We start from the raw sequence: 72,089 nt of genomic DNA on the forward strand, positions 1-72,089 counted from the left end.
TCTCAATTTTCATCTTCTTTTATTTTGCCTTCCCTTCCCCATGTTCATCTGTTTTGTTTCTTAAATTCCACATATGAGTGAAATCATATGGTATTTGTCTTTCTTGGACTGACTTAGAACATTCTTAAATGACAAAATTATACAGATGAAGAACAGTGGTTGCCAGGGGGTAGGGCTGAAGGGAGGGGTAGGGCTTAAGGGACTGTGAAGGGGTAACACGTGATCTACACATGAGATAAAATCACATGGAACTACACACACACACATACACACACACACGCGTGCACACACACACACGCACAGGAGGACATGCAAAACTAGTGAAATCTGAATAAGATCAGTAGATTGTAGCAACTGTGTTGACTTCCTGGCTTTGATGCTGTGCTGTGGTAACCTAAGATATTACCACGGGGGTAAACAGGGACTTCTCTGTACTATTTTTGTAACTTCCTGTGAATCTATAATTATTTAAACATAAATTTTAAAAAACTTCCTGGAACATTGTGAATGTTCAAGAAATGTTATTTAGCATTATTATTTTTGTCAGAACAGTTTTTCAAGTTTTTGTGCATTTAACATACATTAATTTTGAAATAAAATAATGTTATTTTTAACATAAAGATTTGCAAGTTACAAATGTTAAATATATAGGAACTTGGAGTCCCTTGTGAGCTGTTAGGTAGGCTGGAGTTTGTGATAACTAGTGTTTCATCCTAAGCACCTTCTGAACTGTGAAAACGTTGGGAGGCATGTTGGAAGCCCCAGATCCTGGGTCTGTGAATGTTGATCCAGTGGATGCAGAAAACACTGGAAACAACAGATGAGAAAAGGTGGTCCTCCAGCAATTATTTCCTTCTGCGGTCTCCATGAGTGATTTCTATTCTCAGGACACCCCTAGCAAGAGCAATCACTGTCTCCCAGTTACTTAGGCTGGAAAAGTCAGGGTCATGGTTTCTAGAAGGGGCCTTAGAGATTCACCTGTGCAGTCTTCTCATGTATAGTCAGAAACTGAGGACCCAGGGGAAGCAGCTTTCTGACCAAGCCAAGTGACCTTCAATCAAGGTCAGAGCCGCTGGCCCCGGCCAGCAGGGCTTGGATGATGTCCCTCCCTGTCATGTACTCAGGGTTACCGAATATGATCGAGAGAGGAAAGCTCAAGGGGCAACCCCGGGTCCTCAGCATGGAAGGGGAGGAGCAATATGCTCGGGGTGCAGCGAGTCCACACCTGGTACCAGGCATCCAGAGCTCAGGGCGACACTGTGATGCAGAGGCAGAGCTGCGTGACATGCCCTGGGGGCTTCCTCTCTAACATTCAGAGTTTGGGATTTTGACCCAGAGAGAATTCTAGCTCTGAAATTCTTTTTTTTTTTTTAGATTGTTATTTATTTATTTGAGAGAGCGAGTGTCTTCAAACTAGTGGGGGAGGAGCAGAGGGAGAGGGAGCATGGAGCTGGACGTGAGGCTCCATCTCAAGACCTCCAGATCATGACCGCAGCTGATGGCAGACGTTTAACTGAGTCACCCAGGTGCCCTTCCAGTTCTGAAATTCTAAACTCTCTCCTTAAACTGTGCCATGTAGTTGGAAAAGCCATGCACTGAGCTGCATGAAGAAAGGGGCCCCTTTTTGTGAATTCAACAGCCGGCACACAGAGGTAGCCCCTGTGCTAGCTGAGGTCCTCTCAGCAAGTCGAAAGGTAAGAGCTGCATCCCCAACTTTGTCACGTACTAACCTGCCGTGTGTTCTTAGGTTGTCTGCTCTGAATCTTTTCTTCCTTCACGGTCAAGGTTGTGGTGAGGATTAGGAGAGCTCTTGGCAATGACTGCCCCTGGAGATTCCGAACGTTCAGTTCTATTTATTGCTACTGTCATCTCATAAGCCCCTTCTCCCTCCAGCGTTCTATTAGGGATCACTTGCTTTTGCCTGAGAATGGAGACCCGAACTCTTTTTTACCCCAGGACAGCTGCAAACCTGAAACAAAGCGATGACTTTCAGAGTGGAAATTCACACACCCAAGTAGATCTCTGAAGGAGAGATTTGGGGGGCCACAGGACCTCAAATCACATCTTAGAGGCCACCAGCCGATCCCATGGGATGGTTTCGCTGAGCTGAAGAAGGGACTTATAGGAAGGAAGCAGGCACAAAGGCCCAGGAAGGCAACTAGAAGACAAGCACTAACACCATAGACACCTTCCCGCTTCCCTGGAACCAGTAAGCAGGGCATGAGCCTTCGAGTGCGGTATACCCTGCCACCTTGTGGCTATTTGCTAGACTGCCTCAAATGTGTAGGTCCCGGAAAAGCAATCAGACCAACTGGAACCCTAATCACCCCTCACTCTCTAGCTCCATCCTTCAACAGACCTGTACCGATGCCCATGATGGTTCCGGCTGAGGAAATTCCTGGATGGTTGGTCCTGAAGGAGTTCCTGGGGTGGAGTGCTGAGGGAGAGTAGGAGAAAAAGGACATGCTAAATAGAGGACATGGTGTATACACAGACTGCAGCCTGGATTGTCGGGGAGGTGATGCATTTCTCCACTCCCCTGGAAGACAGGGGACCCAGGTAGAAGTAGTGAGAGGTGAGACACAGTTGTACTATCAGAAAATGATGTGTGTGAAACCCCAAGTCAGGGTGGGCTGGGAAGAAGATGGACAGAAGCCACCCCTGGAATGCAGCTCAGTTCAGGGATACAGGAACTGTCCGGCTCTATACAAAATGGCCCCAGACTTGTGTGGCCATGCCCTTCTTTCTTGAGGGTCATAGCAGACCCCTCCTCCTGACATCTTCCCATGATCCAAATGAGTTTCTAAATGTGATGGGACCTCAGAACATCTCGAGCTTGAAAGGGGACCTTAGGGTCACTTAGCCCAACCCTTTCCCCACATCATCACTGTCAACTGGTTCTGTATCTTCTGGGAACTCACCTCAGCAGTGAGCTCAGGAGCCCACTCAAAGCCCCTTCCACTCTTACACATCCGTTCAGAAATCCTTTCTTTCACCCAATGGAGTTCTGCAATTTTATAATTCCCAGCTATGGGTCCAAGTTGTGTTCCTCTAGGGTCATACCAAGGAAGTGATTAGAAATATGAAGCTATTTGAGGAAGGCAATCATTTAGGCGCTGCTCTAAGGTTTCTGGTAATAGAAAATCATGGCAGCATAAGGCTGGGGTTTTAGTGGAAAGAACACTGGCTTGGGTATTTGGGGAGCTGGGTCCTCCCCCTCATAGAATGTCTTTGCTAAATGTCGCTTGGCTTTCTTTTATGCATCATGAAAGAACTGGATTAGATTAGAGATTCCCAACCCTGGCTGTACATGAGTGTAACCGGGGGAGCAGTCAGAAGAACACTTAAATGCTCCTATGGCGAGAGCTGCTGGATTAGACTCTTGGTCTCCAGTTCTTGTTAAGGGGCTTTTATCAAACCTGTAATAGTCTGGGATATGCATTCTTAGCAATTCCTATTCCATAAGGACCTATGTGAATCCAGATTTTTCTCCCTTATGCTTAACCGAAGTGTGGTTACTGAGCACAGTTACTGTGTCCTCTAATGTTTTTCTGATGTGAGACCCACCAATGATATGAGAAGCACGGTTGGGTGGAGGAGAAGTGGAGAAGCATTGCCTGACCTCAGCCAAGTGACCTGGTCTCTTTGCATCTCATCCTCCTCACCTATAAGAGGTCACCCGAGCCCCACTCCATGGGCTGTGGTAAAGGTAACTGAAACCATGGGGACAAAGCCCAGTGTCTGGCCTTGAGAACATCCTCAAAATCTTGGTTCCCTTTGCCTTTGGCAGCAGGGAGAAAGTAAAAAGGGAAGATGAGGATGGTGTCACTTCTGAGAGCATCTCACTATCTATCCCCTCTCCTACCAACAATCCCCATCATGGGTTGAATTGTGTCCCCTCAAAATTCATATGTTGAAATTCTAACCCCAGGAACCTCAGAATGTGACCCGATCTGGAAATAGGGTGGTTGTTGATGTAATTAGTTAAGATGAGGTTCTTAGAGTGGGCTCTACATCAGTTTGATCGATGTCCGCATAAAAATGGGAAGATGAGACACAGGGACATACATGCAGGGAGCATGTGAGGGTGAAAGCAGAGACCAAGGTGATGCTTCTACCAGCAAAGGAGTGCCAAGGATTGCCAGTAAACTTCTGGGAGCTGGGGAAAAGACTGGAATAAGCTCTCAGAAGAAACCAATCCTGACAACACCTTGATCTGAAACTTCCATCCTCCAGATCTGTGAAACAATTCCATTCTGTTGTCTGGGCCACACAGTTTATGTGACAGCAACTGTAAGAAACTGAGCCAACTCCAGAGGTGGCTCCTATGGGTGGCATCAAGGAGGACAGCTCTTTCTAGACAGAAGGAGGCACTGCAGTCCCACAGGAAGGAGGAGGATGTGTGAAAGCCCTGAGAATGTTCCTGCTGGATTCCAGCTCAGCAAGCTGTCTGCCTCGTTCAAGGAACAACTTGACATTCTGAACCTCACCCTGCTCAGGACTGTCACTCATTAGCCATAATGTTGTATCCCTGTGTTTCTTTGTGATGTTACCTCCACATTTCTCCATGTTTTGTTTTCCCAATTTGACCACACACTCCTTGAATGCTGGGATGATGCTATAAAGAAAAGTGAGAGTCAGGGGCCCTCACTGATAAAAATTCTTGGTGTGGGGCACCTGCATGGCTCAATCAGTTAAGTGTCTACCTTCAGCTTAGGTCATGGTCCTGGGGTCCTGGGATTGAGCCCAGAGTGTGGAGCCTGCTTCTCCCTCTCCCTCTGCTACTCCCCCTGCTTGTGTTCCTACTTTCTAATAAAATCTTTAAAAAAAATTCTTGGTGTGACCTTAGGGACATCCCTTCTCCCTTCTGTACCTAGTGTCTTCATCCGAGAGATAGGTGCATAATCTTTAAGGCCCCATCAAGTCACCGTATTCTGTGATTCTGACTTTTAGCATCCTTGTTATTTAACCAACCTGCTTGCTTGGGATGCAAAAGGAAGGGAGACTCAGGAAACGCATCTTGAGATGTGCTGACAAGCCAGCCTTTTGGGGTTAAATGTGTCAGACTCATTTAATGAGAGGGCTGGACCCCAAGGGCTCAGGGGTTAGTATGTACTGCAGTGGCTCCCAGCCCCACTGGGTCCCCTTCCTAGGCTCTAGGGCTTCCCACTTCAACACCCACCTGTCTATAAATCCTCTCCCTTAGTGATTGCCGATGCTTCATCCTTATACTGCACGTGCCTGACCTCATGCCCATGGCGGGACTGAGCTCCAGAATGCCTGTTAGAAGCTGCCTGTGGCTGCTTCGGGGGCTTGGAAGAACAATGTTACCTTCCCGTGGGGCTATAGTATTTTGAGTAGCTCATTTGTCTTACCTCTGAGGGATCACAGCATGTCTCAGCCTCCACTAAGAAGAAGCCTGGACCTGATATAAGAGTCTTTAAGGATCTTCCTAATGGCAGATAGTCCAGAGGCTGGAGCAGCTGGGTAAATCATGCTCTTCTGGTTCCAGGAAACAGGGACTCACACAGACCAGTTCAAGTAATGGTGGGTGGTATAGCAGTGAAGGCAGGGACCCGATTGAAAAGTGCTTATAAGAGGGTTGGAATCTTTTAGAAATTGAAGACTGGACACTCAATGACGAGCTTCATAGAACCAGGTACTAGAAGGTCATTCTACTTCTAAGCTTCCTCTGGGGACCTCACTCCAGTGCTCTGCGGCTAATGTGACCCCACTGCTCTCCAGGGATTCACTTCTGTCGGCATCTCTCTGCTTCTCTTCCCCATTAGTGTTCTCCGAGGCATGCTTCTGGTAGAACACGAGGCAGCAAAAGTGAAGACGCGTGAGTGAATGTTTTTATTGTGAAAGCACTTAGTACTTCGTTTTTTTTTACATTTATATTCCCCAAATTTATATTTGGGGAAAATGCACACCTAAGAAGTATATCAATTTAAAATCAGTACATAAATAGTCAGGGTGGGATGCTATAGCAAAATCATGAAGGTGGGTCACACATGACCAAAGTCTGAGAAACCCTGGAGTGGCTGTCCTCGGATCCAGTGTCTACCCTCAGACAAATCAGCGTTCAGGGAAGTAGGGTTGCCTGATGTCGGATACGGCTGCCCAAGTTCTGGCTCTTCTCCAGAGGCTGAGGACAGAGCAGTATCTTCAGGAAAATTCTGTGGGCGGGGGCAGCTTGAGGTGTTACTATGGACCTCTAGGTTGAGTTGTAGTTCTGGGGGCCACTGTCCGGGAGTGTCTGACGTGGGCGTGTGGTTTCCAGCCTTCTGTGACCTTACTCTGAGTGGAGGTTGTGAGAATTGAATGTGATCATTGATACAAAGGTGCTTTGAAAATCAAAGTAAGGAGTCAGTAGGCAACCTCCCTCTGCTCTCCCGCCTCAGTCTCTTCATGGGGCGATGACAGATTGAGCTGACAGAGGGAGCTTCCAGCTTCTTCGTAGTTCTGCTTGGTTATAAGTGCCCTGCCTCTTCCAGTTTAGCCCCCAACCACCAACCTGGTGTCCAGAAACTTTTCCTCTAAAATGCCAACAATATAGAGAAGAAGATCACGAGCCCCCTATTCTCTAAGTTACGTATTTGTAAAATGTGGCATTCGTGCCCTGCTTTTTTAATAAAAATTCCATATTCCCTTGGCCTAGCTTATCTCTTTAGAGATGTTTGCTTTTTACTTAGATTGTCAATTGGCTCCAGTTTCTCTTTGATCTTCCATTTTGTTTGAACTCGAACGCCCTGGGCCCACCGTCTTTCTATTAAACAGTAATGACACATACACGAATTCATTTGGAGGCCCTCTGGGAGCGAAGGGGCCCTGGGGCAGCCTCCCTCAGGCCTGTGAATTGTCATTTCTGAAGGCTTCTGTTTTGTAAGTTCTTTTGCCAAGTTTCTATGGGAGCGAGGAGATCATCTTCTCCCTTTTCAAAGAGCAGGGTGAGCTAAGGCCTCAAGCTGGCAAGTCCTCTAAAGTCATTTTTCAAAGGAAACCTGAACCCAAAGGCCATGTGGCTGGCAAAGGGTGGTGTGACTTTGTGAAGCTCTCTCTGGGGCTTTGGGTGCTCAGCCCCCACAGACCTCTCAGCACGTGCCCGGAGCCTGTTGCAAAGGCTCTGCCAGGGGCCACCTCTGTCCAACCACTGGCCAGAGGGCCCAGGGAGGCTGCTCCACAGCCCCACCCCATGGCCACCCAGCAACCAGGAGAGGGCGAGTGCGGACTTTCTCCTCTGGGCCGGGGGCCAGGACCATGCTTGTCCTCACTGCTCTTAGGTCTCATCAATCAAACTTGCTCCTTGGGGCTTTTTGAGGTGAAACAAAGCTGGATGCCAAAGCAAGCTGGGGTGAACTAATGTCTGAATCATGGACTCATAAATTATCTAGTTAATCTAATCCTCTCATGCACAGGTTGGGAAAGGGACACAAAGGGGAAATGGTTGTCCCAAGTCACAGAGGAGGAAAGGGCTGCTTTCCCCCAGAGTTCTCTGGACCAAGAGCACTTCTCCAGGGATGGAGGTTTGCTTGGCTGGATGCGAGTCTATACGTACCTGTCAGTCATCAATCACACAGCAGGTACCGGAGATGCTCCAAAGGCACCAAGGATGAGAAATGTATGACAGGGCCAGACCTGTTCATATTGTCCCCTGAACCCTAGCAGAGAGAAATTGTTTATGAAGCCGGGAGGCAAGAGGCACTTTCACAGAACGGGCAAATTCTCCAAGACACAGAGAAGGAAAGGAGGCCTATACCTTTCATGTCAGAAGAGCTAAAAGGGAAGTCACAAAAGTTTAGCCTAGAGCTTTGAGCGAAAGACAGAAGCAAGAACCAGCCAGAAAGAGAGGTGAGAGATGGTCCATCCCATATCCCCCGCCGGAGCTCCTCCTGACCAGAGTCTGGAGCCTGCAGCCTGTCCTGGTCTGGGAGCCAACAGTGGGTCCCTGCCCAGCTTCCAGGAGCCAGCCCCAGTCTCAGCCTGCCCGAGACCCCAGCAGCCAGCAGCCACTGCTCTCCACGAGCCGGTCCCGCTAGGTTCAGAGCAGAGGAAACCAGACCCATTCAAGTCCTGATCCCCACACAAGGAAAGACCTCTGGAACGAGCCCACTTGACTTTTCAACATTTTATTCTTGTATTTGTACAGCTATATTTTACAACGCGGTAATGCAGTTTAGACACAGCCAAACCCTGTCTCCGGAGTAGTTCTAACACAAGCATGACGCAGAATGTGATGAGACAAACATTCCCAAGGAGAGCTTAGTGAGCGACAATTTCAAGTCCCTGTGTCTGCCTACACTTCAGAAGGGATGGCGCGCTCGTCCATCGCTGAAAACTTCCATGAAAAAAGGCACCGTAGGACACGTTGTACAGGTATATACAAACCGAAAACTAGAACAAAACTACACATTTTTCCTTCGGCAGCTTTTTTTTTTTTTTGTTCTTTTTGTGTTTTTTTTTAATACACACTTTGTAAATTGTAAACCTTCACTTGCAAAAAAATACAAATACACTGAGGCATTTTAGACAAAATATTTTCTTACTTATACAGATGCAATACTTAAAATATTCTCTTAAGTGCTCTTTCTCAATAAAGATTCTCAGATCCGTGTCTGCCTGCAGATACAAAATCGAGCCTTTAACGCAGTTTTATATTTTTAATATATCTTTTTTAGGTTTATATATATTTATTTTATATATATATATATTTATATATTTACAGCTCTGCCATATATTCCTTCACCTTTGGTTAAAAAAATTAAAGCCCTCTCTTTGATAACATACCGAAGTCTCTTCTTTTAAAAGAATGCACATTTACATACAAAAGAAACATCTGTCCCCGCAAAACATATACATTCCTCATTTTGCAGACCAAGTCAAGTCAAAACTTTTGCCTACTCCCCCACTTTGATATATAAAATGGTTTTGCTTTTTGCTGACATGGTTTGCCTTACACATAGGAGAAGAAGCAATATTATTTTCTTAATGTTTTATGGCAGTAGGGGAAGGGAAGCTGCCTTGGCCCCCCAACCCCACGCCCCTCCCCCCACCCCCACCCCAGCTATGATTTGCACTAGTGGATGAAAGAGGCACTACGTCATGGGATGAAAGTCGTAAAGTGTTACAGTATCCTTTGGGTAGATTCTGAGAAGGGACTCTAATGGAAAGCATCAACACTCCATGCTTCAGCAGGCTTTGGGGAGCTCCGGGGGCAGGTCGGTGGCAGACACGCGGTACTGCACCTTGGTGTTGGTGATGGCGCCGTGCTTTTGGCGCAAGTGAAGACGCAGCTGGCTTTTGTGACGGAAATGCAGGTTGCACTTCTCACACTAAAGGAAAACCAGAGGCAAACCGTTAGCTGTCACCAACCCCAGGGATGTGTCATTGCCTGAAGACCCAGAGAAGGAGATTCTTCCTCAGAGAGATCTGGGCAGCTCATCCCTCTGGGAGGCCAGGTTGAGAATTCTGGCTCCAGCTAAGTGATAAGGAAGTGTTGTGCAAATGCCCCTTCCCTCTTTTCTAAAGCGGGGAACTGTTGCTCCTGCTTTTCCCTAGCCAAGTGCCCCATTTTGCTCCATGGGTTCTGGCTTCCCCTTCAGTAAAGGACTAAGTTGACACGCTCTGAAGGTCACTCTTTACTGGACAGTGGTGCATCTAAAGTTCCAGCAAATATTCATTGTAGTCTTACTGTGTGCCAGGACTATCCTGACACTTGAGTGAATTTTTTATCTGAACACATCAACTCCACGGAGAAGGTACTATTATCAGGCTCATTTATAGCTGAGGAAATAATGATATCACGAAAATTTTTTTAAAATTTAAAAAGTTAAAAATCAAAAAAATTTAAAAAAGAGAGAGATTTAATTTGCCCAAGAACAAAAGGCAAGAGAGAAAACATTCACTCAGGGACTGTTAAATAAGTGGATAAAAATACCTCCATTTGCAGGTTCCCATCTGTGACACAGGTTAACCATTCATTCATTCATTCTTGTGTCCATCACTACCTACAGTGAGGCCACACACCCACCCAAGTCAATATCATCGATCATAGTGGTTTCCATGCTTATAAACCACAGGACTCTCTTTTCAAGTTCAACAGAAACTCAAAAGGTAAAAGAGGCGGTGGGGTTGACTGAAAAAGCACAGTCTGAACACTGTTCATTCATCTAAGGCATCCTCATCCTTTTATAAAGAAAACTGCGGTCCCCTGAGAGAGGGTCACAGCTTGCCTATGGCCCTAAAAAGGTCCTTGTCGGAGTCAGAATAAGAAGCAGATATCCCAGCTGCCCACCAGTATCTCTCCCCTCTGTAGCAGAGGTCGGCAAACTATTTTAACTGGGAAAGAGCCGGACAGTGAATATATCACAATGACCACTCTGCCCTTGTGGTAGGAAAGTCCCCAGGGATAATATGTAAGCAAATGAGCATGGCTGTGTCCCAATAAAACCTTGCTTATGGACACTGAAAATTAAATTTTATGTAATTTGCACATGTCACAAAATGTTATTTCTCCATCTTATAGCCACTTAAAAATATTAAAACCATTCTTAGCTTATGAAATGTTCAAAAATTAGCCTGCAAGCCACATCTGGCTGAAACCCTCCTCCTGAACACTAGGATTCCAATGGCCCACTCATGGTACCCTGTCACGTAGCTGGTCACCTGCTCCTTCTTATAATGGTCTTTTCCCTGTCTTTTTTTTTTTTTTTTTTTTGTTATATCACCACACTTTTCTGAGTCTCCTCCCACTCTCATGGCTGCCCCTTCCCAAACACCTTAGGTCCTCTTAAGGAGACATCTCACCCAGCACAGCAGCATACTGTAAGAAGCCACTTAGTGTGGAATGAATGGATGACTCCAGAATCGATGTATCTATAGTCCAGACCTCTTTCCTAGGGCCCAGATCACCTGGCCCAATACCCCTATTTTACAGATGAGCAAACTGAGACACAGCCAATGTCCAGCAGCGTGTCTGACAACCAGTCCTCAACCAGGTCTTTTGACCATTAGTTCAGGGGTCATCCCCCACTGTGTGCTTGAGATTGGAGCAAACAGTTCTGCTGCCCGCCTCTCCCCCATCACCCCACCCCGTCCAGGCCAGCTGACAGCCACAAGAGGCTCACATACATGGTAAGGTTTCTCTCCTGTATGGATTCGCAGGTGGCTCTTCAGAGTCTGAAGGTGCCGGAAACGGGTGCCACAGATTTCACAGGGATAGGGCTTCTCTCCAGTGTGGATGAGCACGTGGGCACGGAGGTGGGCCACCTGAATGGAAAAGCGAAGCATGAGAGGTTCTGTTGGGGTGGGCTGTGGGCCCCCTTCCCCCACCGCCCCCTGGAGTCCCTCATCAGCACACGGAGGCCGAGGTGTCTCTTCCCCGTGGCCCTGCTCACTTGTACAAATCTGGCTCCACATGTTTCGCATTTGTAGGGCTTCTCTCCAGAGTGAATTCGAGTATGGGTTTTCAGGTTGGCTGGCCGGTTGAACTGGGCTCCACAAATGTTACAACGATAGGGTTTCTCACCTATTCCCAAAAGAAAGGGAACAAAGAAAGCCATATTTGTTGGAGGTCTCCACAGTCCCGGGTCCCTGGATCTCAAAGCCACCTGCCCTTCCTGGGCCATGTCAGCTTTCTTTCCTTCGGAAGATGTCTGATAGAGGATGCAGGGGCCTGCCAGTTCCCTGCCCTCACCAAACACACACATACCACCACAGGCTGCAGGCTGGGGCAGAGGGGACACAACACTGGGGGTGGGACAGGGAAGCAGGGAGGGAGGTTCCAGGAGGCCTTTGAAATAGCTATGTCATTAGGATGATCTAACTGCAGACTTGGATAAGTCACTCTCCTCTGGACCTCAGTTTCCTTTTTGGAATTTGAGGGGTGAATTTAGATGACATAGTAAGGCTCTTCTAGCTCTTCCCTTGGATTAGACTGATTCAGTAATCAAGCCATTCACCAGGAAGATACAATCAGGATGCTCTAGTTTCTCTTTTAGAAAAACACATGCTTTTCCACTTTGTGGCAACAACAGCTGGATTTCATTTGCAAGAAGGTTGGGCCTGAGTCAGAGTAGATGCTCAGGCTGGGGAAGCCAACAGAAGGCCTGAGCCTGCCTTCGTGGAAAGTTTCTGGGATAATGGACACATTTAAAATACCAAGAGAGAGTCAACTTTGGCCAAAAATTGGGTCATTAGAAGCTACCTGGTAAAGGAACGTGAGTTGATAAGGAGCGAGCCCTGAGAGGAAATCAAGAGGCTTTTAATTTTTTTCTGGGGTTACAAAAACCCAATCTGCTTCACCCTCCTGGTCTTTGCTGTTTCACATGTGTGCTGGGATTAACACTTCTGCCCCAGCAATGGCAGAGAAGCAGGAAAGAGCGTCTCCGAGAAAAGACAAAGAGTAGAGGGAGTGGTTGGGTTGCCAAGCTAAACACAACAGGGTTAGGCCCACATCCGGATCCGAGCAGGGCCTGCTCCCTGCCTCAGCCCACCGGGGATCAAGGCTCCACGCTGATTTCTCTAGGGTCCTCCCCCATCCCACCCGCAGGAACCCTGGCCAGCTGTGGTGGGGCGCGGTAGGGCCATACCCGTATGGACGGTCTTGTGGCTGGCGAGGTTGCCCTTGTAGCGGAAGGAGGCCTGGCAGCGGTCACACTTGTAGGGTTTGTCACTGTGGGTCTGCAGTGTGTGTCTCTTGAGTGAGGCCTCCTCAGAGAAGCGGCAGTCACACTCATTGCAAAAGAAGGCCCCGTTCTCTGTTGGAGGTGGGGGGGATGCCACCGTTAGAATGTGGAAGGGAGGTAGGGCTCCAAGGCCACTCCCCTCTGCAGCTGCCTTCAGCACCACATGGAACCCCCAAGCTCCACCCACCTGACATTCGGGGTCCGTAGGCATTTTATCTTTCTGAGCATTTAGAGTCTCCATCATGGAGGAGAAAGGAGACAGAGTTGAATACTGAGGTGCAGAGGGGAAACTCAGACCAACAGCTACCCATACGGCCTTCAGGGAAGCTCAGCAGGGCTCCTTCGTCTAGAGAGAGCCCTGAGAATGGACTTTTCTTCTTGGTTCACTGTTTTATTTACATCCATACACAGGAGCCCTCAAGCAAGATCCTGAGCCTCGATAAGCCTATCTCCAACTCTGTCTTCAAGTCAGGACAGTCAACCCTGGTTTGCACACCCAGAGGAGCATATTGTAGGACACAAAGCGTTCTAGGAATGTGAGGCAGAAAATCCTACAGTACGTGGAGGCCATTAAAGGAGGAAGTGAACAGGGTCACCCTGTGCCTCTCTGCATTCCACGTCCCCCAAACACTTCTATGAGACTGGGAGAGCCAACAAGAACGGAAGTAGAAATGGCCAGAGGGAAGGAACTGGATGCAGAGAAAAGGCAAATAGCCAGGGGGACAGACGGGGACAGTCCCTGCTCTCCAACTACATGTCTACAACCCTGTGCCAAATCTCACAGTGTAAGTAACTGATTTTTCCCTTCTATGAGAACGTTTTGAAAATGACAAGTCATGGTGGCTCACCCCTGATTAGGAATGACTAGGCTATCCTACTGCAGCCAGGGGGAAAAGATTGCCTTTTTTATATAATAAAAACTGGGGATGCCAATCACAGAGTGTCCAAAACTTCAATTTAATAATTCAGTCCAGCTAACCTAATTCAGCTACCATTAGCTGAGCACCTACTCCATGTTAGAAACTCTCTCGGACCTAAGGGAGATGCAGGAACAAGTAAGCCTGGCTGCTTGTCCTTCCAGAAGGCAGGGGGAGCCAACACGGGTCAGTCCGAGCAGCTAGGTCCTGGCAACTGAGAAAGCTCTGGGAGTGAGAGCCAGACCCACAGACCACCTTGGCTGGAATGCCACTGAAAAGGCTGTTTGGTCTTTCTCTATTACCCCAGATTAACTCCAATACCTCTTTCCTTGTTCAGGTCAGCCTGGTTCAAGAGGTCAAGAGTGGGGTGACAGGCTGGTGATTCTATGTGCCAGTGACCTTCTGGTCGGGGACTTCTCCCAATCAGGGACAACAGCATAAGTGAAATGGAAATGCAAACCCCAGGGAGCAGAGGCAGGGGCCTTGCTTATCTCTGGGAAGGGACTCACCACAGCTGGAATCCGAGTACTCAGACTGGGTCTCTCCCATCTCCTCGGGAAACGTGGGGCCGGCGGTATGGAGGCACATCTCTGCATGCTGGGGGGACTGAGAGCCGCAGGACGTGCACTTGGGGGGGTGCAAGTAGAGGGGGGAGTGGCTCTCGCTGCTGCTTCGGGGGGAGCCTGTCAGGGACCTGTGGGCAGGAGGAAAGAGAGCTTCAGCAGCTGGAGAGGGTAAAGCGCTCGGCCTGGCCTGGAGGCTGCCCCCGCCTTCCTGGGCTCAGGTGAACCCAGAGGCCAGAGCTGGGCTGCCTCCCTCTGGATCTGGGGCCACAAAGTTATCCTTAAGCCCACTTCCAAACAGCATATGCCCTGAGATCACTGGTGGGGTCGAACCAGACCAAAACCCCAACCTAGGTCAATGTCTTCCCCCCGGTACTGCGGTCTGTTGGTCCACTCAGTCCAAAGTGAGTACGAGCTCACCCTGCCACCCTGAGACCAAAGAAGCTGCTCTTGGGGTTCCTGGAACGCTCTTCTACCACAGCTGGGCGTTCTCTCTCTTGCTACGACAAAATACACCAAAGCTTACTATGCTTCCTTACTGAGGCCAATTCCATCAATGGGTGCTTACTCCACACCTCTACTGTACCCAGTATTCAGACAAGAACAGAACATGGCCCCTGCATCCGTCGGAAGAAGTGGCCCCCATGGGAGCCCCTGACCCCAGGCCCAGACTGCCTCTGAAAGCACCTGTTGACGATGTTATTGAGCCGGCTGGCCTGTGGGATGGTGGAGTCCTCCCCGCCGGCGCTGAGCTTGGTTGGGGACTGGAGGTCAAGGCTCTCGGGCTCCATCGGCGGCTGGCAGGCCGGCGGGGCGGTATAGGCTCGAGGGGAGAGGCGGCCCAGCTCGGCCTGCTCAGGCCCCTCCGGTTTGGCATTCTGGTTGAGGCTGTTGAGCACGATGAACTTGTATTTCTTCCAGTTGCAGGCTTTGGGGTCAGTGGGGCTCTTGGCTGGAGGCGAGCCAGAGGTCTGGAGGATGCAGGCGTTCTTGCTACTGCAGGACTCCGTGGGCGAGTTGGGCTGGCAGTCGGACTTCTGGGGGCTCTGTGGACTGACCAGACCCTTGCGGTTCAGGGGTGCACTGGGGGGCTCGAAATGCAGGGCGATCTCATCCTCTGAGGAGGGCCTCTCTTCCTCCTTGCCAGCCTTGTCACAGGGGAAGTATGGGGCACTCCGGGCCGAGGGGGCGGCAGGCTTGGGGCCTTCGGCCACACCGTAGTGCATGTCACTGCGTGTCTCCTCTGGGGCCGCCTCCTTGGGTGAGTAGATGCTGCTGTGGCACACACCGGGAGAGATCTCCATGGCTGGCCGGCTGTAGTCACCGGGGATGGGCCTGACACTATCGCAGGGGTGGGCCCGCTCCTTAGGGAAGGGATTGGCCACCGGCATCCGGGCATCCCGCAGCTCTTCATCAGAGAAGAGGAAGCTGCTGACAGGGAGGTGACTGTAGACGGGATAAGAGGCCGGCGGGGTGGACAGGCCGCTGTACAGGCTGGGGGCAAAGGCTCTGCTTTCGCACCCAGGGGCGTTCCTCAGCGGCAGGTTACTCTCCACCACCTCCCGGCCCCGATAAGCCATGATGTCTTGGGGCATCAGCATCCGGCTGTTCAGAAACTCTTCACGGGGAGGCTTGAGCGCAGGCACCATCTCTGCTTCACTGCGGGAGAAAACAGAGAGGAGACAGGGGCCTCCAAGTGAGAACCGGAGAACGGAGGACCTTCCGAGAGACTGGCGCACGCAGCCACATTTGTGCTTGGTCAGCCAGACATGAGGGCTGTGGCTTGGGAAGAGAAATTCTTGCAGTCACAAGGCTTTTATGCTAGAAATCTAACAAGCTGGGACACAGCGCGGGAGACTGGGCCCAGACAAGAGCAGCGAGTCAGCCACACAATGTGTGCCCGCTTAGACCTATGACCCCATGTTTAAGCCACATTCTGTGTATATGTGCGTGAATCTGTCATTCTTCAGATATTACACAATGTAAAGCTTTCAGAGACCTTATTTCATCCATGCAAAATCCTGCAAGGGAAGAAAGGCATTACTGTCTCCATTTTACACCCATGGAAATGGAGGCTCAGGGAAGGAAGAAGTTACACAATGCATGTTCAGAGGGTCACCGACGAACCGGTGCCCAGTGGGAGAAAGGACTCACCCTGCAAGCTGCCTAGAGGCCCGGGGGCAGTTTTCTTTGGAGGACAGGCAGCAGCCAGACCTGCTTTCCAATCCCAGCTGCGCCACTTAGTGGCGATGGGACCTGGAGCAAGTTACTTAACTGCTCTAAGCACCAGGCCTGACCCAGAGAAAGTACTCGAAAATGACCGCGATGATGACCTTGCTACCATTATCACCCACAGGAGACTACGAGCTCTCGCTACACAGACTTGAAGGGACATTATGCGGGCAAAAAGTAGGTCAGCTCAACATGATCACAGTTAACAGAGCTAGAACCAATGAGCGAAGGTTAAGGGAGCCAGATTTCGACTCGCCATAAAGAGGAGCTTTCTAACAGTCTGAGGTAGACAGCAAGGCTCTGGGAACATTAGGTTCCTGGCTCCTGGAGGTGATCAAACAGAGGCTGGAAACCCTTCTGTTTCAGAAGGGAGGCAATCATCCTAGAGCAGCTGAATCAAACATGCTAAAAAAGTCAAGCCCCGAGTTTCTGCTCCACTTAGCAAAGCGTTTTGCTTTTTGGGCTCTCAGGTCCCCCTCCCCCACCCCATGCTGCCTTAAAGGATGGGCACGTCTGACCAGCCCTCAAAGAGGGGGTCAGACGCAGTGAACTCAATTTAAGTCCATAAATGTCCTCTCTCGGAGGAGCAGGGCAACACGAAAGATGAGGAAAGCAGCGAACAGTCTGGAAGGGGAACTAAGGCGCATATGTAAATCATTAGAATAGAAGTCGAAAGAACTGAAACACACATGCAAATAGTTAAAATGGGAGGAAGCTCTAACGGACAGGCAGGCGGCTCAGGGATACAGAAGAAGAGCTAAGGGAGGAAGACTGGCAATCGTAAAAACCTCCCCAGAGGAGCCGGCTTCCAAGCTTGGCCTGGCAGGATGGGTGGGAGGAAAGGGCCCATCCAAGGAATGGAAGAAAGCAAGAGGGGATTGAATGCATAGGGCATATCTGGATAACAGTGCAAGAATTAAGAAGGCAGAAGTGTGCAAAAGCTAGCAGAACCATAGGCTGTGGCGTATTGTAGAGGATATGCATGCATTACCAAGGATTTCTGGTGCCTTCCACTTCTAAGGGCTCTGCCCTCAGCAGCACCTCACCTGGCCTTGATAAACTTCCGGCAAGTGTCCACAACATGCTCCATCTGCAGGTACATGGCCGTGGCCATCACGGCCATGATGTTACCCTCCCGCAGGTTGAGGCGGGACGTGTACATGAAGTCCAAGAGGATGCAGAACCCCTCAGGGTTGATCTCGGGATCCAGGTTGATCACACTCAGGTTACATTTGAGCTGGTCCGTGAAGATGCTATAAAACAGGCCACTGTAACACAAACACACATGTCACAAGAACGGACGGGACTGGCGGTCAATTACAGTCAGTGTCAAGGCTTGTCTCCTCTCCCCTGGGCCTCGCTCCAGAATTTCCACGGCAATTAATAATAACTGCCACTTACAGACGGCTTACTAAACGCCAAAGAGTCATTAAGCACTTTACATACATTATCCTGTGTTCCTCACAACCTTGCCAGGCAGACATTACCATTCTTCCCCTCTACACATGGGGGAACCCAGATCAGAAGGCAAATGATGTACTCAAAGTCACAGAAGCTATTTTCCTTATCGTCTTAACTGCATGGATTACCAGAGTGAAATGTGCACTCATTTGCAGTAACCATTTTTAGTCTATAACTTTGAGATAAGCATTTCTCTTCCTATTCCAACATACGATCCTTATTTTTAAAATGCTATTGTCTGTTTTTAGAAACAACTTGGGTATCGACGACAAATAAATAAAATGGTGCCTATGTCTACAGTCTACTGATTTTCTACAAGTCTGGAGACTTTCTCAAGGTCAATATTCCTAGGAGACAAAAGTTAATCCTCAGGCTGTACCTCCAGGGACCTTGTTGTCTGGTAGAGGAAAGAGGGCTCAATTACAAGTCAGGATTCAGGCTGGCATCTCAATTCTGCTTGTTCTGAATGGGTTGCCAGAAGTGAGCCAGGCTTTAACCAGTAAGGAGCTGTGCAACCTTAGGTGAGATACTTAACCTCTCTGAACCCTGGCTTCTTTCCCTGCAAAGCAGGAACAATAGCGTCCACCCGACAGAGTCATGCATGCCTGGCCCAGAGGAAGCACTAGGTTAGCATCTTCTATTACTTTTACATCTCCATAAACCTCTGTTCTTGCCACTGTTAAAACACAGGTGTTTGCTGGAGATGTTGGGTAAGCTCTCTCCTGGCAAAAGCGATCCCTGACTTTACATCAGCTCACCTATCTGTACCTTTGTTTTACTGTCTGTAAAAGGGAAGTAATTATGCCTCCGTAACACAGAAGGCTACTGCAGAGATCCAGGGAGATGAGGTAATATGAACCAGCTCCAAAAACTCGAAATACTCGACCAATAGGAAGAATCGGCTGGCTCTTTCTCCCTAACTCTCTCACACACACATAGCCTGAAACACCCGTGGAAAGAGAGCCACGGGATAAAATACATGCGTTACAGAATCAAAGGGCAAAAGACTTCAAATTCCCTTGCTTCAAATACTGTAAAACCCCCTTCCACGTCTCCTTTCTTCACTGGTTGACTGAAGTTATTCTCTGTGTCTGTCCCAAACACATCCTTTCTTGAGACAGTATACCATTTCTGCTCCCTCTCTGCCCACAGAACAGAAACTCTTTCTTCTCTACCGTGTGTTCATTCATTCGCTTCCTGGGAGCCTACTCCGCCAGGCCACACGCTGGCAGTCTGGAGACAAAAGAGACGTAATCCCAAACACAGCAAAAGGCCCGCACGACCTGCCTGGCTGCCTGCCCACACCATCGCTGCCCTCTTATACGTCCATCTTTCCCCTCCCCCACCCCTCACCTGCAGGCCATGAGGACTGTCTTATGGGCTCTGAACTGCTCACGGCTCACCACGATGACAACATCAGTCAAGATGTCACGGCTCCGGAGGCGATTAAGGTTGAGGAGAACGTCACTGGCGTGGCGGGTGAACTGGATACAGCTGTCAGCCGGGGAGGCCATTTTGTCTTCACCTGGAAAGAAAGGGGTCAAAATCTCATGAGTTCTCCAGAACCCGATTCCTGCTTACCAGGGGGGTGAAGACAGACGGCGCAACCTGCTAACACGTGGGCAGCACGCTGAGGTGCTTGTGCTTGGTCTTGGACCAATTTGTGGGCCCATCTCTGCGCATTACTGTTCACATCTGTAAGATGGGAAAAAAAATCTTTCTCTAACAAGTTGGACTAGAAAGCCCTTTTGGGGACAGCAGTAGTGAATGAATATCTGTAGAGTGCTTTTCCTACATACCAAATACTCTGCCAAGCACGGAGAAGCAGTGAGTGTGTGACAGGGAGAGAAACCACAATTTAAAGGTTAGCCCGCCAGCTTTATCTTTTGCTAGCTGCGTGACTTGGGGCAGACTGTTCACTGTTTCTGGGCGTTGGTTTCCCTAATTGGGAGAAGTACTACCTATGTGGTTGTAAAATTTAGAGATCTGTGCCTGGTCCCTAGTAGGTTCTCAAAAATCATAGTTATTCTCGTCAGGATCTCATTTCATTATCCCAGTCACCATCTGTTCTTCCTCCTTTAGGCTCTCGAATTGTCTGAATGTACTCCAAGCTCCTAGCACACTGCTGGTGCATAGTAGGTGACTACATTGGCTCTGAACTCCAAAATGAGTGAGGGAAGGAATGATCGTACCACAGTTAAGATAGTCTTACACAGGGGTAAATGGGTGAGGGAGAGGGAATCGGCTATTCTTTATCTCCACTAACGAAAAGTGGCCAAGTTCACGGCAACATATGTATCGGCAAAGTGAAAAGAAAGTTTGTCCACAAAAGTTTAAAGCATATAATTAGATTTACTTACCCAACGCCTTGATTCACAGTCCAAAATTTTGCTTAAAATCTGCAGGGAAGGGAAAAAAGCAAACAGAAATTGATTCCATGAATGTTAGATTGTCCACTATGGTCTTATTTTAGGACACACGTACTCAGTTTTACTTTGATAGCTGCAGCCTGCCAGCTGGAGCGGTTTTACCACAAGCTAGCAAACATTTTTCCAGCTCTACTCTTACGGAAACAACAGGCACCCGAAGCTATGCGATAATCATATTTTTGCCCTGAGCACTGGAAACACAACTGCATACATTAATTATATGTACATATACACATAGAGTTCCTTTGTCAAAGTAGAAGGTGTATGCCATCCAAAGGTCACTTGTGTTCATGAGACAGAAAAATATAAGAAAAGTGGTTCTTTCAGTAGTAATGGGAATGATCCTTCGGGGGCCCAAGAACTCTGAACAATCTCCAAAACCTGCTAAAATATTATCTTTAGAGTTTAAAAATGATTTCTCAAGGTCTACTGGAGTCAGTACACTTATCCCTATTTCACTGGTGATGAAACGGAAGCTCAGCGATTTAAGTGGCTTGGGTAGGACAAAAAGTCAGGCAGTAATTCCTGACTGTCTGATCTTTTAAGACTAAATACAGGATCTGCAGAATACACCCAGAGATGGCGTGACTATGCTTTCCTTGAGTATCTTTGTCTTTTTCAAAGTTTCCTCTTCTTTCCCTCTAGGGTGGAAGACCAGGTATAGGTCTTCCAAGCTTGTGCTCCCCCTGCTGGTCAAAGAGTTAGCTGCGTGCTTTAGCTAAGAACTGGCCCAGTAGCACTCATGACATATGTACCTGTTCCAAATTGGTTTCTCTAAAGCAAAATGATTTTAAAGCACAGGTGTAAGACTCTCACTTATGATCATATGTGGGTTACAAAACAAAACAATATCTGAATCTTCTTCCACTCCCCCCATGCCTTTTTTCCCCCCTAAGCATAGCCGTTTAGAGCTATTTTCCGGGTAAAGGGGCCTGAGGCCAGGGAGGTCATGTTGGGCCACATAGATGGTTACTGGCCTGGCCCAAGGTGTTCTGGCTCAAATTCCTGTCCCTTTTCCAAATCAGCCTACGTGCTGTAGAACATGAAAGACAGTACCCTAATGTGGGTGAATCTCATTTTTAAGTTCCTTCCCCCACACAAACACTTTGCCCCCATTCCAGTCTGCTGAATCTTACCAAATGAGCACTCTAAAATGAGAGGTTTCCTTGAGTCTGTAACCAAACATTCTGACATTTCTCTGTGGTCCCAAGTGCCAGTCACTCAATCCCATCGGCTTCAAGTTTAGTGTGTGCATGTGAGTGAGTGAGGATGAGGGAAGGAAATGGGGGAAGGGAGAGGACAGGAAGAGATGAAAGAACCTATTTCCTCCTCTCCCATCCTAACTCAAGATGGGCAAAGAGAGATACACTAGATCGGTCCTAACCAAAGTTCAGTGATTGTCGCCGTTGAAAAAGAATGCTAAAGACACATTTGAGTTTCATTTATAAACCGTCTCCTCCTCCCCCATGAAAGACGTCCCTGAACACTTCTGAAACACCTAAGGCTGTCCTTTAGCCAGCTTCAACCACCAGCTTGCTTGTGAATTCCCAGTCACAGACTTTTGGAATCACTGGAAGCCCAGATTTGCAATTTCACCTTGGCAAGTGGCAATGACTCATTCCATATGCAGATTGAAATAAACAAACAAAACATTTGCCATTCCCAGGGGTCTACTTGTCAGCCTGGTCCTGGGGTTGGGCCATTTCCATCCTCTGCCTCTGCCCAGCTTGGTCAAAAACAAATGCACACCCACTGAGGCCCACATCCTTATTAAATCCACTCTTTCTTCCACCAGCTCTAGCTTAGGATGCCCCCCAGCTAGTGAGCCTGTGTTATGGTGGATGTGGGAAGCCATGTCTCCCTACGGATTCTCCAAGTGTGGAAGCACCTAGCAGCCGCTTTGTTTCTTACCGGCCACCTGGCCCTTTCCCATCTGTTACTATATGGGATCCTTGTAACAGCCCTGATTAACTGAAAAGGTCACTGAGGCTCCAGGGGACAAGCCTCGCCCAATACTGAAAGCTAATCTCCAGCAAAGTCCTGGACAAACTCTGTTGCCTAGCTCCAGCCATCCCACCGATGCTACATGCAATACTCGTAACACAAAACAACTGCTAAGAGAGCAGGGCTGTCCAAGAGAAAACTGAACTGCAAGGGCCCGGACCGAACTCTCTGGACCCCAGTCCCGCCCCAGCCGCAGTAACCACCAAGCCAGACCTAAACTTTGTCTTTCCACCCACACACTTTCTCTCTTCTGCCTTTTCAAACTCTCTGGACTTGCAATTTGGCACCTTGAAAAGGCAGATCTTTTTAAAGGAGTTGGAGAAGAAAAAAAGAGGGACCCTTTCCTTTAAAAAAAAAAAAAGAAAGAAAGGAAAAAGGGCAGAAGAGAAGAGAAGACAGCAGAAGAGGAAGACGGAGAGACAAGAGAGGAGGTGAGAGAAGGACAAGAGGCGAGGTTAAGAGCGAGAGCGAGAGCGAGAGTGAGCCAATACCAAAGGCTCCATCCATTCTTTCAACCCCGTCCCCGGCTTCTCCACTCGGCGGCCACTAAGCAGCCGTTTCCTCGCGCGCGCACACAGGAACACAAACCCGAATCTTGCGCTCCGCCGCAAGCCCCGGCTACATTGCCCACCCCGACCTTACCGTACCTGCCCGCCAGGGACCGCCCACCCCCGGGCGTTCTGCGGGCACCGCTGCCCATCTGCCGCGAAGCCCCCGCAGGCGCGTCGGAGGCCCCGTGGTGAGATCGTGTCAGCCCTTAATTTGGTTACATTCAAATAAAACGTTTCGTGCACTTCGGTAGCTAACATTGTGTGTGCTCTCTCTCTTTTTTTTTTTTTTTTTTTTTTCCTGTTACGCTGTCAAGGCAGGGGGTAGTGAGGGGAATGGCACAGCCCTCTCATTCCCGGAATGTAGTCGATCTCAGCTCAACGGATTTCACAGAACACTCTCTGCCTATCGCTGGCTCCAACGAGAAGTAACTTTCCAGGAAGCTGCCGGCCCCCGACGGCCGCCAGGATCGCCGCCTTCGCCGCCAGGGCCGCCGGGGATTCACCCGGGGAGGGGGGGCCGCCCCGGGAGGCTCGCGGGGAATAGGCGCACTTTCCTCTAAATCCCTCGCCCGCGCCGGGTCCAGGACTCTGAGTTCACCCGGTCCAGCCCTTCCCCCAAAAGTTTTATAAATGGGGAAAGTCGCACAAGTTAGTAGCAGAGTCAGTCTAGAACCCAGGAATTCGGGTCCAATCTGAGACTTTATAACTTCAAATTGCCCAATTCTGGCCTTTGTTTGCCCAGTGCGTCATTTATTTATTTTTGCTTTTTGCTTGCCTCCGCCCCCTTTAAGAGGATGGTTACGCCAGGCATCAAGGTCAAAAAGACGGGAGTCCCTAGGACTGAGGGTCTCCAACCAGTGCGCGCCAGACTTCTTGTAGGAAAACCAAACAGAAAGCCCCTTCCGCCTACGTTGGCAAATAGGGGAACCCTGCTAGGCTCGGTTTCCGCCCAAGTCTTTAGAATAGGAGCTGCAAGGCCGAACCTGGCCAGATTTCGGGATTTCGGAATCCGATTTCTCCGAAACCGTAGAGACGCGGTTAGGATTCCGCAGAGGCCAGGGCGCTGACCCCAGCGCGCGCACGAGAGCGTTCCACGGTTGGCTCGCTTTCTCTGGGCCTTCCTCAGAATTAGAACCCCTGGGCCCCCTCTCCTAATTGGTCCTATTAGTGGGCTCCGAGAGGACTTTTTCGGGGCTGGGGTTTGGAAAGACGCAGGACGTAAGGCCGCAGTCCAGTCCTAAAACTGGCGGGTGGCGTCACACTGCGCCGCGCATCCCATCAGCAGCGGAGGCGGGGTCAGGGCGGTTGGTAAAGACTGGGCCTCCTCCGCCTCATAAAGCCCTACCTTGAGACTCTCTCATCCCTTCGCCCGGTGGAATTAAGGGGAAAGCGAAGGTTGAAATTTAATATGGAATGGGGTGAGTATCTAGGAAGGGAAGTGAAAATTAAGTACATGCGCTTATTGGAAATTAGGATTCCCGTGGTTCCGGGAGCTCAAACCTAATCATGTCTTACCGCTGCTAAACACTAGAGAGAGCCCTCCATCAAGGCTTGAAACCAACAACCTCCATGTAGCTCCGCCTCTCCTTCCCATTGACCTACTTTAGACACAGTCTCCAGATTTGGAGAATGCCTCTCGCACCACCCCCCCACCCTCCCCTTCTCTAATCCCGGCCAGCCCCTGGATTATTGGTAATCTAATAACTCCAATAACTCTCCGAGAAATCCGAAGGAGAATCTTGAAGCGCAAAGCACTGTTTAGGGGCAGGATCTAGGAATTTTGATAAGGCTGGAGCTGCCCTCGTGAAACCAGCGTCAGGGCTCCTGCAGGAGCGCTCCCTTTCTGCGCGGCGGCTCATCAACTAGCCGCTCGAGTTTAGCCACGGTGGTCCAGCGGTAGGGGGTGGGGTTAAACCGCGCCTCTGTTTTTGCTTTAAGAGTGAAACACTCTTCGCTCTCTTGACGGGGAGGGTGGGCGGGAGGGCGGAGGAGACGACAATAAATGAAAGCGAATTTGATAACACGGTAGGCTCGGCAGTCGCTTTGGGTGACCGAGGTGTCCGGGGACATTATGTCCTGACTTTATTTCTATCACGTTTCCTGCCAACAGCGCTCTTTCAAGCCTGCAAGCTTCTAGGAAATGCAATAAAATAGAGGGATGTGTTTTATCATCAAGATCTGAAGAGGAGCTGCTGAAGGGACGCTCCCCATGCTCCCAGCTCGCGACAGCCTTCCAGAAAGAGCCGGCAGACAATGCCAGCAAACCGCGTCCCCGAGCAAAGATATCTCGGCCATCCAGGCTGGACTGGGCTCAGCCTTTGCAAAAAGGCTGCCGAGGGAGGGGAGCCGCATGATGTCCCCAAGCAAACAATGCCTTTAAGAATCCGATCTGGACAAAAGTCAGCCAAGGTCTTTATTCACGTTAATGAAGATGGAAGGCACTAACTGTCCTTGGAAAGCGATGAGTCAAACTTGACCGCTCTTCAAACACATCCCCAGATTCGTTTCCAACCCGAACAGAGGCGCGTTTCTCCGACGCGGCCTCCGCCTGCTCCCGCGGTGGGAGAGGCTGAACTCGATTCCCTCAGACCAGGGCGGTGGAGACGGCATCTCCCGCGAGTGGGCGCGCCGGCGGCCGTCGCTAGGGGTCGCCGGTACCCCTACGCGCCTTTGCCATCTTAAGTTTTGGAACTCCGAGAAAATAAAACTTTGCTTGATAAGCAGCTATTGTGGCCCAAATTCTATTAGGACTACACCCTGCCTGTCCACATGAACCCCCCCCATCCCCGACACACACACACACACACACACACACACACACAATCTCTGCCCAAGCCACTAAGCAGTCTGGAAGAAAGGGGAAGAAGGTCATTCAGAATCCAAAGGCGAGCCTTGGGTGCAGCGAGGTGCATCTCTGCAAGTCTAGGGACTGGGAATTAATCACCCACTAACACAGGCACACTCCTCAAGATCTGGGACCCCCACCCCCAAGCACTGCGGTAGGCTTCCCTTATCTGTCACTGAAAATCTTGTGCTGTACTTTCTAAAACTCCTCCAAGACATCTGGGGTACTGTTTCCAGCTATGCTGACCTGAGACATTAAAGTCATGGGTCTCTCTTACTGCTGCTCCTTTCTCTTAGATACTTCAAAGGTGCAGAGATAAACTTGCCTTTGACTTTGTCAGTGACCTGGAATTCAGAAGGTAAAACTCTGGTCCCTGTTAGGGTTCTAACTCACCAGCAACAGGCACCCCTCATGAGGCCGCTTGTTTTCTCAACTGTCCTAGAGTTTTATGTTCTAGAGCCTCCATGCGTCTCTCCACTACCCACTTCACCCAGGGAGACGCCACATCGACAGAAAGCGTGTTCAAAACGGGTTATCTTATTAAGGTTCTCTTACTGGAGGCAGATTCCACTCGCTGAGCGACGGTGGGCAGGGCAAACATCTTAAGACTTCCGAATTGTCATCTATCTTTCCAAAAATTTGGAGGTCAGATGTCATCCTCATTGGATGTTGCCCTCTTCTGTCAGTCCTAGCACCTGGTAGGGATACTTGGAGACCCGAAGGTGACAAGGTCCGTCCGCCGCCCTAGGCGGGGGACTCGGCTACGATCCACCACTAGGTGGCAGACTCGGTCCGTTCGAAAATCACCGCGCAGCCACAGCCTTCCACAACCGACTGCGCCCCCCCCCCCCTTTTTTTTTTTTTTTTTTTTTTAAATCTGTTAGCGGGAGGAGGTTGCTTCTATAAGCAACGCTGCAACGCATTTAATTTACTGGATGTAATTCCGTTCTTCCCGATGCTCACTCCTCTAGCAACCAACCACAACGCGGTTTCTGGAGCTGCGTTCACGTATTATACGTAGGTTTTTCCAGTCCCAAAGGCTGAATGTATTAGAAGGGAAGGAAAGAGTGCGCTTGTCTTCAAAAAGCAGAACGGAACTCGAAGGTATTAGGCGAGCTTCTTGCCAAACACTGGTCGAACAGCAAAGAAAGTCGGGAATAAACTCCTGATCCCCATGGAGAAAAGGGGTCCTGGAGGCCAAGGGCAGGGTTCTACCCAGGCTTACAGCGCTCGGTAAAGGCGGAGGGGGGGGAGTGGGAGGGAGTGAGTTTGGTCCTTTGGCGGGGCTGCTGGTCACAGACTGGGAGGCGGGGAGGACTGGAAAGAGCCATTCCTGGCTTCCAGCGGGGCGAAGAGAAAGGGGCCTGCTTCGCCACAACACAGCACCCTCGCTCGGATCACTGCGGTGGCATTCCCACTTGTTGCGCAGTGCAGGAAGCCGGCACGCGCCACAGTACTTCGACTCCCAGAAGGCTGCAAACCCAGCTACAGACCAGCTTACCATTGCCCCACGCCATCCACAAACCTCCGTCCCCAACCCAGCCGCCACAGACGCGACCATCACCGCCGGCAAAACTACAGGACTTCCAATCACTGGTTGGTTTTTACACCAAGACATTCTTCCTTATCTCAGTGTCAGACTGGCAACAGAATTCAGGTGCTCTGAGAAGTCAAGTCCAAGGGGGAAGGAGGCTACCTCCGTCTGGAGAACTCACCTACTTAAAGCCTACTAGGCAGCCCTCCCCCGCGCCCGCGCGCGCGCGCGCGCGCGCGCGCGCACACACACACACACACACACACACACACACACACAGACATACCCACACACAGGAACTTCTTTGCCTCTTAGGACACTATCCTAGCTGGAAAGCAACACTTTTCCACCCCATTTGATAAATCAACTACAAAGTCCTTTTTTTAAAGTTGGCTTTATCTCTCCTTTCTAAAGAAAAAAAAAAAAAATCCTCCTAAGGTCATTTCACAATGTTTTTCAAATATTTGACTTTTGCAAACAGAGAGTTTCACCCACCAAGGGGTGGCGCTGCCGCACTACGTCCTCTAAATCTCTTCAAGTTTTTCACAATAAAGTGGGTTGTGAGTGTGGCTACCGGGCAGGGGAGAGAGGGAAGGAAGGATTTTGACATCTAGTCCTGGCTACCATTTACTCAACCAATAACTGGAACTCTTTAAGGCTCAGGAAACGACAGCTTAAGAGTTAGAGTCCCATCCCTGTCCAGCAAACCCAGAATAAACTGAAGAGTCTTTTCAAGAAAGCATGGGGTAAAACCCTGCACAAGTGAGCGCAGAAGAAAAGGCCAACTGGAGAATTCCCTCTTCTGGCTTCCTTCTCTTCAGGCTCCCCAGTTTACCAACAGCTTCTGGCCTTACTGTCACTATCAGCAGACCCTTAAGATAAGCCAATGCTTGGGCCTGCAGTATTGGAAAGTCTTCCAAATAGGATATTGGAAACTTCTATTTATAAGTGGGGGGAGGAGGAAATATTTCCCATCTACAGGTTTCTATTTCAGCCTGAGGACCCAACTGGAGTCATTTTAGCAAGGGAATGCCCATCTCCTGGCGCCCTTCTTTCCATTTCCTTCTGCCCCGGAGACAATATTCTTTCTCCTTAACCAAAAAGAAGGTATATATTTTAAAGCAAGAATGTGATTTCACCTCATTCCTTTGAGCTCATGTTTGCTACCTCCAGGAACAGCGTGTGGACTAGGGCCAGATGAACTTCAACTTGGGCTGCAGATTTACGAGGTTCTGTTCCAGTGCCAAAGGCTCTTGGTAGTAAATAGTGAGCAAAATAGATACCTGTCTCCTGACAGATCTTGCCGGCCCCCCTCTTATTTTTTTAAGTTATTTATTAAAACCACACACACCTTGCAAAGAAAAAGGGAAACTGGCAGTCTCTGTAGAGGAAGCCAGTGGCATCGCTCAGAGCCACAAACTGTATTTCTAAACAGCCCTTTCCCTGGTTCCCTCTGTCCTGCCCCAGTTTTTTGGCTTTTTTTTTTTTTTTTTTAAAAAAAAAAAAAAAGCATCTATTGATACTTTTCTTAAAAAAAAAAAAGTAAAGAGCCACAACATTTTCCTCCTGGAAACTATAAACTGAATGGAAAAAAAAAAAATCCACAGAAGATTAAATCAGTTTCCTGTGGCTGCTGTGGGGGGAGTGGGTAGATGACCAGCTCTCTCTCTCTGTGATGGACAGGGACCCAGTAACAGCTCTGGACTTTCCGTACCCTATTTGGGGTTCTTCTCCAGGTTCAGTTGCTGGGCCCCTACCACCAACTCTTAACCACTGCAAAAAGGGGCACCCCATTAAAGGGGTCTTTTTCACTCCTTTTTTTTTTTTTTAATCTATTGGGTTGTGTTTTTGTTTTCCGTGGAGCAGCTTCGAAACTCACTATTGTAACACTAGATCCGTTTTTCGCCAGAGTTCCAATAACACGGCATCATAAAGGCAATGCAATCCACAGTTCTCAAGACACTGACCACGGTCACTACCTCTCGCAGCGGGGTGGCCCCTAGCTCCCGCTGCCCAGGAGCGAAGCCCATTTCCGAGGATCCAACTCCCCACCCGCTCCCGCCCCGGGCCGCCGCCGCCGCCGCCTTCCCCCATTCTTACTCCCTCGAGGAGAGCCACAGGTTGCAAATCCAACCAACCTCGCAAAACGTTTTTGCAAAATCACTCACAAAGATCTCCCTTTCTCGCCCGCGCCCCCTCCTCCCTTGCTGGGTCCCTCATCCAGGGCCACAGCGTGCCCTTCTCTCCTCCCGGGTCTTGCACGTAGGAACGCAGGCTGGGGCTGTTTGTTTTTCCCCTCGCCCCTTGCAAGGACCTCGGGAACCTGAAGCCTGACGTCGTCTACTCTCCGGTCTGCAGTTGTCTTTTTACAAAGCTCGCACCATGGGAAAAAATAAAACAAAATTAGGAGAGGCGGGGGAACAGCCATTGGGAGCTAACACCGAGTCACGCAGCGCCCAAAACACAAACACCGCGACCGCCAGAAATCCCGCCACCTTCCCGCTCGGCTGGGCCGTCCTGTGAAGGTTCCCGGAGTCCCCGCACGCTAAACCGCACCGCAGGTGCAAACGCGCACCCCTTTGCCACCCACCCCCCAAATCCCTGTCCCGCCACCAGCCTCTCCCCTCAGGATGAGGAGAGGGAGCGCGCGGGGGTTCCCGACTCCCTCGACTGCAACCAAGAAAGAATAATTTTCAAAGTATTCAACATCCCCGCCCCCAGGCAAGCTAAACCTCCCCCAAAACACAGGGTAAGGGGACACCAAAGGGGTCCACCAAAGGGGACACCAAAATACTCGGATCTCGTTAGGAAGACCGCGGATCTAAAAGGAAATAGTAGAAACGATACTTCAACTGGGCTTATTTTGGTGGGGGGGGGGGGAGAGAAAAACAAAACCCGAGGAGTTCGCTTGCATTTTTCCTCCCAAATCTCGGCTCCGAGGCAGGGAATCTAGAGGAGCGAGGCCGGTGGAAGGGAGCCAGCGGGGCGAGCGAGCGGGCAGCCTCCCTCCTCGCCTCCCGGAGTCACCAAGAAGGACGGGAGAGGAGAAGGAAGGAAAGGCGAGGGAAAGGAGGAGGGAGGGAGGGAAGAGGAGGCAGGATCGAGGGAGCGAGGAAGGCAGTTTGCAAGCGAGAAAAGAGGGAAAAAAACACAGCCGCCCGAATCCAGCGAGATCACAAGCCGTACGCAAGCAGCAGCAGAAAGAGCGAGAGCGCGAGCGCGCGTCCTCTCCGTCGTCTGGGGCCAGACAGCCCCCAGACTTGCCCGGAGCACCCCCCAAACACTGTCTCGTCCTCTCGGCTCCGGCCGCCCCCTAACTCCCCTCCTTCCTCTCCTCCACCTCCTTTTCCAAAACCAAAACAACACAAGGGAGGGTGGCAAAAGCCTCCCCAAACCGGCCGATTCACTCAAAGACAACAAGAATAAAATAATAAATATATAAAAATCTATATCCTAGAGTGGGAGAGACGTGGGACTAATCTTCGGCATTTATTTTAACACCTGACAGCTAGAATAAATAAATATATACATTTATATCAATAGATACACATAGGAAACTTGGAGCCAAAGCATTTGGCAAGAGCGGAAAAAAAAAGAATTAAAAGGTAAAATAATGATCATGAGCAGCGGCGGCGGCAGCGGCACCAGCGGCACCAGCGGCGGCGGCGGCAGCAGCAGCAGCGGCAGCAGCAACAGCAATAATCACCTGGTGTCCGGCCTTTCCTAGAAACTTCTTGCATCACCACTTCTAAGAACCCCAGTTCTAAGAATCAACAGAGCTCAATTCTCGGAATTTGAGCTGCGGACTTTACCACTGCTACGAGGCAGGGGAGGACTCGGTGTCAGCTCTCCGGGACTTTTGCCTCTCTTAGCCCATGGAAAGCCCTCAAAGCCACAGTATTTTTCAAGTTCCGGGAAGATTTCGAGGCCCTCAGCTGCGGAGCTTCTCGGATTCGGAGGTTCCGGTTCGAGGCTCGAGGGGCCAGACGGCGTCCCTCCCTCCCGGGGCCCCGCATGATGGTACAGCCTGCTCCGCCAGCGTCACGTGGGCGCCCCCTCTGTGACGTCGGCGTCTTCGCTGTAGCAAAGCTCGGCCTCTGGAATTCTGAGAACTAATTTGCTATTCGGTGACATAAGAGGGGGAGTGCGCTTTGCTTTCCCGGGGTCTGGGGCTAATTCCTCCTCTCTTACCCATAAACTCAGCTACTCGAGCTAAATACACAAAAGGGAGAGAGAGGTTCGACCCGTTGGAAAAAGTCTGTTATATATAGTAGCTTTAGAGGCGAGTAAGAGAAAAAAACAATAAACACCACAGCTCTTTCCAGCTAGAATATTAGGCACCACGAGAAAAATATTTGCCAAGCAGTTTTCGGTGGGTTCATTTGCTTTATTTTATTTGGGACGTCTTTCGGTTTTGTTTTGTTGTTTTTTTTTTTTTCCTTGTTGATGTGGTGGCTTGGGATTTTTTTTTTTGGTGGTTGTATTTTGATGATTTTTGGATTTTTTTTCCTTCTTCTGATTTTTGCCTTTTGCAAGTTTGTGGTGTTACGTAAATACTAGGATCCCGCGTCGGTTGGATTTTGTTTTTGTGTGTGTGCTTTTTTTTTTTCCCCCTATCTAATCGCTCAAGCGTTTTAAAGAAGATGTGTTATTTTAATATTGAGACTGTTGAGAGCTGCTTCAATTTTTGATCTCATGTAACAATCCCAGCCCCCACTTTTTTGGGGGGGGTGTTGCAATTTTCTTTTTCCCTTGGACTTTTTTACTGAGAGGAGGCTCTCCTGCACTTGAGGGACATGTTCAAAGGATTTGTTTTGGTTTGGTTTGTTTCTTTCCAGGACAGCAAGTGGTGGGTTTACTCTTTCTGTTATTGTTGACTGTTAGGAAATTTCTTGTTGGAAGAAACGTTGTGTGTATTTGGGTATGTGTACGCGTGTGTTCTACAAAATTAGGTGAACCAAATACATGTTTGTGTTTTGCTTTTTCTTAAGGTCTCGATCCCCCGCGCTCCCCCCTCCACCCCCGGCTCGTTTCAAGGTCGTTGTAAAAAATCTCTTCTGTCTGTGTTTAAGAGATCAGCCGGAGGGAATTCTAAAGGCCTGCCGTGCCAGTATCACAGATACTGCGTGTGTTTAGAACAGCCCGTGCTACAACTACAGCGCGCGGCACGCAGCACAGGCTCCTTAGCTCCGGAGCTCACTTGGGAGGAGGAGGAGGAGAAGTGGGGGGAACTCTTTCTTTTCTTTCTTTCTTCCTTTTTTCCTTTCTTTTTAAAGGCAAATGCAGTGCAGAATCATTTCACTGTGGGCCTTGGTTTGTTTATTCAGAACTGCCAGTTTCCCTATTTAAATGTTGGTTGGGGTTTTTTCCCCTCCTACTCATCCCAGAATGAGGGAGACTCTTGTTTCTTTTATGTCTCTCTCTTAAAAAAAGGGTGTGAGGGGAAAATAATATTTCAGATTCCTCAAGAATTAACCCAAAATGTTTGGACCAGAAACAGCTTTCAAAGGTCAGGCTGTTCTGAGCCTTGACTATGAGAGTCCTTCAGGCGACTCATTAAATTACAGATGAGTTCTTAAAGGTTCCACAAAATTTCTGCACTTGTTAATTTCCAAAAAAGATATGTCCCAAAATACTCTACCTCTCCCAACCTCAAATTTGGGTTTAAAATGGAGAAGTGAGCAGAGCTACGAAAGATTACGGGCTGTTTCTTGGGATATTTGGGATCTCTTTCCCTGGAAAAGTCCGTAAGAAGTTCAGATCTGTTGCTGAAAATGTTATTGTCAGTGCACCTCTCCCGCCGCCACCACCTTTAAAAGGCCGTGTTGGGAATTTTAGATCCAGAAGAGGTCCAAAGGGCTTGATTATTTTCCACGAGTTCTGGAGCTTAGGAAATATGCCTAAGTGTCTGTTCCTATGAAATCTGAATATTTTAATACTTATTGACAGATGGATTACTGCAGCCTCTGCAGAAAAGCCTGTCTTGTAAAGGATTTTTGAAAAATATACATAGGCCTAATCCTGTCACTGTTGTTGAAATGAACATTTTACCCCCAAAGACACATGATATTGTCAAGTGCAGATTCATTCTGCCAGAAGGCGGACTATCTGCTTTTTTATTGTCTCCTTCCCCTCCCTTTTCAGAGTTTTAAATGAATTCCACTGGATTCAAAACGATACCCCGATTTTGCCAAAGCGATTTTCTCTGTGCGTTTATATGTGTGATATTTTTTCTATCTTTGAGAGTAGTAAGAACTTCAAGGTTTCTCAGGTGTATCTATATAGGGTTTGGAATGTGAAGTGTATGGCTTTGCTCTGTTATCGATCCTATGATGGAGATTACGTTTATGATTTTTGGTCACTTTTCTAATCAAAGTTGCCACCGTGCCTCATTTGTCCCTTGCCATCGCCCCCCACCACCCCAATCTTAAACACGGTTTGTCCCTCCTGCGTTCTCTTTGCCACTCCAATCTTAGCCCCATGGGGGCGCTGCAGAGCAGAGGGAAATCTGCTCCCACTGGCAGTAGAACTAGCCAGAATGGGGGCTGGGAAGGAATTCACCCCTCTTGCACCTCAGACCTTTTTAATTCTTTGCAGGCAGCCCTTGGAAGGAAAACCCACCAGGCCTAGTTTATAGATAATTAACCCCACCACCACGGAACTCAAACCTTCTCAGCACATTATTTCTGGAACCAAGTGCCAGAGTCCCACATTTCTATGATGGTGGTTTTTTGTTTTTGTTTTTTTAACCAGATCAGTGTTTACATTGAAAGAAATTGATCAGAAGGGCATTGTTAAAAGGGAAAAAATATTGAAAATATTTGAAAGATAGAGACTTTATGTAGATCCCTTTCTCTCTACTGAATGAACAGTGAGGAAAATTGTACACCCCTCTCTCAATCTCCTTTCAAATCCTGGGAGCATAACTGTCGGATTTTATACCAGTTGAATTTCTTCCACATTGTCCTCCTTTCTCTCATTCTTGATCTCTCCCCATCAGTAGCCAGTTGGCGTTACTGTGTGGGCTCCCTTACTCCAGCAGTGCTGTGTTATAGGATTAAAGAAAGGATTGACTTGAATATATTCAAATTCTTTTAAATCAACCTTAAGCTCTAAAGAGTGATTCTGTGTCTGGGGTCTTATGAGTGATTTCTGCAGACTCAGAGGGACCATGTATCAACCAGTCCTGTTATTTAATGGTCACTGGCTAGTAATACTCAGAATAGAAGACCAGGCCATTCCCTTTGCCCAGTGGACTGGGCATAGTACTAGGTTCCCGAACACAGCTGTTGGGTAAATATAAGCTTTGTTACAAATAAAATAGCCTGGTCCTAATATTACATCTATTTAAGGAAAGGGACAGATTTTACATCCAGTTCCCCATAATTCAGTCATAGCTGAAAAGGAAGCTGTCCTTGGAATAAATACCGTCTTGTCCTCTTTTCAAACTGGAAGTCGGTTTCACCTGTCAGGAACTTCTGGTACTTTGGTAGATCTTTCAACTATCACATCTCAGAATTACAAATTTTAGAATGGGAAAGAACCTTGTAGATCAATCATATAACTCCCCCAGGTTTCTCTCTTTTGAGAGGACAGGCTGGCCCTGTGTGTGTGAATGTGTATGACCCCAGGCATGTGTGACCCCAGGACACAACTGAAAATGGGTCCTCGTTTGATGGTCCTGCGTCATTTCACAGAATGAGGGTGATCTGACTGCCTGGCTTTGGAGGAAGGTGTCCTGTTTTTTCTGGCAGAATTGGTGAAAGCGAGGCTGCTTTGGGTTCCTCGTTAACTGTAAACAGGTCTTCAGAACGAAGAACTCCTGGTCATGATGCTACTACTGAGTTTTGATGGACATTTGGGTTTGGTTATGTTTGTCACCGAAGCTGTGGTACTCGACACTACTTCTGTTGGGTGTGGGTGGTGCTGTCCACCTGCTGCAGAAAATTTTACCTATTCCTTTTCTCTCAAATGCTTCATTTAGAGTTGTTGTAGACACGCTCCCTATATTATCCTTGGGGAAAGGAGATTTCTTGGTATATTTTACAGAAATTGAGCAGAAAGTTTCGAGACAATAAAAGAAAAAACAGAAGATGATTTCCAGCTACTACCTTCTGAAAAAGAAGTGTCAACGTTTAATTTTGATCCATATGCTGCCTGCTTTCAGCCTGTTTTATTCTGAGACTTTTTTTTTTCTTTAGAAACCTTTTCTAGCCTAGCTCAGAGTTTCCCCCCAAAACACTGATTTTCCACACTTTTCTCACTTTTTAAAAATGGAAATAAATATCGGGAGCTTAAAATAGAGAAGTGGGGGGGGCGTGCCTAATCATTTGTTTATTGCATTGGATCACTGTTTTGAATAGCAGGGTTTTCACTTCCTATGAGACTCTAGCATGAAGGAAAGCAGCAGCTGGACCAGGAAGGGATGAAGAGAGGAAAGCACTTGAGTGTTTGTAAACTCTGGGTAGCTGGCCCACCCTCCCTGCGGCTGCCTGCCTGTACTTAGCTGTCTTTACTACCTAAGGCTAGAAGTGGAAAAACTTGATTTGCGTGTTGTGCCTGCATTTTTTTCCCCCTTCTTCTCCACACCGCCCTCTGTACACCTGACCCTGAAGAAGCCTATCTGAAGCCAGCTCGCTGGCAGGCAGAGCTGGAGAGCGGAAGAATGTGCGGAGGGAGGGAGCGCTTCGGTACTTTTCCATTCACATCTCCACAGTGGCTTTTCTTGTTTATTTCACCCTCCACCCGCAGAAACCTTTCAGCTGCCTGAAATTCGAGTCATTACACCGCTCCCTGAGGTCAGACTACAGATGCTCAGTGCATGTTTCCTACATGTCGGTGTCTATGTAACATAGGTACATACAGAAACCCACACACATGCACACAAACACAAAACTCCACAGGGGCATGGTGTGAGGTAGGAAGAAAAAAAAACAAACCTGGATTTGTTGCCAAAAAAACCTTGGCTTCTAATTACAGTCCTGCCTGGAACTCCCTTATGGAGAGCAAAACCACTTGTCAGGACTCCGTTTCCTCAGCCTTGTGAAGAAATAACTCCGATGATTTGCATGATGTTTCTCTGTTCTAAATTCTATACCTTTATATCCAAATACATATTTATATAACTTTAAATGGGGGGGCAATGGAAAGGAGCTGTATCATATGTGTACCTGGCCTGGGGGAAGGGGTTAAAATTTAAACTTCTAAGTAAAGAAGGCAGTCCCAGAATCCTCACCTCTATCAATTTTTAACCAATTGTAGACCAAAGTCTGGGGTTTTGCTGAGTGGGTCCAAAAACCAATTGAGGATTTTTGACGTTGAGTTGGAGGAGACAGTTTCTAAGACCTTGTACCTTTGCTCTCCAGCATTCATAATCAGTTGTGACAGTTCCCAAGTGTCTTTTCAGCACTATCGTTCTTTTTTTTTTTTTTTTTTTTTTTTTGCCTTCTGTTTGTTTTTGGAAACTGTCCCAGTTAATGATAGGAAAGAGATGACACTTGTAAACTAGGCAGTCTTTAAACCACTGAGCTCCATGTCGATATGAAAAATATGTCCTAACATTCACACACACACACAAAGGAAGGAAAGAAAAAAACAAACAAACTTAGAGAGAGATTCCTAGTAAGAAACTTAGAGGTAATTCAGCCATAACTGCCTTAAAAGTAATGATTTGAAGTTAGAGGAAATAACAGATGAGGAGTTTGCCCTTACCAAAAAAAAAAAAAAAAAAAAAAAAAAAAAAATAAATCCTTGATCTTCCAGAATAAACTTGAAGACAATAAAAGAGATACTTTCAATCAGTATTTCCTATATTTTTTTTGATCTTCATTTTTTTAATCAAAAAGTCTAAACTTCTCAGACCCAATTGTCTAGATGAAATAAGGTCTTTGACAGACCTTGGCATCCTCAGGAAGTAATAAAACAGCCCCTAATCATTAGCAGTCACATCCTACTGCCACCGTTTCTCCTTTGGCTTAGGCCCTCTGAAATATTGCTGTCCATGTACAGGGAGACATGGAGTCAGTTACACTCTTAGTATAGAACTCCTGAGTTATAATGTGCTAGAAGTGGGAGGGTCCTTAGCAAACATCCAATCCAATGTTACCGATAGTATACAATTGGACACTGAGGCCCAGACAGAAGGCATTTTCCACATCCACTGAACCGCTGGCAGAGCCAATCTAGAATTCTGATGCCCTGGTTCTGTAATCATTGTGGCTTGTTGTTGTTGTTGCTGTTTTCCGTAGCTCATCATGGAAAGAGTATATAGGGTAGGCAGCCCTGCAAAAGAGCCATGTAAGGTGTAGCCTTACATTCAGAGCAGACCTCAGAGTTGGACTTCGGATATGCTCTCCACTGAGGTTCTGCTTCAGTCCTAGTGGTGCACAGACAGGATCGAAAGAAGACCTTCACATGTGAGTTTTGTGTGCGGAGCCTGCTGCAGGACCCAGTGTAGGAGCCCTCCCAGTCTCCCATAGTGCCGAGATTTCACACTATTACTAAATCTAGAGTTGTCCTGAATCATGTGATTGTATTGGAACCTGTGTATGTTGGTGTTTAAAATGTAAATTTTAAAATATATTTGGACTTAGAAGCAATGATGCCGTAGTAGCAGTGAACACACCTAATACCCAGATTGTACCATAATATAAGGATTTGCTAAAAAAAAAAAAAAAAAAAAAAAGGAAAAAGTAAAAGATACCAAACAAATACACAAAAATCCCTACATTGCTGGGGGATATTTCAGAGACACTGGCACCACCTGAAGAGCTTCCAAGGGGCAAAGCTGCAAAATTTGAGTGACAAGATAGAATAATATTAGATGATAACCTGAAATATAAAATAAATGTCTACACATTTACACAGATATAAATAAATTATGGGAAAAATTAATAAATGGAAGAGAAGAGACAAATTTCCTATGCAGAAGAATTCCAAATAATTTATATAGATGCTCTCCCCTGAAGAAGGGAGAGTATAATTCCCCTCTCCTTAAGTGAGCTGGGCATAGTGACTTGCTTCCAAAGAGCATAGTATAATAAGGGGAGCGGGGGACGTAATTTTATATGGAGAAACTAGACTAACACTATAGCAGCCAGGACATCAAGGTCAATATCAACAATGATAAACCATGAACAACCAACCAAACAAATAATGATAAACCATGTTGATTGTATGTACCTTTGATATAAGGTGGTGAAATGGGTCATTACCTCTGTGGTCTTCCCCATACCCCAGTCTGTTTATGAAAAAACATCAGACACATTGTAGGAGAGGGCATCCTACAAAGTGCTTGACCAGTACTCCTCAGAACTGTCAAGGTCATCAAAAACAAGGAAATGCTGATAAGTTGCCAGAGCCAAGAGTAGCCTAAGGAAACATGATAACTTCATGTAAAGTAGTACTTAATGGAAAAAGACAGAAGGTAAATCTAAACAAATCTGAATACATGATGGACTTTAGTTAATCATATTGTGTGAATAACAATTGTCACAAAGGTACCATACTAAGGTGAAATGTTAATCATGGGGGAAACTGGGTACAGGATTGTTCTCTGTACTATCTTCACATTTTTTATGTTACAGAACCACAAATATGTGTGTGTGTGTGTGTGTGTGTGTATATATATATATATATATATATATATATATATATATATATATATTTGCACACATACACATATATATAATCTCTCTCTTTCTCTCTTTTTTCCCCCATACTAGAAGCCTCCAAAAAGTGACCCAGGCTTCTCTTGAAATCTGAGAGGTCCTGCCCGCAAAACAGAGTCCGGACAATGAGGGAACTTGCCTTTATTCTTTCAGTTTACTAAATTGAAAGCAATATGGCTAATTTTTGTGTGTCATCATCTGGATGGAGAGCACTAGGGAGGCACCAAAGGCCAAATGTCGTTATGGTGGTCGATGACTCCAGCCACCTCCCTGATCTGCTTATTCAACATTTTCCTGTGGAGATTCTCTGTGAAAACAAGGTCCTGAAGAATCTTTGCCATCAGTCCAAATGGGGCATACAGAACTTGCAGATTCATAACTGAGGTTGTGGGGAGCCCGAAGAGCTTCCCAGGATGTCTGCTATTTCATTGTACAACTCGGATAGAACTGTTGATCTCATCAGAGTTGTAACTCTGGGTGTCGAGGAGAAATAGCTGACTGGACCCATGACTCTGTGACTTTGTCTTCATCATCTGGATTTGACACTATAATCTAAACTCTCCTCAGCCTTCAGCCTATTAGTTCTGCAGTTGAAAGGTCCAGAGAGACTAATGGTTTGCAAAGACAACCCCCAAAATTAGTGGTAGAGTTGATTCCCATCAACAAGTCCACCCTGAATCACTTATTTTGCAGCTGTATCCACTCTGGAAAGCTGAAAGCTGCTATTACATTGATGTACATCACTTCAGTAATGCCTCATTAATTTCTAACCAGTTGTCAGTTACCAACGGTGTCTAGTTCCCATGCAGTACTTGAGTTTTAAGTGTCTCTTCCTTTTTTTCCTATCTTTTCCCACATCTATCAACCTCTCTGCCGAGTGGCTATAAAATCTTTGGATCAATACTTATGTTCACTATGGAGGCTGACATTTAAATAATTCTTGGTGAAATTCAGTGAGATTGAATCCTGTCATACTATATTTTGGTTAGCATGACTCTTTCAGTGATCCATTTGGTCACATGTCTCAAGAATCAAAGTTCAGCCCTTTGAATTAGTAATTCTACTTCTAGGACCCCATCTTTGAGGTGCATACAACATACAGGAAAAAATTCAAACATATAGGGTCAAAGTCGTTGAATGAATATAGGTATCTAAGTGTTATATCTAACAACAATAAATACGCACAACCTCCATGTCCCATTGTGACTGACTTGAGGGAAAAGGTGTTGGGTGGAGAATGATGAAGTGTAATCTAATTTTTAAAAATTGGAATTGGAAAATACTTATGGTAATAAATAAGGTGAAAAGTAGGATATATATATGTAATATATATATGGCATATTATAACTATGTTTAAAAATACTCTCCATAGAAAATAAATGGTATATAAACAAGAATACACAATAAACAAATATTTTGGTTGTCTTAGGGTAGTAGGATTATGAATGCTTTTCTCCTCCCTTATTTTTTTATCTTCTAAATTATGTAATTTTTATATATTAGTTTGATATCTATCTTCTTCCTATCTATCTATCTCCCTATCTCACAAGCACACACCTATGACACTAAAAAGCCCTAAGTGAATTCTTTTAAATGCAATTAGTTGCCTAATTCACAGGTCTTCAATGTTTGGCCTAAAGTTAGTGCTGTCCACATCTTTAGGACCTATAGCAAAAGTGAGAACAGAGCACTCACTCTTAGAGAAGACCTTTCACTTTGGGAGACACTTGTCTCCACAACAACAAACAGCACCCTTGCGGAGCACACACGTTAACCTAAATGAGATTAGGTGATCTGTAAATCTTTTATCTATCCCTGCCCCCTGGGTCTTAGTGTGCTTCTCCTGTTTGTTGGTGTTTCACAGCATCTGCAAATGTCAAGAGGTTTTCTTGTTACTTTGGTATCTCTCTGAGGCCACCCCCAAAGTTTTCCTGGTAGATAGACTACCTTTTGGAGTTCTCTGGGGGCTACTGGCCATTTATTTTTGATTTTTATAACAGGTTTGACTAGTGAATGCTAAAGCAAAACAATTTTTTTTTTCCTTCGGAGAATCACAGTCTATTAGGAACTTTGGGGAGTATACTGTTATTTGAATCACTGATTTTTGGCAAAGGGCATGGGGGTAGACATCAGAATCAAGGGGGTGAGGGTGAAGACCATGCTTCTCAGAAGCCCCACTCTCCTGAAACTAATGCCCTTCCTCACACTCCTCACCCCATTCGTGCAAGTTCACTGACCATCTCTTGTGAAGGAAACACTGCATTAGATGCTCGGAAACCAATATGAATACGATATGATACCCTTGGGGCACAGAACCTACTGAATCATCAGAAACTCAGAAAAGTGCTAAAACTTGCTTTAGGTCATACAAAAGATAGTCCCTGAGCCAGGACAGGGCCCCAAGGGTGTCCTGACTCTGAACCAAACAAAATTCTGTGGCTTCTTCTCAGATGCTGTGTCCTACCTCCCACTCTGCCATCAGTGTGGGCATTCACACCCCTCACTTCGGCAGTTTCATTCTCTGAATTTTTCACTCCATTTTGGTTAGAACAGATATAACCCAGCCATCTCAGTGTACCATCCAGCAATACCCAATACCCAACGTGGGAAGATCCCCATGAGCCTAGGCACACACAGAGCCTTGGCTATCTTCACCACCACAATCAACAGCTAGGTTCAGTCTGCAGGCCAGAGCTTTGCCTGGACCTGATTTTTGTATCTTCTTGTAACTGATAGGTTCTACCATGAGTGGTCATATCATCCAGCATCATCCTCTCCCAGAGCACACAGCCTCCAGTAACATCTGCAGCCTGGCTGTCAGAACCCAACAGCATCCCTAGCAGGAACTGCACACCTAATATACCTTGATGCCTGCTTCACTCTAAGCCCAAGTTTGCTCCGGCCATCCCAGACCTTTGCGTGACAAACGGGCAGATGATGTCTCCAGCTGCCAGCCCTGCATCCAGACCACTTTCCATAGCACTGTCATCACCAAGACCCAGCCCACCCAGGGTTGGGCCTTTCTGCCAGTGGTTGTAACTGTTTCCTCTTTGTGGCCAGGCAAGGATGGGTTGGATATAATGATACACGCATAACACCTCCAGGCAAGATTGCGGCAGTCTTACCATTAGTTAGCCCAGCAGCATTCAAAGAGGAAACTTCAGGGTGCCAAGAATAACCCTATTCTTTGGAGACACTGGCACTACAATGCTAGCCAAATACTCAAAAGAAAGCGGGGACAGAAAAAGATAACTTCTGATAGTAATAAAAGCCATACTTGGTGACGGCAGATTAAGAAAAATTGGTGGAGGTGACGGCAAATCGAGAAATCAAGTGCTTAAGTCCCTCCAACTTTTCCCAGTCTTGCCTCCTACAACCGTTTTATACACCAGACTCCGAGGACCATGCACTAACCTCATCCCACACCCCTGCCTCGATCTCTGCCTTTCTTCAATAGGTTAGGTGCTCCTCAAGGGTAAGAGTATCTCATTTTTGTTTTCCGACACTCATGCCCAACACATTACTCACTTAAGAAATGCTGGTTAAGTTCGAGTTAGGTAGAACTGAAAGAGAATTTGATGCGAAGTCCAATGATCTGGGTTCCAGTTAAAGTTCCATAACTGACTAACTTCTGTGGATCTCGGTTTCTTGTTCTCTAAAATGGTAATTTCTGTTAAAGGACTACCTTACAGGCTTCTCGTGAGAATTAAGGGTGGGGAAAAGTACTTTGGATATTACAGTGCGCAGGTCAAAGTAGTTGCTGAATGTTGCATGAATGGACAAACTAATGAGTGAACTATCATAGTTAAGTAAAGCCTTCAGGTTATTCCCTAACAGATTCTGTGACTCAGATTATGTCTGGGGAACAGTGATTTAAAGTGCCCTGTCTTGACTTTGTAACCATCCTTAAATATATTCATTTCACTTCCCAAAATATTTTAACCTTTTAAGTTCAGGAAGACATAAATTAACTGCTAAGAATTCATACTGATCCAAAAAGAATAAAAAAGATCATCAGAAAGTCTTTTTGTTCTTGAAATGCAGAATTGGAAATGAACCTTTTCCCAGTAGTGGGAACTGAAATCCAGTACTAGATCCTCCTTTTCAGTACCTTCTTCCTCTTTCTTCCTCCTCCTTCTACCTTAGCCCCTCCTTATCCCTCCCCTGCACCCAAATGGAAAAAATCATTTGTTTTGAGTTAACTTCAATCTTAGCAAAAGGTATAAACAAAGTCCAAATGAATCAGGGCTGTTTTCTAGGATTAACAAGGTAGATTTCTATACATTTTTCAAGCAATTGAGTTGATGAGCGAGTTACTACAAGATGGTTGATAACTTTCTACCAAAGGGTTGACCTGAGTGACAGGAGGAGCCCTGGGCCAGTGACATCCTCCTAAGAGAATCCCTGCATTTAGCCCTCCCATCTCCACAACAAATGCAGAGTGGATCCACGAATGATGAGGTGAATATAAAAAGGGATTTGGAGCAAGTTGTTCTTGATAGGGAGGAGGAGAGAAAATAGCACAGGTGCTGGAGAGAAGTAAGGCCTTCGCTCTAATAACTGCGCAAAGCAATAACTCAGCAGATGAAGCAACAGACCTTTGTTAAAGTCAAAACTATTCAAAAGCCCATATCCTGGTTCTTGCACTCTATAACAATAGGGACCTACATGGAACGAAATACCCAGTAGACTTAGTAGAAATAGGTGCTCAATGTTCTCAACAGAGGGCTGGGGGCAGCGGGTGGTAGTGGCAAGAGGAAACTTCTAGAATCGGGAGACTGTCTGCTTGTACTTGCCAGTTTTGCCAGCACCAAGCCCTTGATCAACAGCTCATTTATTTTTGGATTCTTAGAGGTGGGAAGAAGAGAATACTGGATGTATATGGCATTAAAAAAAAACTCCAACGTGGGTGAGCTGGGACGATGTCCAAGCTGTGCAAGGGCAGCCTCCTCCCCCATACGATTCCTTTTTTTTCCCTTTCCACCCCTCCTGTTCCCAACACCTCTCACCCAACCATACCTGTAGAAGCCACATTCCTGCACAAAACTAAATGTGTCTGGGGAGGGGAGGGAGACATAGCAAAGGAACATAACACCAAAATACTTCTTATCTCAACTCCCCAAACTAGAAAGTTTTAGTAAGAAAATGGAAGAGTGCTGGAAGGTTCTAGAACTAAAAAGTTTGAAGAAATAGGACATAGTCGGATATATTTCATTATCTTATCACCCATTTGGCTGGACCTTTTTAGCATGGGATAAGCATTGTTGATATTTTCAGGTCTGATAAATATACAACCACAAAAATTACAAATTTAGTACCTACTGTGTGCTAAGCACTGGGCTAGACTTTTCATATACAAAGAACAATGACAAACTTGTCCCTGGAGGAGCCCATAGTCTAGTCGAGAAAACAAACATCACACAAGTAAATACGCAGAGGAATATTTACTATAAATTATGATAACTGAGATGCAGGAAATACGGTACCATGAGGTGGGGGAAGGACATCATTTGCTCAGGGTACAAGCCTCTCTATTAAAGTAGGCTTTAAGCTGAAAAAGAAGGATGGGTTAGCCAGGCCAAGAGTGAGGGGTAAAGTGTACTGGGCAGAGTGAACAGAGGTCAAACAACCCTCTAAACCCCCAGCATGGTCAGAGACCTAAAAGATGCCAGCATGGCACAAACAGAGAGACTGGTAGAAGATGAATTTGGAGGGAGAAACAGGAGCTAAACCACAGGGGCCTTTGTAGACCATGGGCAGGAGTTGAGAGTTTATTCTAAGCATATTGAGAAATCACTTCAGTTTTTTAGGCTAGGTGATGACATGATCTGATTTATATTTTGAGAAAAGCACCCCAACTATCACATGGAAGGTACATTAGAAAGGGGTGAGAGTAGATTCTTTAAGAGGCTACAGTAGGAGTCGTTGTGAGAGAGGAAGGGAGATGGCAGTGTAGGTGGAGAGGTGGGCAAAGATTTGAGGTATACGTTTAGGGTAGAATTGACAAGATTGAAAGAAAGATTGGATTGATCAAGAGTGGGTGGTAAAGAAGAGAAGGGTTACTAAGAACAAATCCCAAGCTTCTGGTTTGGGCAATTGGGTGGGTGTTTCCATTTACTGAGTTGAAACACTGCAAAGTAAAAGTTTCTGCACAGCAGTTGCTGGGAATCAAGAATTTGGTTTTGAACATCGTACGTCTGAGATGTCTCTGATGTCAAGGTAGGGAGTTAGATATGCAAGATCTGAACCCAAAAGATGGGTCTGGTTTGGAGATATAAGTTTGGGATTCGTCAAAATAGACATAGTATTTAAAGCTGGGAGAAAGGATTGGTTTTCATATCAGGCCAGGCATGAAAAATAGAATAAAAAACCAGTAAAGGTGGAATGACCCTTAGAGATAGTCCAGTCCAAACTCATTTCTCACCCCATAGCAAATAGGAAGTTAAAGAAATAAAGCTATCGGTGGAAGTAGAGTTAGTGATAGATTAATTCTTCCTTCGGGATTAGCACTTTTGTTGGTTTATTTTACATTGTTTTGTCAACATTTGACATCAAAATGGCTGAGACTAAGGAATCTGTATAGCACTATCAGTGTGACTCATGGTGTCACCTCCCCTACCTTATAGTCTCACCTGCCACGTATGAACCACCCATGCTCATTACTAACTTGCTCCCTTCTTCCTTTAGCCAACATAAAACCTTTTTTTATATATAGATTTTATTTATTTGAGAGAGAGAGAGACAGTGAGAGAGAGCATGAGAGGGGAGAAGGTCAGAGGGAGAAGCAGACTCCCTGTGGAGCTGGGAGCCCAATGTGGGATGCCGAGATCATGAACTGAGCCAAAGGCAGCTGCCCAACCCAATGAGCCACCCAGGCGCCCAACATAGAACCTTTTCTCCTGGTTCCCTACTTACTGAAAAAGAAGGTGCCGCCATTCCAGTGGACATACCTGTGCAATTTAATATCAAGGAAGTCTAAGGTTTAGAGCAATGACCAAGGGGCTGAAGGGATGTCCCTGTGAAGCTCCATCCTACTCAGCTTAGTGCCCACAGCCCCTGTGATTATTTAGCAACCGGACTCTCTCTCCTCTTGAATATGAGTGCCTGAATTTCAAGAGCTACTTTTCTTCTCCTTGGTATCCTAATTCAGCCCTGGCTCCTAGGATAAGTGACTTACCCATTTAATACATGTTTTCAATGAGAGGGACACAATCCATGGAAGCCTTTTGTTAGACTCAACCTACCTTTAGTAATTTTTCCATCCTTCCAAGGAAATACATTTACTAAGCACATACTATGTGTGCTAAAAGGTTGCAGTTGTGTTCAGCCTTTAAAATACAGTTATATGGGCGTTGTTATTAGCTCTTATCCAGTATATTTAGGTGTACATTTGCATACCTTTCATCTAATTCAGTAAATATTTAATGCGCATCGACCATATGTACAGAGGTGCAAGAGGAAGCCTCTGTCACTCAGGGCTCTAAGACCATCGACAAACACACAATGATAAGGGCTATCACTAAGCAGCAACCGGTTTATTTTGATTGACTACAGGAACATGATTGCTTCAAACCAAGAGATCTAGGAAAGTTTCTCGGAGGGATAGAATTTGAACATCATAATAAAATAATGTAGGGGCGCCTAGGTGGCACAGTCAGTTAAACATCTGACTCTTAAATTCAGCTCAGGTCATGATGTCAGGGTTGTGGGATTGAAGTCTGTGTTAGATTCCATGTTCAGTGGGGCATCTGCTTGAGATTCTCTCCCTCTGCCTTTCCCCTTGTTCTCCCTCTCTCTAAAGAAAATAGATAAATTAAAAAAAAAGCAAGAAAACAAAAGAATGTAAGATAATGAACGTATTCTTGACATAAACATCAAAAGTATAAGGATAGCTTTGAAATAATGAAAACCAGATATATATGGTCCTTAGTATGTACTGTTTTAATACATACATGTTCACTCTTGTGAACTTACTTAATTCAGCCTTGTAAAAGGGGTGGTATTGTCATCTTTACTTTACAGCCAGGAAGCTGAAGCACAGAAAGGTCAAGTAACTTACTTAAGATCGAGCAGCTAACAAACAGCAGAGTTGGGATTTGAACCCTAGGGATTTAAGTCTTTGCCTTTAGCCATTATGCTGTACTGCCTTACAAATGAAGGGCAAAACTTCCACACGGGTAAGGTTAGGAGGGAGTTACAGCAGGTTAAAGAGAAGGGGTATAGGGAAGGAGGGTATTCCAGACAGAGAAGAGTTAAAAGAATGGCCCAGAGATAAGGTGTACACGTAACAGTACTTTATTTTGTCTAGGAAGCTGTCTAGTTTGCAGAGAACTTCTTCAGCCTTTCCTGAATGTGCTTCTCCTCATGACCCTGTGAAGCCATGATTATTATTCTAATTAGAAAGAGGAGTAAATGGGGACCCAGAATGGGAAGGCACCAGCTGGGCTGGTAGCTATAGCTTGAGGTTCAAAATCTGGTTATTTAACTGCAGATAAGTGCCTTTTCATGGACTGAAGTATTAGCAAGTAAATACATTCATTGCTCCTACCCTGAGCCAGGCCCTGTGTTAGCCTGTTCATATATGTTCTAATTTCATCCCCACAAGAGCCCTGAGAGGTAGGTGTTGTTACATTTCAAAAGAGGAAACAGTTCAAGTTTGCCTCTACTTGACTTTTTTTTTTTTTTTTTTTGAGAACAATTTCCTATGAGGCATGTTGGTTTTCAGTTTCATGCCTCGCCTACTCTTTGGTCCCTGGGAACCCCTGAGGACAGAGTATTACCTGTGGGTTAACACATGCAGCTTTACTGAGAATGGAAAATCCCAATTAATCTCTTTGCCAAAATCTTCAGTCTTGCTTTTGGCCAACCTTTCCTGTGTGCTGAAAGTCAACATATAAATATGAAACTCGGCTTTGGTTTCCAAAAATTTAATTGCATTATTAAGAATTAGTTGAAACTGGGCTTTGTGAATCTAGGAGGAGAAGGCTGGGAAGAAGGCTGACCAGACACTGCAGGCTGGCCCACATTGCATCACGATCATGGAAAAGCTCGATGTAATCTGCAAATGACCTAGCTGATGGCACCATTTCCAGCTCAGTGCACACCTGCTGTGTAGGGCATAATTCTAGGCCCTCTGTGGGGAATATGAATCAGTGGCTAGAGAAAGAGAACAGCTTTACCAGAGTTCCAATGACAAGTATGTCAAATACCAAAGAAAGACAATCAGGCAAGAGCCAGTTAAAATTCACAGCCCAGGCCATAGACTTGGGCACTAAGGCTGGATTCCGGGGCATCCTCCTTGTTTGTGCATGTTCAGTCTGAGAACCAGGTATGGAAGACTCTGTGTTCAGTCCTCTTGCCTTCTGGGTTGGGTTAAGACTCTTAGGAGGGTCACGATCCTAGCCTAGAATGGCATCATTGAAAAGAGGCAACAAAAAAGAAAGATAAGATGACTTAAGCTTTCAGCGCAAGAGGAAGGAGAATGGATGGAGTGAAAATTGGGACATTCCAACTTGATTTTCAAGGATGGGGTTATAATAAAGGGCTTTGTTTTGTAATTCTGTTGTCAACCCTTTAAAAAGAGTTTCTCTGCAAACTGGATGACAAACCAGAGGTCTAGTATGATTTCTTTCTGTGCCTCTTGCCTTGGTTTGCTCATTTGTACAAAGGGAAGGCTACTGCTACCACAAAGTATTCTTTTGAGGATTAAATGCCGTGAAGCACAGTCAACGGCTCATTAATATAAAATGTGTAAAAAGTAGGCTGTTTGTTGTACTGTCCAGCTAGCCCAGCCATATGGTAAAAAACAGAACTAGACAGTTAGTATCATCGAACAGAACCTCTGGCAGATAGCTGAACTTGGTAGGGGGGGAAGGAGATACTGAGAATTTCTATGAGCCAGTTGCTCTGCTGACCCCCTTACAACAAAACCTTATTTTTTACTGCTGGGAGACATAGGCAGTTGTCTTCATCTCCTAAGGCAAGGGCCAGAGGTTCTGAATGGGAATAGCCTCCTGAGATCAAAGAGCTAATAAGTAGATGAGGGGGATTCAAATCCCACTTGAGTTAAATCCAAAGCCCATGCTCTTGTCCTTACACCATCCCACCACGTTTTCTGTTTCCTTGTGAAGACCCATTTTTCAGGGTTTCCATAGAACCAACAGAGAATGGTGGTGGCTAGGGAAGGAGTTTTATATATATATATATATATATATATATATATATATATATATATATATACACACACACACACACACACACACACACACATACATATATATGTATACATATATATGTATATGTATGTGTGTGTGTATATATATTCTTTTTTTAAAGATCTATGAATCACTGTGTAACCCTCCTTTTATGAAGTTCAATCTTGCAATCTAAAAAGGCTAAGTGCACAGGATGACCTAGTTCACTTTCACTCCTAACACTGGAATTGGTGCTTTACACCAAAGGGGCAATGGGTCCCCTTTGCCTCCAAATCCAAGTAATTTTTATCTATAAAAATCACTTATTTAAAATCCTGTGTATATTTTTTCTTATGGCTGCCTGAGGCCAATGCAAAGAGATATGCCTCCCATATCTTTCCACCAGCAGCCAGTAGGTGCTCAATAAACTTTCTGGCACATAAATGTTTAAAGCAAGTATATTGTCAGCATGTTATAAGATTTTTTGGGGTTTTGCTGAGGGTTCTTTTTGCATTTCTCCAACTTGTGGGCCCAGTATCAATCCATCTGTATACCCACCATTGATCCAAATAAATTTAAATTCATAATTACCAAAACCAAACGTGTTACCATGTTATATATACATATAGAGATACCTGCATATATTTGGTGAACATTGATTAAATCCCATTATGTGGCAGACAACAGATGAATTACTGCATAAGTGTCACCAGTTAAAATCTAGGCTGAGAGAAATAAACCCACACTTATATGGTCAGTTAATATACAACAGGAGGCAATAACATACAATGGGAAAGAGTTTCTTCAACAAATGATACTGGGAAAACTGGACAGCTCCGTGTAAAAGAATGAATCTGGACCACTTACTCATGCCATAACCAAAAATAAACTCAATGGACTGAAGACCTAAATGTGAGAAGAAAACCATAAAACTCTTAGAAAAAAAAAAAAAAGAAAGAAAACATTGGCAGTAATTTCTTCGACATCAACCTTAGTGATATTTTTCTAGATGTGTCCTCAGGCAGGGGGGACAAAAGCAAAAATAAATGTTTGGGACTACAGCAAAATAAGAAGCCTTTGAACAGTGAAGGAAACCATCAACAAAATGAAAGACAGCATACTGAATGGGAGAAGATATTTGCAAATGATATATCTGATATGGGATTAATATCCAAAATATATAAAGAACTTAAACAACTCAACACCAAAAAACCAAACAATCCAATTAAATAATGAGCAGAGGAGCTGAATAGATATCTCCAAAGAAGACATACAGATGGCCACAGACACAAGCAAAGATGTTCAACACCACTCAACATCAGGGAAATGCAAATTAAAACTACAATGAAATCACACATATCAGAATGGCTAGAATCAAAAAGAAAAAAGTACAGGCATTGGCAAGGATGTGGAGGAAAAGTAACCCTCTTGCACTGTTGGTGGGATGCAAACTGGTGTAGCCTCTGTGGAAAACAGTATGGAGGCCCCCCCCCAAAATTAGTAATCTAGTTAGGTGGATAGATAGATAAATAGATAGATAATAGAATATTACTCAGCCATGAAAAGAATGAAATCTTGCCAGAGGATATGATAATAAGTGAAATAAGTTAGTCAGAGAAAGACAAATGCCATATGAACTACCATATGATGCAATAATTCCACTATTATTTGCCCAAAGAAAATTAAAACACTAATTCAAAAAGATATAGGCATTTCTATGTTTATTGCAGCTTTATTTATGAGAGTCAAGATATGGAAGCAACCCAAGTAGCCACTGATAGATGAATGGATAAAGAAGATGTGATATATATGTATATATATACACAGTGGAATATTATTCAGCCATGAAAATGAATGAGAGCTTGTCATCTGCAAGAACATGGATGGACCCAGATTGTACTATGCTAATGGAATAAGTCAGACAGAGAAAATCAAATAACATATTATTTCACTTACATGTGAACTCCAAAATCAAAGCAAATGAATAAGTAAACAAACAAAAAGCAGAAACAGATCTATTAATATGGAGAACAAGCAGATGGTTGCTGGAAGGGAGGGGGGTGGGGAGATGGGCAAAATAGGTACAGGGGAGTAGGAGGTACAGGGCTCCAGTTATTAAAATGAATAAAATAAGTCATGGGGATGAAAAGTACAGCATAAGGAATGTAGTCAAAGGTACTGTATTTGTATGTTGTATGGTGATAGCATTGTATGGTGACAGGTGGTAGCCACATTTGTGGTGAGCATACCATGACATGTAGACTTGTCCAATCACTGTGTCTTAACACCTGAAACTAATGTAACATTATTATGTCATGTCAACTATATATGTCAATATATATATCAACTATTCTCCAATAAACAAGCAAATAAAATCTAGTCTGGGATGCTAGGCATGTCATTACTTATGTCATTGCTTTAAAAAAAAATTCTGATGCTTAAGAAGGTCAGTGGGCATTGTTCCACAGCAATATTAGTCTTCTGCTCTTAATGAAAGTTTATCTCAAAATCCTGTTTTCTTCTAAATGGTTACCATGTACTGCCATGAGAAACCATTCACAGCACAAGACAGTGGCATAGAGAAGAGTGTGTATTCACACTTGGCACATGGACTTTCCTTTTCACTTTTTGAATTAAGTTTTAAAGCTTAGGGTCTGTTATCTCTACGGGTCCTTGATGTTTTAGACTCATGTGTTATTTACTTGCCCAAATTCAGGCTACTGAGGCAGCTGCTCAATTCATTGCATCAAGTCTCTGAAAAGCTAGTTTAGGGAAAGGACAAACAAACTCTTAAAACTGACTTCTTTGAACTGTGACTCCAAATACTTGTGTGACCCTAGGAAAGTTACTTAATTTCTCTGAACCTCAGCTTTCTTATCTCTAAAGAAAGTGGTAATAATACCCAACTCACAAATGTATGTAGGGACAAACGAAGACATAATCGCTAGTGCCTGGTGTACAGGGAACAAATAGCATCTCATTTGGACATGAGCCATGAGCTCAGGAAGGCACATCTTCCAATCCCTCCTTCCATGTCCCTCCCTTATTCGAAAACTCAGATGAAGTGTTTCTTGAATTAGTCACCAATTTGGAACTCCCTCTCCTCCTTTCCTTATCACTGAGGTAGATAATCTATATGTGAGTCTGAGTGACTATTTCAGTGATACACTCATGCATTTCACTAATCCCTACTTCATGGTTCAGCTTTCAAAGTGTGAGGCACTTTCCATCCTTTACCTCACTTGATCTTTACAACAGCCCCTCTCCCCACCATGAGAACACAAGCCAGTGTTGTTTTCCTTCTTTGACAGATAAGCAAGTAAAGATTTAGAGAGGTCAAGTGGCTAGTCCAAGGTCACACTTCTAGATTTAGGTCTATGACTCTGAATTCCATCCATGAGCTTTCTATTATACCAAGCAGCCATGAGATTTTTGCTACATACTTAAAGACAGGACTAGGTGCTCTGGAAAAAATAAAACCAGATAGGTACATGCTGATAAAGAACGAGTCAGTCAGTCTAGCCCTATCTATCCCATGGGGCCCCACTCAGCCTCTGCCCAGTATCCCTCTCTCCTGAGTACCCCCTTTTTTAGCCCCTGGTCACTCAGATCCTCCTGTGATTCAGAGGGTCACTCAAACTCAGGTTCTTCCATAAAGCCTTTGGCCAGCCACGCCACCCATTTCTTTAAGTAATATTTACTGAATGCCAGGCACTGTGCTCCCCTGTGCTTTAGAGTTTCCTCTAAAACAGGAGGGGGAAACAGACAATACACCCAATAGTAAATATGTAATAGTTTTGATAATAATAAATGCTAGAAAGGGAGAAGGCAGGGAAAAGTGGCAAGGTGCAGTGTGAAATAGGGTGCTAGGGAAGGTGCCACTAGACAGGTGACACAAAAGACTGAGAAGAGATGAAGAAGAGAACCATTTGGATATCTGGGGTAAGAAGTACCAGGCAGAGGGAACTATGAGCACCAAAGCCCTGAACGAGAGCACGCCCGTTGTGTGAGGAACAGCAATGGGGCTGTATACCTGGAGGCTGGTGGTGCCACTAGAACAGAGGGAAGGAGAGCAGAGCAGTGAAAGAGGAGGAGAGAGAGGTAAGGACAGCATGTTATATAAATCCCATTGGGCACTGGAAGTACTTTCTATTCCCCTGGATATGATGTAAACCATTGATGGCTTGGACAGGATCCAAAGTTTATTTTCACAGAATCCTTCTAGCCACTCTGTGCAGATAGGCAAGGCTGCAGCATCAGGAGCATTCAGGGAGTTATTATAATAATCTTGAAGAGCTGATGGTGGCTTGGACTAGGAAATATTGGGGAGTATTCTGTATAATTTTTAAGGCAGAGCCAATACTGTTCCTGATAGTTTGGATGTTGGTTGTGGAGGAACAGGAATCAAGCCTGGCTTCATTTTCTTTGGTCTGAGCAACTATAACAGATGGCATTATTATTTACCCAAAAAGGAAAGACTGCAGGTGGAGCAGAATTGAAGGAGTTCGGGGCACATGAGGAACTCTAATTTCGATGGCTCAGTTAGAGCACCCAAACAGACAGTCAGAAAGTGGTGCCTGAGCGGGAGCTAGATTTCTGAGGCTGATGTCCCAGAGAGAAATCTAAGCTAGAGACTGAAATCCAGGAGTTGTCAGTGTTAAGATTTTATTAGAACTATGAAACTGAATAAGATCCCCAGGGAAGTGAGCACAGAGCAAGAAGTTGTCCAATAGCTGAGCCTTGGGACACCCCTCAGTTAGAGGTTTGGGAGAGGAAGAGGCACCTGCCAAGGAGAATGAGACATGGCCAGGGAAATAGGGAAAAAAAGCCCCCCAAATCCCTAATTGTCTTTTCTATGGGATCCTAACAAGATGTGTCTATACTCTTCAGGTCTGGGTTGAAGTTTCCTTGGTGGAGACAAATGAGAGGCATCTTTAGAGTGAGACTCCTATCAGTTCTCCACTCACCACAGAGCCTAGCATCTAGGAGCCCTTCAAGTTAAAACTCAAGTTGTTGTCTTCCAACTGAATCATAAAATGACCGAGTACAAGAGACCCAAAGAATAATCTGGTTTTGTGATTTCCCAACAGTCTTCTTTGGAGCAAGTCAAGGAGCTATTTTCACTCATTATTGAGAGAACTATTGAGAGCTATAAAGCTGTGACCCTCCTTCCCTAGAAGGGCTAATACAACCTACACTCACAACCTCACCCCTTCTTTCTAAGAAATATTTATGATTTTTTTCATCAGACCTTAAACATTTCAGAAAGCTTCAAGTGCATGACTCTAGTCAAGAGCATGCACAGGGCTGGGGGGCTAAGGAAAAATACATTGTACTTAGAGAACCTTGTACTCCTATTTCTGAGTAATAGGAGAAGAAAAGACACCATTGGCCACATGCCTTTCTCTAAAGATCAACTGAAGGCTCCGTTCCTAGACAGGGTCATAGAGATCATCTAGTCCAACCACCTCTTAGAAAGATGAGGAACTTGGGTCTAGAAAGGCTCCAGGATCTTTGTTCAAAATCACATACCAAGTGTGTTTGATCCAAGGCTAAAAACCAGGTCTCAACTCGAAACTTTCTGCTCAGATTCAGATTCAACTAAATTCTATGAGCATTTACTATATGCCTGGAAACATGCCAGGTGCTTTTAAATGTTGTCATTCTTTTTTTTTTAATAATTTTATTTTTTATAAACATATATATATTTTTTCCCCAGGGGTACAGGTCTGTGAATCTCCACGTTTACACACTTCACAGCACTCACCATAGCACATACCCTACCCAATGTCCATAATTAAATGTTGTCATTCTTAATCCTCACCACAACCTTTAGGGCCAATAGTATTATCTCCCTTTTATAGAGGAGAACACTGATGCTTGACAGAATAGTGACATAGCCACGGTTACATGGCTGGTATGTTAGAAGAGTAGGTTTGGAGCCCAGGTCTGTTGGACTCCTTGTCCAGTGTTCTCGTTCCAGCACACCTGTTGCCTTCGTCTGCAGGGCTCATCTCACAAGGTCATGTATACCCACAGTCCAAGTGACTGCCCCAAGACCCTGACCTCATACCAAGAGGTGAGGCACCTCCAGCTTGGTGTGTTAGTGAGTAACTTAACTTTGAGCTCAGAGCATGGACTCTGGAACCAAACTGTGTGGGTTTGAAGCATGATTGTACCACTTACTAGCACTGTAACTTTAGGCCGTGTGGCTTCCCTAAGTCCCAGTTTCCTCATCTATAAAATGGAAACAAAGATATACTTACTCCCAATGAGTTAGGATTAAGTTATATAACACATCTATACCACTTACCATAATATTGGCCATGTATAGCAGATGTTCAATAAATGTTAAATGTAATGGTCAATGGGTGACTTTTAAAAAACCCTGGAGCTCTTTTGGAACATACTGTCTAATGCCTCAAAATTCTTCTGTAGAGTATGTCCAGGTGGGGAAGCCAGTTCTAAAATTCAGATCTGACATGTTTTAGCAACGTATTCTGTATCAAAGAGGGTTCAACTAGGAAGGAGAGCCACCACAATGATATGGAATTATAGGAATTAGATCTTACACAACTGATAAAAGACCAAAGGTATGTAGTGATGAGAAGTCCTAAAACCCATTTGAAATACCAATGACAAAATATTGATAGTAAATGTGCATGCATATATATAAGAAAAAGGACTGGAAGGAAACTTGCCACAATGTTCACAGAGGATATATCTGAGTGATGGGATCACGGGAGGTTTTATTTTTACTTTCACTTATTTGCTTTCTCATTTTGTACACTACACTCACATTCAAATCAGAAGTGATTTAATTGTTAATATTTATTGCTCATTTACTTCTTACTTTATCTAACAGGTTTTTTTTTTGCCTCTAAAATAACTTTACAATTATAAAGCTAATTATGGGAAAGAGGCATGGTGGAAGAAAGAGTTAGAATAGACAGAGTAGGAATACGGGGTAGATAATCACTGTATTTAAGTTAGTAAACTTAATCCTCTGGACTCTGAGAGTCCTGAAAGAAGATATTATTCAAGTGAGAGCTTAAAAAAATGTGTGTGTACACACACACACACACACACACACACACACACAGAATCAAAGCCCATCTCAGGGACTGTCTGGGTCTTATATTCTTTGCTGCCCTTTCTCCTCTCTAAAATAAAAGCCCTCCACATCAGGGTTTTCCTGTTGTGTCTGTGTGTTTCATTTGCCATAGCTTAAGGTCACTGGCAGAGGGAAGGATTGGGGTTGGGGGAATGCTGGTTGATCACAGTGAGACCTCTACCTAACTACCATGGGGAAGAGGGCAGTTCCCCTGCTCATGTCATCCTAGCAATTCTGGTAAGAAAGAGACAAATCAGAAACAAGAAGCTTGGGCATTTTTTTGGCATTCTTGGTCAAGCAGGTTTAGACCAGAATCTGATATTCTAGAGGGAATCAAAGAATGTCAGGCTTGGAAGTATCAAAGACCATGCAGTTCAACTATCCATTTGATAAATGGAGACACTAAACCCCACAGAGTCAAATCATTTGTCTAAGGCCACGCAAAGCCCAGAGAGAAGCAGGGACTTCATAATCCCAGCTGAGTATGCCATCCACCATACCTTGATCTCTCTGGGGTCTCACCCTGGTTAATTTTATGATGCTAATAATAAGTGAGAGAGGAGGATAGAGGGGAGGAAGTGCCCTTAAATCCCATTCTTATTTGGTAGAAACTGGAAAACACAAAATTTGTTAGTTTCCTTCAAGATCCAGTACTTCCCCCAGTAGTAGACCCAGCTTCTGATCAACAATCATTATATCTTCTCCCAGAATTCCAGAGGTGATCAAGGTAAGTGGTGCTCAATCTAGACTCTGCTAGACAAAGCTTTGGGCAGAGCCAACTGGCTTGCTGTGTGTTCTATCTCTTACTCTCTCACTGGTAACAGATGTGTACTTGCCTGAAGTTGCTACCTGGATCTCAACAGAAACCTCATAACCAGTCATTGCTCCCAGAAAACCTTCCTACCAGCAAACTCACACATAGCTCACCACTCAGCTAAGGCAGTAATGAGCCAAGAAAAGCCAAAAAGAGTGTGGTTTTGATATACAGAATTTTACTCCTGGAACTAGTCAAGTACTCATGGGCCAGAGAATTGTCAAAGCTGTCTTAACAAATAATCCTTTTCCTTGATACTCAGACACTGTGCAGAGAAAGAAGGATGAGAACATAATCTTTTCAAAGCTTCATTTTCTTAGTCCTTTTAGTAACTCCATGGACCCAACTCTCAAGCCTAAAAACTTAATCTTAAAAGATTATTGTGTGGGAAGAGGTAGCAAGGTGTAGAAAAAAACATACTGAGCCTCAAGTCAGAAGAGTGGCTCTGTTTTGGTACTTCTGTCTATCAGTTGTACGACCCTGGGCAAGACATTTCTCTTTCTGGCCCTGCTTTTCTCCATGACAAACTGGGATATTGTCCATACCTGTCCTCTCAAACCCTGTTATGTCATTCATAGGATCAACACAGTGACTACAAAAAAACATTCAGATATTATTATTTGCATTCCTCATAGTTTTAGTGGTAGTTTTCAATAGCATTGGCTTTCTCCACAAAATGAAGTTGGTCTCCAGATATCAAGTGTTTATATTTCTGAATGGATTGGATAAAGAAGTTAGAAGCAATAAATAAATAAATAAATAAATAAATAAAAAATAAAAGTCTCTCTTTTCCTGGAAAGCTCTATTATTTAATCCTCTTCTTGGAGTGAAAAATCCCAGCCACACTGCAAGGAACAGAACACAGGCTTCGGTGATCTCACTACCCAAGGGCTAGTATCGCTTCCCTTCTTTCACTAAGAGATTCAAAACTCTTCTGTGCGGACTACTCTGGCAAAATGTTCATGAAACATGTAAGCCCCCTGCTTGAAAATGTACTGTAATCTTAAAAACCAAAAGGAAGACAGAGGTGAAGGGAGAGGAGTGAGGGCAGAAAGAGAGAGAGAGGACTGTACTGTTTGGAAAGAGCCTGGCTATGGAGACTTATAGTTTAGTTTAGAGCCAAATAGTTTTCTTCAAACAAAGAAGTTCACAGAAATCCCAGACAGGAGCAGACAGGAGCAGAAACATGAGCCCTACTTTCCAGCTAATGGTGTGGCCACCCATTTGTGGTTCTTCAGAGAGAATGCTGGAGTGAGCCAGGCCTTCATACCCAGCTCTACAGCAGCAAGCATGGACCTGGCCTTTCAGGTACAGTCCTTCTAGGGATGGGCCTATCTCCCTGGCCTTGGGTTCTTCTGCCTAGATCCAGTGTGAGTCCTGAAGAGATTATGAACCCTCCAGATCCACACAGACCAAACTGCTGTGTCTACCAGACCAGACTGTACTACTCCTTAACCCAACCAGGCAAATCAACACAAACCCACAGTGAGTGACAGGAACCAGCAAAAGGAAGGTACAAGAACTGCAGGACCTTCGAAAGAGCCTGAAGAGAGAGTTAGGATAGGAAACCCCTTCAGTAGCTTCTTTACTATGACATTCTTTATATCCTGAGTCACTCTGTCACTCTTCGCACCCCGCAGTTCAAACCGAGACTCCACCAACTTACCAGATCTGGACAGATGCTGCAAAGTTTGCCTTTCAAACGACTAAGACAGGTGGACGTGGGGTTCTCCCAGTTGCATTTCAGATCTTCCCATGCACCTCCTTTCAAGTTGTCAGTTCTCAGCTGGATCAAGAAAGACCAGCCTGGAATAAGACAAAGCCAGGGATCATTAGCCAGGGCTTAGGCTTGAGCAGTGCCTGTGTAATTATACTACTCGGTTGATTGATGAAAGTTCAGTTGGGAAATACTACATTTTAAGGAAGTGCAACCTTTTAACTTCTGAGTTGGAGCAGGCAGCAGACCAAAAGGAGAAGGACTGGATTAAATTATAGAACAATCCTTTGAGCCATGGGTACTGAGCTGGATACAAACCAAGTCAGGTCTAGGAATTCTCAGAGGATCCAGGGAGAAATGAGCAGGCACGTAATTGTCAGGTATCATAAATGTGGGCAAAGTGATCTTGCACCCTCCCGTTTGCCAAGTCCAGGTTTGGACATGTCACTTTTACTGAACATTTTTTTCACACTGCTGCCATCCACATTTAATTAAAATTTATTACCCAAAACACTCAACTAGCCTATGTATAGAGTTGGCTTTTTAATCTTCCTCAACAGGGTTGAACAACTCATATCTTTTTTTTTTAATGTAAATATGAAGGTAAAACCCATCCCACACATTCCCAGAATTTGCCTGGTAAGAATCAATAAAACCAGGGCACCTGGGTGGCTCAGTGGGTTAAGCCTCTGCCTTCCACTCAGGTCATGATCTCAGGGTCCTGGGATCGAGTCCCGCATCGGGCTCTCTGCTTGGCGGGGAGCCTGCTTCCTCCACTCTCTCTCTGCCTGCCTCTCTGCCTACTTGTGATCTCTCATTGTCAAATAAATAAATAAAACCTTTAAAAAAAAGAATCAATAAAACCAGAAGAATCATAAAATTTTGGAACTCAGAAGGTCTTTAGAAATGACTCCACATCATCACTCCATGAATCACCAACATAACATGCCAAACTAAGTACTCATTGATCTCCTTCTTAAAGAGCTCCAGGCTGGTAGCTCTTTCCTTCCAATGTGGCCCATTCCATGGTTGGTTAGATTAAGAAGTTGGACCATTTAAATTTGGATTTATTTAGTGGTTGCTAATAGAAAGGGATCCACCACATCAAAATAGCACTTACCAAAGATATTTGGGGCTATGTGTGATTGGTGACTTCAGTGGATCCATGATCACAGACTATACTCCAAATCCCAATGTGTATATAAGGCCTTGGTTAGGACTGTGAACAGACAAAATTGTATGCTGCACATAGTGTACACCTATTGCTAGGATTAGAGAAGCATTTGCAACAACTCCCTGTCATCATTGGTCACAAGAAAAGGAACTTGATCTGATCTACTTTAATCTTAGCTTTTAAGAGAACATGTAAAAATCAGGTCAAGATCACACTATTTCAGAAATGAGATGATCAGTCTATCTCTCCCACCACCTTAGTCATCTCTACTGGTTTTCTTCTTCTTAAACCTCTGCCTAAGTCAGAAAATCAGAGATTCGGGTACCTAGTAATAGTTTTAGAGCTAGAAGATTTCCTGGTGATTTCCTCATCTTTAAACTAGGAAACTGACACCCAGAGAGGGGAGGTAACTGACCCAAGGTCACAGAGCTCAATTCAAAGTCCTGGTGCTGGAGCCAGGACCAAACTCCAGGTAATACATTGAGTATGCACAGAGAGTGATGGTGTGTCCAGTGTGCTTTGGAACCAGAGAAAGTTTTATGAAACAAGAGAATGTGCCAGCCTTTCTGTATTCCATTTGGCAACTTCGTGGAGTAAGGATTGGTAACATGCTTTTAAAAATATCCATACATTATCATATGATTTCCCTGATATGAGGAATTTGAGAGGCAGGGTGGGGGGTCGTGAGGGGTCGGGGCAGAAATGAAATGAGATGGGATCGGGAGGGAGACAAACCATAAGAGACTCTTAATCTCATGAAACAAACAGGGCTGTTAGGGGTTGGGGGTAGGGACAGGGTGGCTGGGTTATGGACACTGGGGTGGATATGTGCTATGGTGAGTGCTGTGAAATATGTAAGCCTGATGATTCACAGACCTGTACCCCTGAGGCAAATAATACATTATATGTTATGAAAAAAAGATAACCTTGGGAAAAAATATTCATACATTACACATAAACACACTGCAAATACTATCTAATTACATCTGTACATGAATATACCAAAATTATCGCCCTCATAAGAACTGCCAGTTACTGAGAACCTGCTATATATTCTGATGCTCCTAATGACTTTATGAGGTTGGTGTTGATACGATGGTTTTTCAGGTGAACAAACTGAGGCTCAGAAGGCACAGGGCCAGTGAAGCAGGGTCAAGAACTGGGGCCCAGTCTTCCTGGCTCCAAAGCCAGTGCCACGTTCACCATAGTCACCACCTTCCTACAGCGTATCTCAAACCCGCGCCTGTGCCCAACCTACTGACAAGCCCTGAACATCTCAGATGGCTGCCACTGGTGGAATGAACTTGAGATACAGGCATGGAATTCCTTGACTACTCAATTTAGTTATCTCATCAGTCAGCTTGAGAAGTATCTCCCCCATTTACTGGTGTGTTCTTATCTAACACATCTTATAGAGAACATGGCAAAGGGAAATCCAAGCATTTGCTGGTAGGTTGCAATGTTTGATATGTAAACATAAATAAACAAATAGAAATAATAACATTCTGAAAATATTTATTCATTAGTCATGATTTTTAAAACTTTTATATTAAAATATATTTATATTAAGAGACTGAAAATCTTTTAAGAGATAGCGTCTGAGTTGTCTAGTATATGTTCTTATTCTTTGCAACAGAAGTATTGATTTAACAAAAAAAGGAAACAGACTTTATTAGCAACATAAAAAATATGCAGGATGAAAATCTTGTATTTTCTTTGACAGCATTTGAAAGAAATCAAAAGAGTTGTGTTGCTACTTTTGAATTTATGTCTTTGAAATTAATTTTGGCTATTTAAGAGTTTCCAGTAGGAGAACCATTGCTTTCCTGATCAAAGCTTATGGAAGATGAGAGATCCGTTTTTGTGTGTATAATAGAACCAATCCCTGAAAAAAAAAATAAGAGTAGCTGCAAAATTTAAAATCAGAACTTTTTTGGAGTAAAGCTAGATCTATAGCTTTGTTATAAATTCTTTGCATAAATAATTTTAATGCATATATTTTAAATGTATTTTTTGATTTTTTAAATAGGAAAAAAATACATGGATTAAGTCAACATTTGCCTTAATAAAGAAATATCTACTTTCTAAGTTAGAGTAACACTTATATACAAAAAAATGGATCATGGATTCTGATAGGAGCCATGGTTTGGGAGAGTAAAAGAAAATATAACTATGCTCCTCTTAAAGTTTTGTGTTAAAGTACACAAATGGGGAACATCATGATCTGTTTGGAATTCTGCTGTAGGGAACAATGATATGGCAGTTCAGAGAAGCCAGCCTCTGGCTGATGGAAGAACTATCTTCTTATGAACAAAGTTTTCATAAGATGCAAGATGTATGATTTATACTCTAATTTCATACCCAAGTGAAATATGAGCATCTTCTTTTCCTTCTAAAAATCACTGGGAATTTTTCAGTTCAAATATAAAAACAAGTAAAGTCAGTGATAGAGGACAGTAAAAATAACCAATGTTTTGTGAGTGCTCCCTGTGAGCCAGGCATTGCACTATGCATTTCACAGCTCTATGAAAGATGGATTGCTATTACTTCCACTTTTCTATATGCCCAAGTTTGCACAGCTTCTACATGAGGGAGTTCTTGTTCAGAGTGAGGCAGTACCTCCCAGAGCCTGGGATCTTCTACCACAATGCTGCCCTGTTTCTGTCCAGCCCTGGCTAGTGAACAGGTAAGTCCTCCACTCCACATACAGTAGCCCAAGGAGCAGGGTGAAGCTGTGGTGTGTGTTTGAGCGGGATCTTCGTGGTTTCTGCCACCTAGATGCCACCATCTTCTTTACCAGATAAAGCTTCCTATTTTGATGAATGAGTCATCTAGTTATTCTTCGTGATCTTTAGTTGAATTTCCTTTTTAAGGGAAGGCTTTTTCATGGTTGGCACCCGACTTACCCTTAACAGTTGCCTCCAAATATTAGATGGGTCATTCGCTGAGCTCCAGTTATCTTTACTCTGCCGGTGTCTGTTCTTAGATTTGAAAAACAACAGTAGATTCTTATGGTATCAAAATGTAAGCACCCAAAGACCAGTGCTCATGGGTGATTCATTCTTTTTTCCTATACCATCTGCCCTTTACATAGCTGCCTTTAATAAATATTGAAAGAATGAATGGATGATGGGTAAGTGTTGAAAGAATGAGTGAATGACTCTCCTTTGAGAGCTTTCTGGACTCAGCAGTCCCCAGACATCTTCTCTAGGACCAATTCTTTCAGTCATTAATTCACAAATGTTCACTGAGTGGCTATTCTCTGAAAGAGAAGGTGAAATCCTATGCATGGAATAGGAATGTTTATGCTTAAAGATTGAATCTTCCTTCCTTCCTTCCTCTCTTCCTTTGTTCATTTACTCCATTAATTATTTACTAGGTACTCCCTATGCTAAGAACATGCAATAATTAAAGACATAGACATGAAAAAAATAGATTCAGACTGGAAATACCCATTTTCCTACTTGACCATTTAATATCTGTGTACTTGGGCAGCTTTCTTAACCTCTCTGGTTCCCTGTTTTCTCATTTGCAAAACAAGGGAAATATAAGTATCAACATTCTGAGTTAGCTGTGAGGATAAAGGAAGTCACACATGTTAAGTTCTCAATAAATCTTAGCCACTGACTGGCATCATTTCCTTGGTAGGTGAAATGAAGAAGACTTAGACATAATCCTTCTCAAGGAAACTGACAAATCACAAGCATATACACTATTAGAATATGAGGCACAAATAAAAATGCTAGGGGTGCTCTGATTAAGTAGACATGACTTACAACAGAGGAAATCACAGATAACTTATTTCCTGAAGGAGGCTGCCTTTAAGCAGGTTTGGATGTATAGCCATATAGGGCAAAGGCATTTTAGGAGGTAGAGATACCATATATAATAAATGGAAGTATTAAAGAACAAGCCCATAATCTGGGCTCTTGAGTCACTGGTTATTAATTTGACAGGACTGTAAGAGACATAAAGTTTACATAGAGAGACAATTCTAGAGAGAAGGATTGGGAATATGTTGGGGAGGACTTTGAAAACCAGTCAAGGGGTTTTGGTTCCATTCTGTGTAGATGGGTGTGTATTGGTGAATTTGTATGCTGAATTCACTAGTTTCATTTCTGTTTTCGACTGTGGGTGGATATGGACATCTGTATTCAAACCTTTTGCATTTTAAATTATTCCTTCTTGTTTACAAATTCGATCACTTCTCAGTGTCCTTTAGCATTTGATATGTTGCCTGAATGACTCTGTAGCCTATGAAGTAGGCCACATGGGGAGACAAGGAAATGCACATGAACAGGTAGGATGACCTACCTGTGCCAAGAGCTGCGTGGGTGGATGGGGATGTCAATGTCAAGGCTTCTAATTCTAAGACTTTCTGTTTTCTGAGGGATGTGAAGATACTATGAGAGGGAAGCCGAGGGCATGTTGTCTGAGTGGTGGAGGAGAGAAATTTTGATGACAGGGCCCTCTAGCCAGAGGACACTTCTGCCACCACTGGCTGCCTTCTCTTGCTGTGATGCAGCAGTAAGAACTATGCAAAGTGAAATCAGCTATAGATATTTCCCTTCTCTCCTGGCTTGGCCCAGTGGGTACCTCTCTGCTGGCCTCAACCCAGGTTTCTTAAAAGGCTTCAAAAGAAATTGCTATTGACTGAACTCTGGAGTTATTTATAATGGAAACCCAGTCTCTTATACCTCCCGTCATCCACAGAAGAGTTGGGCTCTTAATCTGAACCTTGGGGAATCAGAGGCCCAGTTTGCTTTATTTAGCTTTCAGGACATTGGATTTTTTTTTTTCAAAGAGCTCAAAGTTCTATGAAAATAAAAGTATCTATGTCCCAATGTCTTGACCAATTTAAGTAACTCACCTTCTTCTCCAAATCCTGTTCTTTTATTTCCCAATGTTGAACATTCTCCCTTGTTCCTTTTCTTAAGCAGTTGTGCAAAAGAACAGTTCAGATAAGAATCAACTTTTGAGCACACCCCAGAGGCAATTTACTTAAGTGGTACACACACACACACACACACACACACACACACACATAAAATCCAAGTGTGTTTATCTGAGTTCATGAGGTCCAAGGAGGAGGTTCGGTGACTTTGTGTTCCTATTCTGTAAACTTGAACACTTGTCCTTGTACATAGTAAATGCTCAATCATTTGTCGGTAAATGAATCAGTTAGTAGTGTGCACTGTCTCTCTATGTGAAAAAGTTCAGACCTATACTTTGTGGTCTATTACCGTGTGGTCTATTACACTCTATGTGAAAAAGTGAAGACCTACACTTTGTGGTCCATTACTTATAGTAGAACTCATAGAAACACATGAGTTTCTGTGTCTTTGCCTGTTTCCTATCCCTTCTTTGTCTCTCTCTCTCTCTCTAACTCTCTCTCTCTCGCACACACACCCACATCCACACACACACACACACAAATTACTAATCAGTTTTTAATATTTTGCCTATGTTCTATTTTGCTAGATACCTCGATGACCAGCCACTCAAGTTTTTGATGAGTTTTATTGGACAAAGTTTTATTTGGACAAAGTTTTCTTTGGACAAATACAACTTTATTTGGTATAAAGTTATGTCACATATACTGTACATGCCTCTACAAACTTGTCGTTTTCACTTAATAGTTAGTTGTGTGATCTTAGTCAAGTCACTTAGATGTTTTGAGTTTCAATTTTCCCATCTATAAGATGGAGATAGTAATGGTATCTACCTCTTTATAATTAAAAGAAATAATGAGGAACAGAGTATTTACCTCAGTCTTGGAGCACGGAGTTTGTGTTCAGTAATGTTTGTTAAGATGACAACAGTATTTTTTTTTTTTTTTGTCTAGGAAAATGGAATGGCACCATGACATGTATGCATTTATAAGAAACTTCTTTTATGGTAAGGGGTGAGACAAAAAATAATCTAATAAAATATTTTAATTATTCATACATTTATTATCTTAGACTACCCACTTAATCAAAGTATTTGAAAAAGCTTATAATAAAATAGTGTAAATAATATCATCATTAACATTTGGATTAGGAAAATGATGAGTTATTTATTCAAACCAAATAGTTATATAGTCCTTTGCAGACTACCTGATATTTTCCCAAACATTATCCATTGTAATCCTTAATTTTCACAAGTCTAGTTATGGAAGCTTTATTACTTATCCTGTCTGCGGGGGAGTAAAGTGACTCACTCTAGTTCTTATTGCTCAGTACATAGTTAAGAGATTCAGAAATGTTCAGGAGCCTAGGATCGTTGTGCCATCTTCCCCTGCTAGCGGAAGAGCTAGGAGTCAATTACCCCTTGGTATTTACTTAAACCACTGGGTCCCCTTTTCCAAGATCAGAGCTGTGCCAAAGGGGCAATAAGGCAATAGTCAGTTCCAGCATTAGATCTGATGTAAATCCTGGCCCTACAATTTTCTAGCTGTATAATCTAGGGCAAGTAAGACAGCTCTCTGAGCTTCAGTTGGCTAGTCTGTAAGGTCAGAATAATGACACCTTGCCGATTTTTGTGAAGATTAAATGAAACAGTGCTTACTGTGTGGACAGAAATGTGGAGCACAGGGCACATGACATCTGGCTATCCACAGACCCAACTTCGAGACTTGAGTCTTAGCTCTTTGAAGGTATGACTCAAAAGGGGGAGTAAGGGCGGGAAAAGTGGGAGGAATGTTTAAACCCAAGTAAAAGAAAGGGTAGGAGGCACTTACAGAAAGAGTACAAGCCTATGGCTACCCATCCCATTGGACCTGGAGGCTAGAGAGGGTAGAGAAAAAGAATGGAATGAGAATCAGGAGATCTGCAGTCTAGACTTTTCATTGCTAATTCAATTGTATGATCTTGGTCAGATTGCTCCCCTTCCTGAGCCACAGTTGACCACTGAAAAACAGACAGATATCAAATAATATTTTGATATTTTGTCTACTTTGTGTTTTGATATTTTGTCTACTTTGATATTTTGTCATAAATTTTAAGCAATCGGGACCTCACTGAAGGAAGAGAACAAATATGAAAGGGTTGAACCTAGAAGTAGTAGGTGTGTCTGTTTTTTTTTTCCTAAATGCTAACCACTTTGAAATATTGAGCACTTTACATTTTGAGTCTAAACCCTTCCCCCACCTCCAGTTATATTCAAACTCTTAGGAAATAAGGATCATTATTCACTTTCATTCAGTTCTATATCTTATGTTTAGCAACAGACTGGGAAAAAAATGTCATCTAAGCAGGCCAGTGTTATATCCATGAGCATCTTAGCTATCATGTGATATAATAAGGAAACATGCTGGATTGAAGATATCCAACTGGGCTGTCACTTTAATAATCACACTAGATCCAGCGGATTGTGAGAATGTCTCAGTGATGCACAGTGGGGCTCCTACCGAATCAAGATAGAGAAAAGGAGAAGGAGCAAGAGGGAGAGAAGCAGAGTGGATGAAAGAAAGGAAAAGAAAGAGTAGGAGGAGGAAGAGGAAGAGAGACAAGAGAGCCGACTCATGGATGGCAATTCACAGTTTACAAAGCGCCTAAACAAAATAATATCCCATCTTGATATTATAACCCTCTGTGATTATTATACTTTTGCTGAAGATGAAACTAAAGCCCAGAGAACTGAAGTCACTGCCAAGGCCATATGAACTGATCTCATTCCAGGGGCATTTCTTTTAACAATTCTCTTTCTATGTCCTATGACAGGCTCCCCACTATTCTGTGCGAGCACCTTAAGAACAAGACCAGATTACATTCGAATCTATTCTCCCTACAAAATCTGAGGTTCAACACATCTCCCACATTGTAGGTGCTCTGTAGATGTGTTGTGAGTGAATGAACAAATCCCCAGGTAGAGCACCTAAAATCTGATGCTGTAAGATGGGCCTTCTCTATTCCCTAGTTCCATTCTTTTGGTGATGGGCAGGATAAGGTGGGACCATTTATTTAGACATGCCCATCCATCTTTTCAGGAATCAGCCCAAGGACTCAAGTAATGGCATTTAGTCATTTATGGAGTTCTTAGTATGCAGTCCTATATACCTAGAGAAATTCTCACACTGCTTATTTTATGCCATGAGGTGGCAAAACAGGAATTGTTTGTGACTCACATTTTACTGAAGAGAAGACTGCGGTCTGGAGAAGATTTTTATTTATTTACCCGACAGACGGAGATCACAAGCAGGCAGAGAAGCAGGCAGAGAGAGAGGAGGAAGCAGGCTCCCTGCTGAGCAGAGAGCCCGATGCGGGGTTCGATCCCAGGACCCCAGGACCATGACCCGAGCCGAAGGCAGAGGCTCCAACCCACTGAGCGACCCAGGCGCCCCGACAGTTAGTACTTCTGTCTGTAAAATTGCTTCAGTGTCCCCGGAGGACAGGTAAACATCCGTTATTTGTATGTGCTCTACAACTTGGTAGCAAAGGCCCCATGATGGATGATGCGATAGGACTTCTGGCCCTTCATGTTTCCTAAAATTCATCCAGTTGACTGCTCATTTGGCCCTTTCACAGTTGCCATTCTTGGTAATGATCTCAGAGGGACATTTTTGTGGTCATTGTTTCCATATCTGAGAGAAAAAATAGATTTTTAATTCAAAACATTGTGTTAGAGAAATGGCACATTGTCTAATAAAATAGTCAATATATGAAGAAAAATAGTTCACTCTGAATATTTTAATATAAATATTTATTGAATGCCTACTATATGCCATACTCTTCTAAACACTAGAGATGTAAGAAAGGATGAATCCAATAGACAAAATCTCTGAGCCCATAGAGTTTATATTCTAGTGGGATGAAATGGACAGAAAAGACACAAATAGGAACTGTAACGGGTGCTGAGTGCTATGCAGAAGAATGCATCAGGGGAAGGGAGATAAAAAGCCATGGGTGCGGAGGGTTACTATTCAGTAGAGGTGAAATTTCAATCAAGGTCTTTGGGCAAGAGCACACCTTAGTCCTTATTGCCATCTGGAGAGGAGATGGTGGAGGGGACATGATTTGAAAAGATCGTGTTGTGGGAATGTGCTTAAGTGTCCTGGGAACAGCAGGGAAGTCATTGTAGCTGGAGCAGAGTCCATGAAGGGAAAACGGTAAGAGATGAGGTCTGAGAGGCAGCAGGGGAGCCTACTGGGCATGTCAGGGCCTGATCGGGATTATGGCTCTGAATCTGAGTGAGACAGGAAGTCACTGGAGCATTCTGAGCAGAGATGTCACATGACCTGACTTGGGTTTTAAATGGCACCTAGCTACTATGTGGGGAATAGACTTGATGGGGTGGGCAGTGAAGGGAGGTGGGTATAGGGAGGAGAAGGGAGATGTATAAATAGGCTATTCCATGAGTTTAAGCTTGAAATGACTGTGGCTTGGACCATAATAGTCTATGCCACTGGCCCAAAATAGAGAGAAATCTCTGAGCCAAATTTAGGGATAATTTGTCGTTAAAGGCTTGAACTATGGATGAGAGTTCAGGAAAATGTAAACTCACCCAATTTTAAATTATGTGACTATTTCTACTTCTCTAGAGTAATGCAAATAAATGTTATCTTTGCTAAGTATATAGGCAATTTTTCCGTCCAACTGTGAAAAATAAAGTAACATTGTATATAATTTTTCTTGGTTTTTGTATGACTTGAATCATTAAATGGGCTGTGAATTAAATAATTTAGCCAATTGTTAAGTTGATAAAGAAGCAAAAGAAAATAACTCTCAGGACTGCAGATGTTGATCATAAAGCTGAGTAACTGTAGTCAGAAAAGTTGAATTTCTCTCAGGAATGTAAATATTGTTATCTTAAACATATGAAAAAGGCACAGGTCACTAGCCTTGGAAGAGAACCCATTTTGTTGATAAAGAAACTGAGACTCAAAGAAGATAAACTGTCCAAGTGTTACTAAAGTTGGACCAGAACGTGATCCAAATGTGGCTCACAAGTTGCCTCCTCCAAAAAAAGGTTTTCCTTATAAACATATCTTGTCGCTAATATATTAGAGGGGTTCAAGTAGATTGTTTATGACTTCCCCAGTTAAGAACCCCAGGCTTGTCCATTTCTTCAGCACCTCACAAGAATTGTCTTCCATCTATGCTGTCCTGACCACACCATCTTGGTTCCTTGAGCTCTTCTTTCTCTGACTCACACTCTTATCCTCACATAGCTCTATGGGAATTCAAGTTTTTCAGCTCTGCTGCTTTTCCTTGGGGACTCCATCTGCCTGGCTTGTTTCTGCTCACTCTACAGAGAGGAAGAATTTAAGGAGGAAACACCTGAATAGTCTTTCATTTAATTATTTATTTATTTAAGATTTTAGTTATTTATTTGACAGAAAGAGAGCAAGGGCAGAGAGCACCCGTAGACAGAGCAACAGGCAGAGGGAGAGGGAGTAAGTAGCAAGCTCCCTGCTGAGCAGAGGGCCCTGATGCAGAGGTCAATGCTGTGCTCAGTATAGAGCTCAATCTCATGACCACAGGATCATGACCTGAGCCAAAGGCAGCCGCTTAACCGACTGAGCTACCTGGGTTTCCCTGCACCTTGATGTACTGATGAGTTGGGAGAACCCCCAAAATTCATTCTTTTTGTTCCCCCACGAAAAGGATTTATATCTTCAAGCCTTGGAATTTCAATATGTGACTTTGTTCCCACTACTATACATGTATTTGTGCATTAATATTCTGAGGAAAGAACACGGTATGAATTTTCACGCCAAGAACTACATAGGATTCTTTTAATTATGTTTTTGGGTACCACAACTTTGAAAAACAAATTGAGAACAAGGATCAGTGAACTTGGAAAGGCACTAGAAAGCTAGCCGGCTGTACTTCCATCAATGTACTTCCATCAATGCCATTTCTCCCCAGGGCCTCTGGGCTTTCTGACACGGGCAAAAAAGGGAAAGGGAGACTGGGGCTTTGCTGGCAGGATCTGCTGGGGGATCTCAGAGGCTCATGCCTAAGATGACCATGCACCTACCAGACTTGTTCTTCCCATGTCCAGGCCCTTTAGGAAGTCCTCTCCTCACCTACAATCTCAGCATCCTCCCTCATAGTCTCAAATTCTGTGACTCCTTTTCACACTGATTAATATCTACTGAGACCTTCTCTTGTGCTCACTGCTATATTGAGCATCATGAAACAATGGAAAAGAAACATGTCATTTCTTCCCTTAGGAAAAAGTAATTGGAAAGGAGGCCTGTGTGCATTAGTGAAAAGTTTGCATTATAGATATTTTTTGGTTAAAGGGATGAAGCTTTAGTGTCTTTATGCACCTTTAGTCATTCAAAATAAGGCCAGAAAATGCTGCCTCAGAAAACACTTAGAAGAATGCTTTAATTAATCCACCAAAATGCTTTGAAATGAACAAATCAAGGGCTTCTTTGTAAATGAGGGGGATCAGAAACTCAGAAAACAATTGATTCTCTTCAGTATTTTAAACATTTTTGTCATAGTTTTACAATATTTATTTGTTATGTTACAACAGGGGAAAATAACAGTCCAGAGATTTTTTTTGAGGGATCACATTTTCAGAATGATTGGAATCTACAATCTGAAGGAGAAGTACAATCCCTCTGCCTGGAAAGCTCTGCCACTCCTTTCTACTCCTTAAAATTCTAACGATCTTTGTGGACTGAGTTCAAAGATTACTTCATTCAGAATAATAGTAATTCTGTGCGGTTGCCTCTGCGCACTGCCTTCGAACACTCCTGACCTGCCCCTTGCTTCACAGCAACTTGAGTACATGCCATCTCTTGTCCCAGGCTGGGCTCCCCGGAGCAGGGAGAGTGTCTACTTCCCCTGCTCATCCTGCATTCTTGTGAATTGCAGGCTTTTGCATGATGTTAGAGCCCCGGTCTGGTTGCCGTTCTGTGATGGATGTGTCTGTCAGTTCAAATACAGGTTCAGCTCTTTCTAACACAGACCTAAAATGATAATGGCTGAAACAAGCTAGGAATCTCTTACTTGTTTACATAAAAAATCACCCACAAGGAGACTAGGTCTAGCCAGGGAGTGCTAAAATATTTGGAAGTCAGGCTCTTCCAGTCTTGTTGCTCTGTTATCTCTAGTATGTTGTCCTTATCTACGGGGTATAAACTAAGTTATCTACCCTGTTTGTATCCCAGACCATTGGAAAAAGAAGAAGGGGATGTAGAGTTCCCCTACTTCCACTGAAGGCACAACTGGGCAGTGACATACATTA

At 44.6% G+C, this 72,089-nt stretch overlaps 1 protein-coding gene across 5 annotated transcripts; it reads right to left on the reverse strand.

Moving 5' to 3' along the window:
* Positions 1 to 8,113: 8,113 nt before the first annotated feature.
* Positions 8,114 to 31,030, reverse strand: BCL6 (BCL6 transcription repressor). Of its 5 annotated transcripts, none has more exons than XM_032875618.1 (10): positions 30,929 to 31,030; positions 20,220 to 20,258; positions 19,213 to 19,384; positions 17,445 to 17,666; positions 14,854 to 15,825; positions 14,113 to 14,297; positions 12,591 to 12,758; positions 11,397 to 11,527; positions 11,131 to 11,268; positions 8,114 to 9,332 (listed from the first exon to the last, which is right to left on the reverse strand). In XM_032875618.1, the coding sequence occupies exons 3-10, from the start codon at positions 19,371 to 19,373 to the stop codon at positions 9,189 to 9,191; spliced, it is 2,121 nt and encodes a 706-aa protein (XP_032731509.1). In that variant the 5' UTR covers positions 19,374 to 19,384; positions 20,220 to 20,258; positions 30,929 to 31,030; the 3' UTR covers positions 8,114 to 9,188. The 5 variants fall into 5 exon arrangements, with proteins under 5 accessions (XP_032731509.1, XP_032731511.1, XP_032731512.1 ...); XM_032875620.1 differs by lacking the exon at positions 30,929 to 31,030 and adding an exon at positions 26,236 to 26,926; XM_032875621.1 differs by lacking the exon at positions 30,929 to 31,030 and adding an exon at positions 22,940 to 23,917.
* Between the last annotated feature and the right edge of the window lie 41,059 nt (positions 31,031 to 72,089).

This window comes from Lontra canadensis, unplaced genomic scaffold (genome assembly GCF_010015895.1).
Source record: "Lontra canadensis isolate GAN:19392208 unplaced genomic scaffold, GSC_riverotter_1.0 scaffold56, whole genome shotgun sequence".
Lineage (NCBI taxonomy): Eukaryota > Metazoa > Chordata > Mammalia > Carnivora > Mustelidae > Lontra > Lontra canadensis.

Excerpts from the sequence above, each read along its gene's own strand:
- BCL6 (XM_032875618.1), bottom strand. The coding sequence starts at position 19,373 with ATGGCCTCCCCGGCTGACAGCTGTATCCAGTTCACCCGCCACGCCAGT. Across the intron at positions 17,667-19,212 it reads ACAGTCCTCATGGCCTGCAG|TGGCCTGTTTTATAGCATCT; the intron begins GTGAGGGGTGGG and ends TTTGTGTTACAG. Across the intron at positions 12,759-14,112 it reads GTACTCGGATTCCAGCTGTG|AGAACGGGGCCTTCTTTTGC; the intron begins GTGAGTCCCTTC and ends CACCTCCAACAG.